A 72,089-nucleotide genomic window follows, 5' to 3' on the forward strand; every position below is an offset into this window, starting at 1 on the left:
ACCTGAAAGCTGTCCTGAGAGACCAACACCGAGGTGGTTTTGTCCCGCGTAATGAACGGAGCCGTGGCATGTCCCTCCGCTTTTCGTTCCATGAAAAATACTCCTGTAACGGTGGAATGTGCCGGAAAAAGTGCTGATGTCCACATCTTCTGCCTTTTTGTGAAAGTCAGACGAGGTCCCGGATCAACAAAGCTTTCACGTTGGAAATGATCTGGTTGTTCCAGCGGGGTGTCAGCCTGTCGATGGGGGCTGGGAGCGCGCCACGCTCTCAGCAGTTGTGGGCCGTCCTTAAAGCGGCAGTAACACCCCGTAATCTGTTTAATCCCCATAAAATCGTCCCTGAAAGCCATATTAATTTTCCGAACGGTGTCCACCTGGAGGTCTCTCACAGTTTCTGGAAAAAAATTGATGCACCAAAGCTCCAAATCGTTCAGACATTTATTCGCAATAAAAAATAGACGAGAGGGGTGGACAACACCTCACTCAAAGCCTGCTCACAGGCGAATGACGCAACCAACAGGCATGAAAAAACTCACACATGCGCACAAGGGATCAAGCTTGTCTGACGCAATCACACGTGATTCAAATCCATATGGTTTTTTAAAAAAATAATAAGGTCGGATACTTTTCTAACAGACCTCGTATATATATATATATATATATATATATATATATATATACACTCAACAAAAATATAAACGCAACACTTTTGGTTTTGCTCCCGTTTTGTATGAGATGAACTCAAAGATCTAAAACTTTTTCCACATACACAATATCATCAGTTCCCTCAAATATTGTTCACAAACCAGTCTAAATCTGTGATAGTGAGCACTTCTCCTTTGCTGAGATAATCCATCCCACCTCACAGGTGTGCCATATCAAGATGCTGATTAGACACCATGATTAGTGCACAGGTGTGCCTTAGACTGCCCACAATAAAAGGCCACTCTGAAAGGTGCAGTTTTATCACACAGCACAATGCCACAGATGTCGCAAGATTTGAGGGAGCGTGCAATTGGCATGCTGACATCAGGAATGTCAACCTGAGCTGTTGCTCGTGTATTGAATGTTCATTTCTCTACCATAAGCCGTCTCCAAAGGCATTTCAGAGAATTTGGCAGTACATCCAACCAGCCTCACAACCGCAGACCACGTGTAACCACACCAGCCCAGGACCTCCACATCCAGCATGTTCACCTCCAAGATCGTCTGAGACCAGCCACTTGGACAGCTGCTGAAACAATCGGTTTGCATAACCAAAGAATTTCTGCACAAACTGTCAGAAACCGTCTCAGCAAGCTCATCTGCATGCTCGTCGTCCTCATCGGGGTCTCGACCTGACTCCAGTTCGTCGTCGTAACTGACTTGAGTGGGCAAATGCTCACATTCGCTGGCGTTTGGCACATTGGAGAGGTGTTCTCTTCACGGACGAATCCCAGTTCACACTGTTCAGGGCAGATGGCAGACAGCGTGTGTGGCATCGTGTGGGTGAGCAGTTTTCTGATGTCAGTGTTGTGGATTGAGTGGCCCATGGTGGCTGTGGGGTTATGGTATGGGCAGGCGTCTGTTATGGATGAAGAACACAGGTGTATTTTATTGATGGCATTTTGAATGCACAGAGATACCGTTACGAGATCCTGAGGCCCATTGTTGTGCCATACATCCAAGAACATCACCTCATGTTGCAGCAGGATAATGCACGGCCCCATGTTGCAAGGATCTGTACACAATTCTTGGAAGCTGAAAATGTCCCAGTTCTTGCATGGCCGGCATACTCACCGGACATGTCACCCATTGAGCATGTTTGGGATGCTCTGGACCGGCATATACGACAGCGTGTACCAGTTCCTGCCAATATCCAGCAACTTCGCACAGCCATTGAAGAGGAGTGGACCAACATTCCACAGGCCACAATTGACAACCTGATCAACTCTATGCGAAGGAGATGTGTTGCACTGCATGAGGCAAATGGTGGTCACACCAGATACTGACTGGTATCCCCCCCCCAATAAAACAAAACTGCACCTTTCAGAGTGGCCTTTTATTGTGGGCAGTCTAAGGCACACCTGTGCACTAATCATGGTGTCTAATCAGCATCTTGATATGGCACACCTGTGAGGTGGGATGGATTATCTCAGCAAAGGAGAAGTGCTCACTATCACATATTTAGACTGGTTTGTGAACAATATTTGAGGGAAATGGTGATATTGTGTATGTGGAAAAAGTTTTAGATCTTTGAGTTCATCTCATACAAAATGGGAGCAAAACCAAAAGTGTTGCGTTTATATTTTTGTTGAGTGTATATATATATATATATATATATATATATATATATATATATATATATATATATATAAACTCATGCCATTATGTGCAGTGATAACCCTCCCTTCAAATATTTTTTTTTAAATAGGTTTAGTCATGCTTGCTGCCATATTTAAAAGCTAGATTCACTCCCATATTTACATAGTTACTTTTATTTTATTTTTCCAGCAAAATTGTTTGAAAAGTAGTTTTAAAAAAAGACACAGCTGCTATTGTTGCTAAACTATCCCTCAACAAAGGCTAAATTGATCAAAATACAGTTTAATTTTCATGTTCTTCACTAGCACGCTACAATAAGCATTATACAAGCAATAATAACATATTATACCAAGCCATTGTTCCACAGCAACCTACTAAATATGATTTTCAGCAACTGAGAAAAGTGACACCCATCCATTGTTGGCAGTTATGCCATAAATAATGCTTTGGCTCAGTCTCCTATTCATGAATCACAATTAGCATATGGTTAATTACAGTGCTTGAGTAACACACAACACAAACAGCAAAATTGCCAAAAGCGTTCGGCCCGTGTTTCACTGTGCTCCAGCATCACAGGTGCTCATCTCTCCTTCTTAAACATCCATTATTCCCCACTTTGATTTATTTTGTGCCAATTCACAAATAGCAGGTTCGTTGAGCGATAGAGTGTAGCATCATTGTAGTGTATTACTATCAACATTTCGGGGGGGTTCCATTTAAAAATACAATTCAGCACTGATGTTTTGGGGAAAATGTGTCCAAATGAAATAGATATAAATGCAAAACATGAGGCAGTGGGGGGAAACTTCCTATTGTACCAAGAAACTTTCTTGGTACAATAGGAAGGTCAGAACTTCATGAATATTAACACAATAACATGCTTTTGGAGGGCGGTATGCATTTTCAGAGGCCCGACGTCAATGCCCAGTCGCCCAGAAAGACCGATATTCGCCCGAGTTAGACAAGGGCGAATATCTGTCATTGCGGGTGACAGAATGGACGGAGGGACTCAGAAAATGCATACTGCATGACAACTGCATGTTATTTGCATTGTCATATATTTTATCACTTACTGAGATACACAACACGTGGAATCACATTTACAATATTTAATGTAATTTCAAAACACCCAGCAAATGTGTACATAAAAAGTTGGCTCACTTTAACTTTTGTTGTGTTGACTGGTATGGCGCTGCTCTCCAAATTCACCAGTGCATCCTCATCAAGCTGGTTGCTTTGGCTGCTGTTCATATTAGTACTATCCATGAGAAAATCATCTGTAATATCCATATTGGGACCAACACACACTTCTCGCTCTTTCATCTTTTCCTCTGCGGACAGTTCTTGGGCTGCGTGCGCTATGACGTCATCAGTTTATACTGCTGGCAGGTATAGCCAGGTAGCGTAAATATAAATCTATGCTACCGGTGATGGTCTAGTGGTTAAGGCATTGGGCTTGAGACCAGAAGATCCTGGGTTCAAAGCCAAGCCTGACTGGAAAATCACTAAGGACCCTTGGGCAAGGTCTTTAATCCCCTATTGCTCCCGGTGTGTAGCGAGCGCCTTGTATGGCAGCACCCTGACATCGGGGTGAATGTGAGGCATTATTTGTAAAGCGCATTGAGCGTCTGATTCAGATGGAAAAGCGTTATATAAATGCAGTCCATTTACCATTCCATTTACCCATGGGATTCGAACCCACGCTTTCCAAAAGCTCTGACTGCCAGTCAGAAATTTTACCACCCAGCTATCATCACTGGCCTGTGAAAGGTGCAGGAAACTGCCTGATATCAGGAAGGACATGGAGGTATTTTAAAACTGATAAAACCACACACCATATAAAATCACTGCATGTTATTGAATCCCTCTTATCAAGCGGTCAATACAAATATGATCTGTCTGCTCCTTTGTAGATGACCCATGGTCACAGACATACAGTCATGCAATGACATGAATGAGAAGCAGTGTGCTTATCTCATCATGTCCACATCTGCTGGTGTGTGTCCAGCCGGCTCGCGCGTGTCTTGTGGACAGCATGCTGCAGGACTTACACCATGTCATGTGGAACAGAGCTCATGTGGGTGACGTGACAGTCAGCTTGCCCACTGCGTGTTATGATCCGACGGTTGGTTTCAACCTGGGGGCTGCAGTGTGCGCACGCACGTGCTGCAGCCTCTTGCCACAGCAATATATTTTATAATGTATGTCCACATGAAGACAGCAAGCAGATACATGCGCATCACAGAGGGCAGTTGTTAGTTCATGTCCATCCAACACAGTACATGTTGTCCAGCTGGGATGTCCAGATTGACAGATTTCCACAGCCGCTTCTGTCGGCGGCCACACCTCCTGTCAGTTCAGTGCACAGACCAAGGCCACACTCGTGGGGCGCTTAGACAAATTTCACTGCCAGCTCAACAGTGATTGTCTGCTGACTGTTGTGCTAGTAGTGCGAATGGCCACACATTTTCACACAAGTGCCATGTGAGCGGTGTTAGATGTTCATGTGTGTCACCTGGAATTTGGCTGACACCTGCCACAAGAGAGTTCAATGGGCTCGCACAGTGCACACTCTGTGTTTCGGCCACTGGTGTGTGCAAATAGTTGTAGCAACAGGTGTACAAAGCAGCTGTGATTTTATACATTTTGCACATGATTCCTGCTTCATGCACACTTTATGTGCAAAACAACCAAATTCGCACTATGTGTGAAGGGGCCCTTATGTTCTTATCAAAAGTCTAACTGATGAAGAGCTATGTATCGTATCAGTCAATCATTGTATTCTTTCAGGTGCATTCTGTGTAAACTGTTTCACAGAATTGTTTACACACACTGTGGTTTCGGAATTATATGACTGGACTGTACCACACAGAACAAACAGGAGAACAGTGGCAAAGAGAATGTAGCACCAAAAGGCCAGTGGTGGGCACACTTCTGATAATCCGATAACAGATAATTATCGAAGATAATTTTTTCATTATCGGATTACCTTTTTAGATAACTTTAAAAACCATTATCGGACTAATTATCTTCCAATAAATTGTCGTCCGATAACTTTTAGACCGATAACGTAGTAAACCAAGCTGAACAGAGCAAACATTTTTGAAATTTAAAATCAGTTGAGACCTACCTGTTAAAAGTTTCCTAAGAGATGTATAGTTCCACCCTCTACAAACAAAAGAGAGCTGCTTTCAGAAGAAACCACTCTATCTTCTGCAGACAAAGGAGAACTGTTCACAAAAAAAATTTTCTTTAACACCATACTGATACACTGGCAATATCACCCAAGTCATCCAGAGGCATACATTTTTAACTTATGGTTCAAATTTTAACCAAACTAAGATCATTTCATCTCATCTCAGCTACTTGGGCCGTTGCCTCAACACGGGAAACCTCACCGGGCCCGGACACGGAAAAGATTGGCAGATTGATAGCTTTATACAGCAAGAATGTTGTGGGTTTGCTTCCCAGCCTTTCTGTGTGGAGTTTGCATGTTCTCTCCATGTCTGAGTGGGTTTCCTCTGGGCCCTCCGGTTTCCTCCCACAATCAAAAACATGCTTATTTAGGGTCTGCTCCTTTCTCTGCCCCTGACCATGACATCGACTCTACATCTGGAATTTATCACCCGGCGGCGGACTGTGGCTGCCCACTGCTTTTAGTGGTTGGATTGTGTCTAACTGTTGCTAGGATGGGTTAAATTCAGAGGACAAATCTTAGTGTATGTATGTGTATATGTACAATGACAATAAAGATAATAAGGGCTCTTCTTCTTCCTGAACAATGACCACAAAATGATTACATATCCCATAACATCTGTTAAGTAGTTGTTATGTTCAGGAAGTAGCCAAGGTGCATGTATCCTTGTATTTTCCTAGAAATTAGACTTGCATAGAAACATTTTGCAACTACATTTATAATCAATCTATTGTGCATGTTTCACCTGTTAACAGCTCTGCCATATAAAAATAACATTTAATAAAAGCCACTTCTTTCAGTTTAATAATGTTAATGGTTAACAAAAACGCCTTAACATTGGATGGATATAACCCCCCCGGAGTTGGTTGATAGCCACACCTCCAACATTGTGCGGATAATCTGTGGAAAAAAACCTCAGTTAATTTTTGAATGTAATAGCACTTATGGACACTGGAGGATTTATTATTTTAATCGCTGCTCTGCTTTTCAGAGTTTTTTCTCTTTGTTCAACTCTGTACTGAAATTTGACATCGAGTGCAGCTTCGCTCACTCACAGAGAGAGAGAACAAGAGAGGACTTTGTAAACACACACACACACACACACAAATGGAGAGCCCTGCCCATGGACAATAGTCGTTGACTGGCGTTTTAAAAAAGTTACATGTCCACATTTAACTCAAGGCATGACCAGAAGTTGTCTTTGTCTTTAGTTGAATGCCAACTTTTCAACTTGTCTGTACAAAAAAAACAAATGACACTTAATGACAGCAGTAAACGTTTATGACACTGACATGTTTGACACGTTCATGGCTGTGTCATGTAACAGTTATGCCAGTGTCATGTTACTATTATGATGATACCTTCAAGTAAAGTGTTTAATTGATGAGCCATAAAAAAATATGCTTACTTACTTTAGCTTTTCTGCATAACTAAAGTAGAATGTGAAGCAATATCTTTTTTATAGAAAAGAATGTTTTAATGTAATGTAATGTCTAATCTAGGGCATTACTGGGTCTGCTTGGGCTTCTAACTTTAAAATCAGGTCAGTTATGGTGAGGGAAGCCAAAAGTATGAAAATGATCACAGCTCTTGGGGTTTGTAATCTTATCAAACAAGAGTGATATCAATTTGGGATAAAGGCAAAGAAAAGTTGAAAGTGTGCAGAAGACATCTGCTTGAGGCTGACTACCAGCAGCTGCGCAACAATGGCTGATTCCATTCAGTGCAAGTCATCAGATTAAAGTCCAACAATGTACAGAGCTATATTGTGCCAAAAATGTAAGGTAAACCAATATATACACTCAACAAAAATATAAACGCAACACTTTTGGTTTTGCTCCCATTTTGTATGAGATGAACTCAAATATCTAAAACTTTTTCCATCCATCCATCCATTTTCTTCCGCTTTATCCGGAGTGGGGTCGCGGGGGCAGCAGCTCAAACAAAGCCGCCCAGACCTCCGGATCCACACACACCTCCCCCAGCTCCTCCGGGGGAACCCCAAGGCGTTCCCAAGCCAGCCGAGAGATGTAATCCTTCCAGCGTGTCCTGGGTCTTCCCCGGGGCCTCCTCCCAGTGAGACGTGCCCGGAACACCTCCAGGGGGCATCCGGAAAAGATGCCCGAGCCACCTCAACTGACTCCTTTCGACATGGAGGAGCAGCGGCTTGACTCCGAGCTCCTCCCGAGTGACCGAGCTCCTCACCCTATCTCTAAGGGAGCGCCCAGCCACCCTGCGGAGGAAACTCATCTCGGCCGCTTGTACCCACGATCTCATTCTTTCGGTCATGAGCCAAATCTCATGACCATAGGTGAGGATCGGAACGTAGATCGATCGGTAAATCGATCGGTAAATCGAGAGCTTTGCCCCCCTACTCAGCTCTCTCTTCACCACGACGGTCCGATACAGGGACCGCATCACTGCAGACGCTGCACCGATCCGTCTATCGATCTCACGCTCCATCCGTCCCTCACTCGTGAACAAGACCCCGAGATACTTAAACTCCTCCACTTGAGGCAAGGACACTCTACCGACCTGAAGAGGGCAAAGCACCTTTTTCCAGTCGAGAACCATGGTGTTGTGAAAGTGTAGGAACACGGACCCACAACAGGGGGCGCAAATGAACGGACAATGGAGAAGGTAAATAACAAGTTTTGTGAAACGAGCACAACCAATACAACAATCAACAATTTGGGATTAAGCCGAATTCTGCTGGTGTCGTGTGGGCAGGCTCGAAGGTAGGAGACGTCCATCCGAGTCAAACCGGAACCACCCAGATCTCCTCTGCCACCGAACCCTGGAAATACTGGAACCGCCAAGTCCCGAAGTCCCAGGTGGCCACTGCCTCCGCTCGTCGGATCCGGTACTGCTGGCAAGAGAGAGCAACAAACACACAGGTGTGGATGCGGCTGCACCCAGTAACACGGAGAGGGAAGAAGCCGCCTCCACCTCTCGTCACGTTAAAACAGGAAGGTGAGTACTTATCCAAGCAATTGGCTTTCGGTAGTCAGCTGTCCTGAAAGGTTTAACACGTATTATCAAATATACAGAATATGCTGCAGAGTAGTTTACCTCTATCTCAAGGCGAGATCTCGGCACTGAGGTGGAGACGCCGTCCTGCTGATATACCTCCGTGCTGAGTGGAACAGCTGTGTCCAGTGATGGGTGACAGCTGTCACCCTGGCTGCTCTCGTGAGGCGGCAGCGCCCTCTGGTGCCTGGAGCCCACACTCCAGGCAGGGCGCCCTCTGGTGGTGGTGGGCCAGCAGTACCTCCTCTTCAGCGGCCCACACAACAGGACCCCCCCCCTCAACGGGCGCCTCCTGGCGCACGACCGGGCTTGTCCGGATGGCGACGGTAGAAGTCGGCCAGGAGGGCCGGGTCCAGGATGAAGCCCTTCTTCACCCAGGAGCGTTCTTCGGGACCGTACCCCTCCCAGTCCACCAGGTACTGAAAACCCCGGCCCATTCGACGGACGTCGAGGAGCCGGCGCACAGTCCAAGCCGGTTCCCCGTCGATGATCCGGGCAGGAGGTGGTGCCGGACCCGGAGTGCAGAGGGGTGAGGTGTGATGGGGTTTTATCCGGGAAACATGAAATACTGGATGGATCCGCAGTGAGGCCGGGAGCTGGAGCCTCACTGCGGCGGGATTGATGACTTTAAGGATCTTGAAGGGTCCGATGTAGCGTTCCTGGAGTTTTGGGGAGTCCACTTGCAAAGGGATGTCCTTGGTGGACAACCACACTTCCTGCCCAGGACGATACGTAGGGGCCGGGGCCCGCCGCCGGTCTGCATGGTTCTTCGCCCTCATCCGGGCCTTCAACAAAGCAGAACGGGCGGCACGCCACACCCGACGGCACTTCCGTAGGTGGGCCTGGACCGAGGGCACACCGACCTCCCCCTCAACCACCGGAAACAACGGGGGTTGATACCCCAAACACACCTCAAAGGGGGAGAGGCCGGTGGCGGACGACACTTGACTGTTGTGCGCGTACTCGATCCAGGCCAGGTGGGTACTCCAGGCCGTCGGGTGCGCGGCTGTTACACAGCGCAAGGTTTGCTCCATCTCCTGGTTTGCCTGCTCTGCTTGTCCGTTGGTCTGGGGGTGGTACCCGGACGAGAGACTGACCGTGGCCCCCAGTTCCCGGCAAAAGCTCCTCCAAACATGCGAGGAGAACTGGGGACCGCGATCGGAGACGATGTCTGATGGTATCCCATGCAGACGGACGACGTGGTGGACTAGGAGGTCCGCTGTCTCCTGGGCCGTTGGGAGCTTCGGGAGGGCCACGAAGTGGGCCGCCTTGGAGAAACGGTCCACTATCGTGAGGACGACGGTGTTTCCCTGGGACGGCGGGAGACCCGTGACAAAATCCAGGCCGATGTGGGACCAGGGGCGATGAGGCACGGGCAGCGGCTGTAGCAATCCCGGTGTCTTACGGTGATCCGCCTTGCCCCTGGCACAGGTGGTACAGGCCTGGATGTAACCCCGGACGTCGGCCTCCAGGGACGCCCACCAGAAGCGCTGCCGGACGACTGCCACGGTTCTTCGCACCCCAGGGTGACAGGAGAGCTTAGAACCGTGACAGAAGTCCAGAACTGCAGCCCTGGCTTCTGGTGGGACGTAGAGTTTGTTCTTCGGTCCGGTTCCGGGGTCCGGGTCTCGTGTCAGGGCCTCCCGGACGGTCTTCTCCACGTCCCAGGTGAGGGCGGCCACGATAGCGGACTCCGGGATGATGGGTTCCGGGGGATCCGACGGCTCCATTTTGACCTCATCTTCGTGTACCCGGGACAAGGCATCCGATCTTTGGTTTTTGGTCCCGGGACGGTAGGTGATCCGGAAGTCAAAACGGCCGAAGAACAGTGACCAGCGGGCTTGCCTGGGGTTCAGTCGCTTGGCGGTCCTGATATACTCCAGGTTCCGGTGGTCAGTGAAAACCGTGAATGGCACGGACGTTCCCTCCAACAGATGTCTCCACTCCTCAAGAGCCTCTTTCACCACGAGGAGCTCTCGATTGCCGACGTCATAGTTCCGTTCGGCTGGGGTCAACCTGCGGGAAAAATAGGCACACGGGACACACTGGGACAGCACGGCTCCTATCCCTGAGTCCGAGGCGTCCACTTCAACCACTAACTGGCGACTAGGATCGGGCTGCACCAGAACGGGTGCAGACGAGAAGCGCCGTTTCAACTCCTTAAACGCGGCATCGCACCGATCCGACCAGGTGAAGGGAACTTTTGGTGAGGTCAGGGCTGTCAGGGGGCTAACTACCTGACTGTAGCCCTTAATGAACCTCCTGTAGAAATTAGCAAAGCCTAGGAACTGTTGCAACTTCCTACGGCTTGTTGGTTGGGGCCAGTCTCTCACCGCCGCAACCTTGGCCGGCTCAGGAGCGACGGAGTTGGAGGAGATGAACCCCAGGAAGGACAAAGAAGTGCGGTGGAACTCACACTTCTCGCCCTTCACAAACAGCCGGTTCTCTAACAACCACTGCAGGACCTGACGTACATGCCGGACATGAGTCTCAGGATCCGGAGAAAAGATGAGTATATCGTCTAGGTATACGAAGACGAACCGGTGCAGGAAGTCCCGCAATACGTCGTTAACCAAGGCTTGGAACGTCGCGGGGGCGTTTGTGAGGCCGAACGGCATGACCAGGTACTCAAAGTGACCTAAGGGGGTGTTGAATGCCGTCTTCCACTCGTCTCCCTTCCGGATCCGAACCAGATGATACGCGTTTCTAAGATCAAGCTTGGTAAAAATCTTGGCTCCATACAAGGGCGTGAACACCGAATCCAACAGGGGTAACGGGTATCGGTTGCGAACCGTGATTTCGTTCAGCCCCCTATAATCGATGCATGGACGAAGTCCGCCAACTTTTTTACCCACGAAAAAGAAACCTGCGCCCATCGGGGAGGTGGAATTTCGGATCAACCCGGCAGCTAACGAGTCCCGGATGTAGGTCTCCATTGATTCGCGCTCAGGCCGTGAGAGGTTGTACAGTCTACTGGACGGGAACCCACTGCCTGGAACCAAATCGATGGCACAATCGTACGGACGGTGGGGGGGGAGTGTGAGCGCCAGATCCTTGCTGAACACGTCGACAAGGTCGTGGTACTCTACCGGCACCGTCCCCAGATTGGGCGGGACTCTGACCTCCTCCTTAGCTTGGGAGCCGGGAGGAACCGAGGAACCTAGACACACCCGATGGCAGGTCTCGCTCCACTGAACCACTACCCCGGACGGCCAATCAATCCGGGGGTTGTGCTTCAACATCCAGGGAAAGCCTAAAACCACACGGGAAGTGGCCTGAGTCACAAAAAACTCGATCACCTCCCGGTGGTTTCCTGACACCACCAGCGTTACAGGTGGTGTCTTATGTGTGATCGGAGGGAGCAGGGAGCCATCTAGTGCTCGAACCTGCACAGGCGAGGTAAGTGCCACCAGAGGGAGCCCTATCTCCCTGGCCCATCTGCAGTCCAACAGATTCCCCTCAGAGCCCGTGTCCACCAGTGCTGGGGCCTTCAGGGTTAAATCCTCATACAGGATCGTGACTGGGAGTCGTGTAGCAATGTGGGTGTGTCCCACGTGAATGTCTCGACCCACCCCTAGCCCAGTCTCTAGGGGCGGGCGTTGGTGTTGTAACCGCTCGGGGCAGTCTCTCACATGGTGCTCTAGTGCACCACAAACAAAACAAGCTCCATGGGCCCGTCTCCTCTGTGCAGCTGGTGCCCTAAATGTTGCCCTACTCGTGTCCATAGCTTCGTCAGTAGGGGGAGCTGTGGCCCCACGGAGCGCAGGGGCCGTGGAGCGTGGGGAAGGCGGAGCGCGGTCGGAACCGGAAGGGAGAGGGACGGCGCGTGCCCGGCCACGCCCTTCGTCTCGTTCCCGCCGACGTTCTTCTAACCGGTTGTCCAACCGTATGACAAGATCGATAAGCCCGTCTAAATCCCGCGGTTCGTCCTTAGCCAAAAGGTGCTCCTTGAGAACCAAAGACAGTCCGTTTACAAAGGCGGCGCTGAGGGCAGCGTTATTCCAGCCGGATCTCGCAGCCGCGATGCGGAAGTCGACTGCATAAACAGCTGCGCTCCGGCGCCCCTGTCTCATTGACAGTAGCACGGTTGAAGCGGTTTCTCCTCTATTAGGGTGATCAAACACGGTTCTGAGCCCCCTCACAAACCCATCAGATGTCAGAAGGAGCCGTGAATTCTGCTCCCAGAGCGCTGTAGCCCAAGCGCGTGCCTCACTGCGAAGCAGGTTTATGACATAAGCTACTTTACTAGCATCGGTCGCGTACATAACAGGACGCTGTGCGAAGACGAGCGAACACTGCATCAGAAAATCCGCGCACGTCTCCACACAGCCTCCGTACGGCTCTGGAGGGCTTATGTATGCTTCCGGGGAAGGAGGGAGAGGTCGTTGAACAACCAGTGGAACGTCAACGTTACGCACAGGATCTACGGGAGGGAGAGCCGCAGCGGCGCCCGGGGGGCACGCTTCCACCTGCGCGGCGAGAGCCTCCACCCTGCGGTTCAGGAGGACGTTCTGCTCGGTCATGCAATCCAACCGAGTCGTGAAAGCGGTGAGGATCCGCTGCAACTCACCGATTACCCCTCCCGCGGACGCCTGCGCGTCCTGTTCTTCCATTGGCCGTTCAACAGCCGGTTGACGCCCCTCGGGATCCATGACGCTGGCCGAGATATCCTGTTGTGAAAGTGTAGGAACACGGACCCACAACAGGGGGCGCAAATGAACGGACAATGGAGAAGGTAAATAACAAGTTTTACTGTTGTGAAACGAGCACAACCAATACAACAATCAACAATTTGGGATTAAGCCGAATTCTGCTGGTGTCGTGTGGGCAGGCTCGAAGGTAGGAGACGTCCGTCCGAGTCGAACCGGAACCACCCAGATCTCCTCTGCCACCGAACCCTGGAAATACTGGAACCGCCAAGTCCCGAAGTCCCAGGTGGCCACTGCCTCCGCTCGTCGGATCCGGTACTGCTGGCAAGAGAGAGCAACAAACACACAGGTGTGGATGCGGCTGCACCCAGTAACACGGAGAGGGAAGAAGCCGCCTCCACCTCTCGTCACGTTAAAACAGGAAGGTGAGTACTTATCCAAGCAATTGGCTTTCGGCAGTACCTCCTCTTCAGCGGCCCACACAACACATGGTCTCGGATTTGGAGGTGCTGATTTTCATCCCGGACCCCCCACACTCGGCTGCAAACCACCCCAGTGCACGCTGAAGGTCCTGATTTGACGAAGCCAACAGATCACATCATCCGCAAACAGCAGAGATGAGATTCTGTGGTTCCCAAACCAGACCCCCTCTACACCCTGGCTGCACCTAGAAATTCTGTCCATAAAAATAATGAACAGAACCAGTGACAAAGGGCAGCCCTGGCAGAGGCCAACGTGCACTGGAAACAGGTTTGACTTACTACCGGCAATGTGAACCAAGCTCCTGCTGCGGTCGTACAGGGACCGGCTAGCCCTTAGCAAAGGACCCCGGACCAGAAAACATTTTCCACATACACAATATCACCATTTCCCTCAAATATTGTTCACAAACCAGTCTAAATCTGTGATAGTGAGCACTTCTCCTTTGCTGAGACAATCCATCCCACCTCACAGGTGTGCCATATCAAGATGCTGATTAGACACCGTGATTAGTGCACAGGTGTGCCTTAGACTGCCCACAATAAAAAGCCACTCCGAAAGGTGCAGTTTTATCACACAGCACAATGCCACAGATGTCACAAGATTTGAGGGAGCGTGCAATTGGCATGCTGACAGCAGGAATGTCAACCAGAGCTGTTGCTCATGTATTGAATGTTCATTTCTCTACCATAAGCCGTCTCCAAAGGCGTTTCAGAGAATTTGGCAGTACATCCAACCAGCCTCACAACCGCAGACCACGTGTAACCACACCAGCCCAGGACCTCCACATCCAGCATGTTCACCTCCAAGATCGTCTGAGACCAGCCACTCGGACAGCTGCTGAAACAATCGGTTTGCATAACCAAAGAATTTCTGCACAAACTGTCAGAAACCGTCTCAGGGAAGCTCATCTGCATGCTTGTCGTCCTCATCGGGGTCTCGACCTGACTCCAGTTCGTCGTCGTAACCGACTTGAGTAGGTAAATGCTCACATTCGCTGGTGTTTGGCATGTTGGAGAGGTGTTCTCTTCACGGATGAATCCCGGTTCACACTGTTCAGGGCAGAAGGCAGACAGCGTGTGGCGTCGTGTGGGTGAGTGGTTTTCTGATGTCAATGTTGTGGATCGAGTGGCCCATGGTGGCAGTGGGGTTATGGTATGGGCAAGCGTCTGTTATGGACGAAGAACACAAGTGCATTTTATTGATGGCATTTTGAATTCACAGAGATACCGTGACGAGATCCTGAGGCCCATTGTTGTGCCATCCAAGAACATCACCTCATGTTGCAGCAGGATAATGCACGGCCCCATGTTGCAAGGATCTGTACACAATTCTTGGAAGCTGAAAATGTCCCAGTTCTTGCATGGCCGGCATACTCACCGGACATGTCACCCATTGAGCATGTTTGGGATGCTCTGGACCGGCATATACGACAGCGTGTACCAGTTCCTGCCAATATCCAGCAACTTCGCACAGCCATTGAAGAGGAGTGGACCAACATTCCACAGGCCACAATTGACAACCTGATCAACTCTATGCGAAGGAGATGTGTTGCACTGCATGAGGCAAATGGTGGTCACACCAGTTACTGACTGGTATCCCCCCCAATAAAACAAAACTGCACCTTTCAGAGTGGCCTTTTATTGTGGGCAGTCTAAGGCACACCTGTTCACTAATCATGGTGTCTAATCAGCATCTTGATATGGCACACCTGTGAGGTGGGATGGATTATCTCAGCAAAGGAGAAGTGCTCACTATCACAGATTTAGACTGGTTTGTGAACAATATTTGAGGGAAATGGTGATATTGTGTATGTGGAAAAAGTTTTAGATCTTTGAGTTCATCTCATACAAAATGGGAGCAAAACCAAAAGTGTTGCGTTTATATTTTTGTTGAGTGTACATCGGTGTATATATAAATACATTGCTCGTATATATTGGAGTGTATTTTATATAATGTATACATAAAGTATACTCAGTGTATGCTGTGTATATATATATATATATATATATATATATATATATATATATATATATATATATATATATATATATATATATATATATATATATATAAAAACATATGTTTAGTGTTTCTAATGTAGGTAGATCATTTTGACTTTGTCATTTTAAAAGGAACTCGCAAGCCAAGAAAGTGTGGGCATCCCTGGAGTAAATGAAGTTTTTTTTTTGTTTGTTTTTTTGTTTGTAATCTGACCTGTTGGCATTTTTTCTTTCTCCTGGAGTCATCATCACAGCCTGAAGAAAACATTTTTGGAAGAAGATGACTAGAAACACTACTTTCTTTCAAGGAAATTGCTTCTGATTAACAGCAGTGTTTTTTAAAAAACTCCCTTGGTGTTTGCTCCGGTGTTATGCACTGAGACACCAGTGAAGAAAAATTCACTTATTTTGAAAGCTGGAAGTTGATTCTGCAATTATTTTACTCATCACAATGGCCCCAATATTCACCACCGCCATCTGTCATCTTTTCAGCATTCCACTTGTGACAAAGATAAATTGCATTGTATTTTTGTGCTCCCGTGACGAAATGAGTCAAATTTTCGTGACAGGGTTTTTTTTAACTCACTATTACTAATCCTACTCCTACCCCCAATCTTAACCATAACCACCCCCGACTTCACGTTTAATTTCGTGCAGCCATCACAGAATGATGAATTCGTGCTGCGGTGACAAAAATGAGGCGCTTTTCGTCACAATATCACAAACCAATAGATTAATGTATATTTCATGCTACTGAATCACTATTTGCCGTGAGACTGGGTTGTGATGACAATAACAACAGTTCAAGATAGCAGCAGCGCCTCCACAGCGCCACCAGTGGCTGCTGTCTAACATGTCTCAGAGCATCTCCTTTTGGTACTACATTATCGGGGTAGAAGGTAAGAACATGACATGAAAGCAGGTGATGCTGTTCATGTGGCCATAACCAGTAAGAAATAGTCTGTTTTGCACCTGTAGCTGTTATTCACTGAGTGTGACTGAAGGTTTTTTGAATTTGTTTCACTTAGCAGAATTTTTAGAATTCGTTTCACTTAATTCAGTAAGAAAGTAGGATTACAGCCTCACTCACATCACCACCAGGATAGGTCTTGTGTTTGACAGACCTGAGCTGTTATAAAAAAAAATCATCAGGAAAATAATGAAAATAACTAGTTTATACAGTGAATAACTTAAAAGCCTATTCTAATTATTGTATAAAAAATGATATTTCTCAAGTACATTTGAAGGACAGTGTAGTCCTCCATGGTGTCAAAATTGCAGATTGCATACTGAAGATGTGGAGATTCTTACGTGAAGAGCACAGTCTTCCCGTGTTTTCTTCCAAAGTCAGTGTGCCTTTTTCAAGGAATGGATAACTCAGCAGAGTTCAGTCCAGAGGCTCCTCAGTTGACCTTCACAGTCTGCTTGGATTTCAAAATGCACCTTGTCTGTATTTGCTCCTCACACTCAAATCAATAACGGTTCTATAAGTGTGTGTGTCCGTGAGACACAGACTCCTGTCTGCAGTGCCCGTGAGTGATTTGATTCAAAGGGACTTTGAGGATTAACTAATCCACAGGTTGGCACTTTGCTTGAGTGCTACAAAGTGGTTTTGAAAATGTGTGTGGCAGTGGGAGAGACCAGATGTGTGTTCACTGCTGCCCACAGTTCACTGACAATTTGTGAATACAGGCAAGATGTAGAACAATCCTCAGTAGAGTGCATATGGCTGTCTTTTCACTAGATTAGTGATTGCTGCTCTTGATACTGAACTTTAACCCTCATCATAACTTTGATGCTGACTGTAGAACTTTGATTCTGATTGATAACTTTTAATCTTCTTATCCTGACCTTTGATCCTGGTCTTTTATAGTGAGTGCAGAATCTTGAGCCTGGTCTTTAACCTGCCTGATTATTTAAACATTGACATGTTTAAATAACCAAAATGTAATGGTATCTTGCTTGGCCCATGCCGCATACTCATATCCAGATGATATGGGCGCTTGGTGTAAAAATGACACCTGTGTTAGGTGTTAGCGTCACTTGTGGCAGCGTCACTCCAACAGCGATAGACAGCTCAGAGGCGGTTCATCCAGGCCAGCGGTATCGGCGGAGGTGGTTCATCCAGGCCCGCGGCGTCGGCAGAGGTGGTTCATCCGGACCCGCGGCGTCGGTAGAGGTGGTTTATCTGGGCCCACGGCGTTGGTGGAGGCGGTTCATCCAGGCCCGCAGTGTTGGTGGGGGTGGTACATCCAGGCCCGCGGTGTTGGCTACATCTGAGGCTAATGGCGGCTACATCCGCGGCTAGCAGCGGTTACATTCAGGCCCGCGGTATCGGCGGAGGTGGTTCATCCAGGCCCGCGGCATCGGCAGAGGCGGTTCATCCAGGCCCGTGGCATTGGCGGAGGTGGTTTATCCAGGCCCGCGGCATCAGTGGAGGCGGTTCATCCAGGCCCGCGGCGTCGATGGAGGCGGTTCATCCAGGCCCGCGGCGTCGGTGGGGGCGATATATCCAGGCCCGCGGCATCGGCTACATCTGAGGCTAGCAGTGGCTATATCCACGGCTAGCGTCGGCTACATCCGGGGCTGGCGGCGGTGGCGACATCTGAGGCTGGAGGCGATTACATCTGAGGTTGCCTACGGCTACATCCGTGGCTAGCGGTAGCTACGACCATGGCTGGGGGCGGCTGTGAATGAGGTTAGCAACGGGGAGGGTTGGTGTGCGGCGACCTGACCTGTGGTGGTGGAGGCTACGGGTGAGAATTGTTTTTGTAATCAATAGTGGCCATACTGAGCCACGATAGTCGGCATGGCACCACCCAGGAAAACAGATAAACTCAAGGAAGATATAGAGGAGATAAAGACCTCATTAAACCGTATATCAAAAGACGTGTCTAATTTAGACAAGCTGATGGTGGAGATTAAAGAACTCCAAAATCTGGTTAAAGAGAAGGACAAGATCATTAAGAAACTTGAGCAACAAGTAGATGAACTTGAACAATTCACTAGAAAAGATGATGTTATAATATCTGGACTAGAAACAAAACATCGGACATATGCAAGGGTGGTGGATTCTGGTGGAGCTAGTGGGGAGGATGCACCACCTGAAGAACGACAATCATTGGAACAACAAGTTACAAACTTTTTATATCAAAAAGGTGTTGTCATCCATCAAGACACAATATCAGACTGTTATACTATTCCAACTAAAGATAGAAAAAATAAACTATCCAACATTGTTATACGATTTACAAGCAGAAAATATAAAAATGAGTTATTAAGACAGGCAAAGAATTTGAAAGGAACGAGTGTCTATATAAATGAGCATCTAACGAAAAAAATGCAGATATTGCTAGGGAAGCAAGACTATTAAGAAAACAGAAACACATTGTTGCTACATGAGTCTGGAATTGTAGGGTGTGGATTAGAGTAAAAGAAGGAACAAACGGTATACAAATCAAAAACATGGAGGACCTTATGAAATACAGACCTGAATAGACAATCAAATATGATGTCTGTTGGTAATTGGACCAACAAAAAATCAGATCAAACATGGAAACAGATGATAAAATATATGACATAGACACTAATATTGATGAAAGTATATTTGACTTAAAAACTATTGGTTGTGAGTATTATACGGTAGAACAGCTGAATAGTGAAAAAATTGCAGAAGATACCCTGTCACTCATACATATAAACAGCCGAAGCTTGTATTGTAAAATGTCACAAATAAAAGATTATTTAAATCAGTTTAAAAATAGATTTAGTATTGTTGCAATCACTGAATCTTGGCTTAAAGATGATCTCATGGATGAAGTTCAAATGGAGAGATATGAGCTGTATTTTGTAAACAGAAGATATCAAAAAGGTGGTGGTATTGCTCTGTATATAAAAACAGATCTGATGTGTACAATTGTTGAAGAAATGACAATTATGAATGATGTCATAAAAACTGTAACAGTGGAACTTGTACATGAAACATCTAAGAATATTCTAATCAGTTGTGTATACAGAGCAGCAGATTCTTGTGTTGTGAAATTTACAGATAAAATAGTAGAATTATTCCATCAAATTAAAAACAAAATGCTTTTTATGTGTGGGGACTTTAACATTAACATAGAAAGCTCCAGTTGCCAAAGATTAAGTGATTTTGTGAACTCAGTGTATAGTTTGGGGTTATTCCCCTTGATAACAAAACCAACCAGAATTACATCGCAAAGTGCAATGGTAATCGACAATATATTTACAAACAGAACAGATGAAATTATCAAGAATGGGATCTTCATGACAGATATTAGAGATCATTTACCAATTTTTTCAATATTTAAATATAAAAATAGGTACAACAAAAAATCAGTTATAAACTTTAAAAGAGATAAGTCAGTAAAAGCCTTAGAGGCATTAAAATATGACCTTAAAAATCAAAATTGGGAAGAAGATTATGTCAGTGTTGTTAATGTAGCATATAACTCATTTATGAAAATACTGATGAAATCATACAGTAAAAATTGTAAATGAATAGAAATTAGTAAGAAAAGAGTAAATAAACCATGGCTGACAAAGGGAATAAAAAAATGCTTGTGCAAAGAAAAACTATTTATACAGGTGCTTTTTAAAATTGCAAACAAAGGAATCAGAACATAAGTATTTTTATCGACCTGAAAAAGGCTTTTGATGTTATAGACCACTCAAGATTGCTTCACAAGTTAAAACAATATGGAATAAGAGGTGTTGCAGATCAGTGGGTAAAAAGCTACTTAGAAAATAGAAAACAGTTTGTTCAGATAAATAATACCAAATCAGAATTGTATAACATTATTTATGGAGTACCACAGGGATCGGCACTTGGACCCAAACTGTTTATTTTGTATATCAATGATTTTGTGAATGTATCCAGTGTGCTTGGCAGCATTTTATTTGCTGATGATACATCGCTGTTTTACTCTGGATCAGATATACAGGAAGTAGCACAAGTGATAAATACAGAGTTGGAAAAAGTTAAACATTGGTTTGATATAAACAGATTGTCACTAAGTATTAATAAGACAAATTTTATATTGTTTAATGATAGAGCAAAAAAAATAATGTGTCATTACAAATAGATGGAATGGATATACAAAGGGTAAAAGAAACGAAATTTTTAGGAGTCATGATTGATGAAGATCTTACATGGAAGTCACATAAATGACATAAAAGGAAAAATAGCGAAAGCCATTGCTGTTTTGCATAAAGTAAAATATTAATTAAATAGTTATGGTTTATTAACATTGTACAATTCATTGATTGTCCCATATTTAACTTACTGTGTAGAAATCTGGGGATCAACATATACAACCTATATACAACCTTTATTTATTTTGCAGAAAATAGCTTTAAAAGTGATTAGTAACAGTGGTTTTAGAGATCCATCTAATCCATTGTTTATTAAGTATAAGGTACTTAAATTTCATGATTTAGTCGATTTGAAAATATTACAAACAATGTACCAAGTTAATAAAAATACTTTACCAACAAACATTCAAAATATGTTTGAAAAAAGAGTAAGTAGTTATAAATTGAAAGGAATAGAAGTCTTTAAAAAAACAAGATTTAGAACCAAAGTAAAGGAAAGGAGTATTGCAGTAAATGGTGTCAAATTATGGAACAATCTTAATAAAGAAATTAAAGAATTAAGGTCGCTTAAATTATTTTAAAAAACATATTAAATTAGATGTATTAAGTAAGTATGAAACTATGAAATAAGTCAGTGGGCTGCAAGAAAGTAAAAAAAAAAAGGTAATCTGTTAATAATGTTTGGAGTGTCTTAAGTTTAAAATGTAACCTGTCAGAGATGTAATCAATTAATGGTCATAATTATGAAATGGGTCAGTGGTATGTGACAAGTTAAAGAAATACAATCTGTTAAATAATGTTGACTATGATGCTGGATATTGAAAGATTGTATTGTTAAAAGGGGCAGAAATCATAAGACTTGTTCTTCTTTCTGCTCCTTTTCATTCTGGTGTTGTGGTGCTTTGTTTCTGCTTTTCTGTTTTTCTTTTAAATGAATGAAATAAATATTAAAGAGAGAAATTACAAATGATTTCAGCACTGTGCTGAACTCTGCTTTGTGCTAGGTGAAAGATAAAGCCCAAGGTCATTCCACTGATACCCAAGGATCCTCCAGACACCACAGAGAATGGTAGCACCAGGACCCTTAACACTTGGAACTTTGCTCTCCTACAAAGGTACTAGTATCACCAAACACCTCTGTCCATTGACCTCATGACTATAAGCTCATCCCAGGTGTTTTTTGAATTCAAACGATGGGGATCTGGAGATGTAAATTTCGCTGTTGAGATAAGTGAATCTCAACACAAGCTGAATATTTTCTCCACAAAGAGATACATTTATGATGGCTGAGTCCAGGAAGTCTTTGAAAGCCTGAATCTTCGGCTTGATTGTGGACAATCGTACCCTTGTTGAGGATGCAGCCTATCTACGCCCACAACCTACAGTAACTAAGGAAGAAGCTTGACCAATGACCACAAGTACATTCATGCAATCTTGGAAGATTTTAGAAAATAACTAGTAACAAAATGCAATCATGCTTTTTTTTTTCTTTTTTTTTTTTGTTCTTGTTTTGCATGTTTGAAAATTCTTTGTTGTACCTTTATATTTGATCGCTATTATTGTTAGAGACCTGAGGGCGTTTGTCCTTACCAATGTTGCCTATGTGCTTGCTTAGGGGTGTTGGTAAGGTTACACCAGACCCTTGTGAAGTACCTTGGGGCAACTTATTTGTGATTTGGCACAATACAAATAAATTAAATTGAATAGAAAAGCAAACACAGAGACTCTGACTCCTCACTCAGCTTTGCAATTGCTGCAATCAGGGCATCCACCAATTTCACAAAGCTCACAGATTCATCCACAAAGCTGAGGTCAAGGAACCTTTCCTCACCAACAAAAGCACCTAAGTTGCTCTCATCCATAGCTTTACCCAATAGCTTAGCTAATCATTGTGTGCGTGATTTACATGTTATAATCAAACAGATGACAGCAGGCGGTAATGGAAAAGACAGTAATACTACTATCTTTTTGCACGTTAAAGACCAAAAACACAAAATAAAATTCAATCAGCCACTTACAACTATGTCCAACATAATGCAAATGCATGCTTTTTAACACAAGATTTTTTGAATGTTTACCAAATCAAAAATGGTTGTGCCCTAAAAATGGTTTCTCACAGAATGTGTGCAATGTTTGGCACAAGTCCAAATTCAGGACCATTCACCTTAAACTGTCAGTTTAAGCTGACGATCTTCAAATGCATGTTCACTATGATGGGGTGTACAGTTGTGCTCAACAATTTACATACACTGGCAGAATTTTAGATTTTTTGGGGGGGGCATTTTTCAAAGAATATGAATGATAACACAAAAACTTTTTTTTGCTCATGGTTAGTGGTTGTGTGAAGCCATTTATTGCCAAACAACTGTGTTTACTGTTTTTAAATCATAATGACAACAAAAACTACCCAAGTGACCCTGGTCAAATGTTTACATACCCCAGATCTTAATACCGTGTATTGCCCCCTTTAACATGAATGACAGCTTGGAATCTTTTGTGGTAGTTGTGGATGAGGCTCTTTAATTTCTCTGATGGTAAAGCTGCCGATTCTTCTTGGAAAACAGCCTCCAGTTCCTGTAATTTCCTGGGCTGTCTTGCATTTACTGCACATTTGAGATCTCCCCTGTGTGACTCAGTGAAACTGAGGTCAGGAGACTGAGATGGCCACTCCAGAATCTTCACTTTATTCTGCTGTAGTCAATGACAGGTCAACTTGGACTTGTGTTTTGGATCATTGTCAAGTTGGAACATCCAAGAATGTCTCATACACAGCTTCCGGGCTGATGAGTGCAGATTTTCCTCCAGTATTGTCTGATAACATGCTGTATTCATCCTGCCATCCATTTTGACCAAGTTTCCTGTGCTTTTGTAGCTCACACATCTCCAAAACATCAGCAATCCACCTCTGTGTTTCACAGTAGGCATGGTGTACCTTACATCATAGGCCTTGCTGACTCCTCTTAAAATGTAAGATTTATGGGTGTGGCCAAAAAGTTCAATTTTGGTCTCATCATTCCAAATGATTGTTGTTCTTTGTGCTGTGTGGCATATTTTAAGTGGGATATTTTGTGGCATTTGTGTCGTAATAGCTTTCTTTTGGTGACTCGACCATGCAGCCCATTTTTCAAGTGTCTCCTTATTGTGCATCTTGAAACAGCCACACAACTTCTTTTTTTTTTTTTGAGAGAGAGAGAGAGAGAGAGAGAGAGAGAGAGAGAGAGAGAGAGAGAGAGAGAGAGAGAGAGAGAGAGAGAGAGAGAGAGAGTCCTGTATTTCACCTGAAGTTATTTGTGGGTATTTCTTTGCATCCCGAACAATTTTCCTGGCAGTTGTTGCTGAAATTTGTATTGGTCTACCTGACCGTGGTTTGGTTCCAACAGCATCCCTCATTTTCCACTTAATTAGAGTTTGAACACTGCTGATTGGCATCCCAGCTAACAGGGAATGACTTTGAATTAGATTCATGCATGTCTGCATTGATTGCTCAACACTGTGTAAGTCCACACCAACGTTTCAAATGTGCTAAAATACAGATGCAGTCTCAGCCCGGAAATTAGTACTTGTAGCCTTCAAAAGTTACATACAAAGTTCACTTATTTACATGTTCAACACCCACAATTTTGCAAATTTTGGTGAACATACTCAAATTGCATATTTATTAAGTCAAATGTGTTAAATGGACAATAAGTGTTATTTTGTACATTTGAAAGACAATCCTCAGTCCATATGTAAGTAATTCAGCATGCACATTTTTTATGGAACCTATGGCATTTGCACACATTATTTTACATTTACAAACCTTTAGTAAATGAGGCAGCAAGTGTTAATCAAACATGTCTGTATTGATACAACTCTTTGATAAGTACTTACAAGACATGAACGATACAAAAACATCACTGTCTTCATGTAAGCTTGTGGACAAAATGGGACATTCTACACCGATACATGTCCTGATTTATTATGTATTGACATTTTCTTAGTGTCTGTCCTTGGGTGGACAGGGGGTGGAACAAACACTGTTTCTTTTGCAATGGTGTGCAATTTATGTGTTCTCCTTCCAGCAGCTGTTTATCTTGTTAAATATGGGCACCATAAAGTGTCAATTTCCAGCAAGAAAGTGGAAAAAACAGTTTAGGTTATGAGATTATTGCTGTTGTTACAGGAATGCCCTTGTAGGTCATATTATTATCCCTTAAATTTGGCTTCATCCTCAACAAAATGTGGCATGTCCCCTGACAGTATTCTACAGTCTGTGGTCCTCACTAAATCAGGAAAAAAATAATAAAAATAAACAATAAACAAAAAATAAAAAAATAAGCAACTCTCAAATGACCTGAAAACAAAGATTGTTCAACATCATGGTTTAGGGGAAGGATACAAAAAGCTATCTCAGAGATTTCAGCTGTCAGTTTCCACTGTGTGATACATAGTGAGGAAATGGAAGACTGCAGGAACAGTACTAGTTAAAGCCTGAAGTGACAGGCCAAGAAATATCTCAGATAAGCTGAAGCGAAGGTTGGTGAGAACAGTCATAGTCAACCCACAGACCTGCTTGAAAGACCTACAACATGATCTTGCTAAAGATTGTGTCTCTGTGCATCGTTCAACTATACAGCGCACTTTGCACAGAGATGCTCCATGATGCTGTAATGCAGAGGAAGCCTTTTCTGCATACACGCCACAAACAGAGTCGCTTGAGGTATGCTAAAGCACATTTAGACAAGCCAGCTTCATTTTGGAATAAGGTGCTGTGGACTGATGAAACTAAAATTGAGTTATTTGGACATAACAAGGGGCGGTATGCATGGCTGAAAAAGAACTGTTAGGTTCTTTGATCACGGTGAGACCTCCAAAAACAATTGGACAGGAAACAGACTTCAAAGTTTAGATGTTGTATTGAAAAGAGTTGTTGCACTGGTACAGAGTTATCTCAGCACTGGGATCTTGAACCGGTCACATGCAAACACCAGGACCAGAACCCCAACTTCCTTTGTTCTCTAACTTTTAGAACCAGCCTAAGCCACCCCCATATGGGCAGTCCTTAACCTGGCTTGAGTCAGTGTCTATGTGAGCTGGCTGCAGTGGTGAAAAATGGGCAGTGTCTGTTCATGCTGTGTTCATGGTTGTTATGTAAAAATCTTATAGTGTGTGTGTTTATGTATGTAGTGTAGTTTCACGCAATAAAAACAGTGCTCCATCATGCTGCTTCGTTTTTCCAAACAGACATGAATACTTTGGTTTTATAAATTAAACATATATAAAAAGATTAGATGGTTTTATAAATTAGGCAGCTGTTAAAGGTTCTGATAGTTTTACCAACTACAAAGACATTTTTGTACGTCAGCCATTTTGAAAGGCAGTTAGGTTAAGATCAGATAGTTACAAGGACATTTTGGATGTGCATCAGCCATTTTGTGTTATGCATCATGGAGCACTCTTACAGAACACAGCATTCCAAGAAAAATGCTTGCTACCTACAGTAAAATTTGGAGGTGGTTCCATCATGCCGTGGGGCTGTGTGGCCAGTGCAGGTACTGGGAATCTTGTTAAAGTTGAGGGTCACATGGATTCTAGTCAGCATCAGCAGATTCTTGAGAACAATGCTCAAGAATCAATGACAAAATTGAAGGTGCGCTGGGGTTGGATCTTTCAACAAGAGAACGACCCTAAACACTGCAGAGCAACAAGTACAATGTTCTGGAATGGCCATCTCAGTCCCCAGACCTGAATATTATTGAAAATCTGTGGTGTGCTTTTAAGCAGGCTGTCCATGCTCGGAAACCAACAAACATGACTGAATTGGAGATGTTTTGTAAATAAGAATGGTCCAAAATACCTTCAACCAGAATCCAGACTCTCATTGGAAGCTATAGGAAGTGTTGAGTGGCTGTTATTTCTGCAAAAGGAGGATCTACTAATTAATGATGTATTTTTCCTGTTGGGGTGCCCACCTGTCTAATTTTATTTAAAGAATTATTGCACACTTTCTGTAAATCCTATAAACTTCATTTCACTTCTCAAATATCATTGTTTGTCTGCTATATGATATATTTAACTGAAATTGCTGATCCAAACAACCAATGATTTATAAAGGAAAAGCATGAAAATTATATATATATAGGTGCAGCATCTGCAGTGATGCGGTCACTGTATCGGACCGTTGTGGTGAAGAGAGAGCTGAGTAGGGGGGCAAAGCTCTCGATTTACCGATCGATCTACGTTCCGATCCTCACCTATGGTCATGAGATTTGGCTCATGACCGAAAGAACGAGATCGCGAGTACAAGCGGCCGAGATGTGTTTCCTCCACAGGGTGGCTGGGCGCTCCCTTAGAGATAGGGTGAGGAGCTCGGTCACTCGGGAGGAGCTCGGAGTCGAGCCGCTGCTCCTCCACGTCGAAAGGAGTCAGTTGAGGTGGCTCGGGCATCTTTTCCTGATGCCCCCTGGATGCCTCGCTGGGGAGGTGTTCCGGGCACGTCCCATTAGGAGGAGGCCCCGCAGAAGACCCAGGACACACTGGATGGACTACATCTCTTGGCTGGCTTGGGAACGCCTTGGGGTTCAACCGGAGGAGCTGGGGGAGGTGTGTGTGGATCGGGCGGTCTGGGCGACTTTGCTTGAGCTGCTGCCCCCGCGACCCGACTCCGGATAAAGCGGAAGAAAATGGATGGATGGATGGATATATTACTTACACTCAACAAAAATATAAATGCAACACTTTTGGTTTTGCTCCCATTTTGTATGAGATGAACTCAAAGATCTAAAACTTTTTCCACATACACAATATCACCATTTCCCTCAAATATTGTTCACAAACCAGTCTAAATCTGTGATAGTGAGCACTTCTCCTTTGCTGAGATAATCCATCCCACCTCACAGGTGTGCCATACCAAGATGCTGATTAGACACCATGATTAGTGCACAGGTGTGCCTTAGACTGTCCACAATAAAAGGCCACTCTGAAAGGTGCAGTTTTGTTTTATTGGGGGGGGGGGATACCAGTCAGTATCTGGTGTGACCACCATTTGCCTCATGCAGTGCAACACATCTCCTTCGCATAGAGTTGATCAGGTTGTCAATTGTGGCCTGTGGAATGTTGGTCCACTCCTCTTCAATGGCTGTGCGAAGTTGCTGGATATTGGCAGGAACTGGTACACGCTGTCGTATACGCCGGTCCAGAGCATCCCAAACATGCTCAATGGGTAACATGTCCGGTGAGTATGCCGGCCATGCAAGAACTGGGACATTTTCAGCTTCCAAGAATTGTGTACAGATCCTTGCAACATGGGGCCGTGCATCATCCTGCTGCAACATGAGGTGATGTTCTTGGATGTATGGCACAACAATGGGCCTCAGGATCTTGTCACGGTATCTCTGTGCATTCAAAATGCCATCAATAAAATGCACCTGTGTTCTTTGTCCCTAACAGACGCCTGCCCATACCATAACCCCACCACCACCATGGGCCACTCGATCCACAACATTGACATCAGAAAACCGCTCACCCACACGACGCCACACACGCTGTCTGCCATCTGTCCTGAACAGTGTGAACCGGGATTCATCCGTGAAGAGAACACCTCTCCAACGTGCCAAACGCCAGCGAATGTGAGCATTTGTCCACTCAAGTCGGTTACGAAGACGAACTGGAGTCAGGTCGAGACCCCGATGAGGACGACGAGCATGCAGATGAGCTTCCCTGAGACGGTTTCTGAGTGTTTGTGCAGAAATTCTTTGGTTATGCAAACCGATTGTTTCAGCAGCTGTCCGAGTGGCTGGTCTCAAACGATTTTGGAGGTGAACATGCTGGATGTGGAGGTCCTGGGCTGGTGTGGTTACACGTGGTCTGCGGTTGTGAGGCTGGTTGGATGTACCGCCAAATTCTCTGAAATGCCTTTGGAGACGGCTTATGGTAGAGAAATGAACATTCAATACACGAGCAACAGCTCTGGTTGACATTCCTGCTGTCAGCATGCCAATTGCACGCTCCCTCAAAACTTGCGACATCTGTGGCATTGTGCTGTGTGATAAAACTGCACCTTTCAGAGTGGCCTTTTATTGTGGGCAGTCTAAGGCACACCTGTGCACTAATCATGGTGTCTAATCAGCATCTTGATATGGCACACCTGTGAGGTGGGATGGATTATCTCAGCAAAGGAAAAGTGCTCACTATCACAGATTTAGACTCTGGTTTGTGAACAATATTTGAGGGAAATGGTGATATTGTGTATGTGGAAAAAGTTTTAGATCTTTGAGTTCATCTCATACAAAATGGGAGCGAAACCAAAAGTGTTGCGTTTATATTTTTGTTGAGTGTATATAGCACTTTTAGAAAACACAAAGTGCTTCACAAACTAAATCACATTATAACAAATTTTAAAAAGGTAAAATCATTTTAAATAAATTAAAGTAAACTCTGAGAGCAAGCCCTGAAACTGAGCTTTGACGCAACAAAACACCACTTAACCACATTGTGTCCTGGATGGTGTGAGACTCAATCAATAAATAAATCTGGACACTGAAACATTTCCCACTATCAAGAGTTGCAGGCAGTCAAGAAAAGGTGTGTTTTTAATCTTGATTTAAAAGTGACAATGGAGCTCGATTTCCCAATCTCAGCTAGCAGTTTGTTCTACAGTCACGGTGCACGAAACGCAAATGATCTACCACCCTTTGATTTCTTCCTGCCCTTCGGGACACATAGCAAGCCAGCCTCCTGTGATCTCAGGACACATACCAACACATGGCTGAATCAAATTGGCCAAGCAGGATGGCATGCAGCCATGTAAAATCTTAAGAGTGAGGCAACAACACAGCTTTCAAACCTGTCCTCATATGAACACCAAGTGAAGAGATACCAGCACTGGGGTTATATGATCAAATTCCCAGGTTTGAGTCTAAACTCAAGCAGCTGCATTTTGGATCATCTGCAGACCTCTTATGCTTTTAAGTGGCAAACCTGAAACAGAGTATTACAAAAATCAATTCTGGATGATACAAAAGCATGGATCAATACCTCTGCATCAGCCAAGGACAAAACTGGTCTATCTGTGCAATATTTCACAAATGATAACGTGCCACTTTTGTCACCTCTTTTATACAACCCCTGGCAAAAATTATGGAATCACCAGCCTCGGAGGATGTTCATTCAGTTGTTTAATTTTGTAGAAAAAAAGCAGATCACAGACATGACACAAAACTAAAGTCATTTCAAATTGCAACTTTCTGGCTTTAAGAAACACTATACGAAATCAAGAAAAAATAATTGTGGCAGTCAGTAACGGTTACGTTTTTAGACCAAGCAGAGGAAAAAAATATGGACTCACTCAATTCTGAGGAATAAATTATGGAATCACCCTGTAAATTTTCATCTCCAAAACTAACACCTGCATCATATCAGATCTGCTCATTAGTCTGCATCTAAAAAGGAGCGATCACACCTTGGAGAGCTGTTGCACCAAGTGGACTGACATGAATCATGGCTCCAACATGAGAGATGTCAATTGAAACAACGGAGAGGATTATCAAACTCTTAAAAGAGGGTAAATCATCACGCAGTGTTGCAAAAGATGTTGGTTGTTCACAGTCAGCTGTGTCTAAACTCTGGACCAAATACAAACAACATGGGAAGGTTGTTAAAGGCAAACATACTGGTAGACCAAGGAAGACATCAAAGCATCAAGACAGAAAACTTAAAGCAATATGTCTCAAAAATCGAAAAATGCACAACAAAACAATTGAGGAACGAATGGGAGGAAACTGGAGTCAACGTCTGTGACCGAACTGTAAGAAACCGCCTAAAGGAAATGGGATTTACATACAGAAAAGCTAAACGAAAGCCATCATTAACACCTAAACAGAAAAAAACAAGGTTACAATGGGCTAAAGAAAAGCAATCGTGGACTGTGGATGACTGGATGAAAGTCATATTCAGTGATGAATCTCGAATCTGCATTGGGCAAGGTGATGATGCTGGAACTTTTTTTTGGTGCCATGCCAATGAGATTTATAAAGATGACTGCCTGAAGAGAACATTTCCACAGTCATTGATGATATGGGGCTGCATGTCAGGTGAAGGCACTGGGGAGATGGCTGTCACTACATCATCAATAAATGCACAAGTTTACGTTGATATTTTGGACAGTTGAAAGGATGTTTGGGGATGATGGAATCATTTTTCAAGATGATAATGCATCTTGCCATAGAGCAAAAACTGTGAAAACATTCCTTGCAAAAAGACACATAGGGTCAATGTCATGGCATAGGGTCAATGTCAACGAGCAGATCTGATTTGATGCAGGTGTTAGTTTTGGGGATGAAAATTTACAGGGTGATTCCATTATTTATTCCTCAGAATTGAGTGATTCCATATTTTTTTCCTCTGCTTGGTCTAAAAAAGTAACCGTTACTGACTGCCACAATCTTTTTTTCTTGATTTCTTATAGTGTTTCTTAAAGCCAGAAAGTTGACATTTGAAATGACTTTAGTTTTGTGTCATGTCTGTGATCTGCTTTTTTTCTACCTAATTAAACAACTGAATGAACATCCTCCGAGGCCGGTGATTCCATAATTTTTGCCAGGGGTTGTATGTGCATCAAATGAAAGAGTCATTTAAAATGACATCAAGATTCCTGACAGTCTCACTACAATGAATCACGCCATCACCCAGTGAGACAGTGAAAGACTCAAACGCATTTCTAGATTTTGGTGAACAAATGACCATCATCTCAGTTTTGTTTGAATTGCAAAGAAGGAAGTTAGCTGACAACCAACTCCTCAAAGCAATTAAACAAGCCTTAATTCTGCTCATGGAAACACTATCCACCTCATCACCAGCAAATACAACTACAAATCCTCAACATGACAGTCAAAGTTCAGTCCAAGTATTATTATTATTACATTCATTGGAATAAAAGACCCATTTCAATAAAATGCCCTGTACTCATCCTTTTCTCGGGCAGCACAGCACTGTTGCCTCACAGCAAGAAGGTTATGGGATTAGTTCCCGCCTGGACCTGTCTGTGTGGGTTCTCTCCATGGTGCTCTGGCTTCCTCCCACTTCCAAAGACATGCAGGTTAGGTGAATTGCTGACTTTGAATTGAAGATCATCAAAGAGAATGTAAAACAAATGGGGTTGAAGTTCTGATGCATTTTAGACAACAGCCAATGTGAGCGCTGTTGAAGCACTGCCGCCATCTTGGACTGTTGATGTTATGAGCAGCAGTCTGGACAGTGTAATTTAATACTTTTTTGTCTTAGGGGATCATTGATGGGATTTATTTTTGTTGTGAGCAGAATGCTGCAGAAATGACGGATGGCTGTGGTGAATGCTAGGACCTTTGTGATGAATAAAAATTGCAGAAGAGACTCGCAGCTTTTAAAATAAGCAATTTTTTCTTGTTGTTGGCAAGTGAGAAACACTCCTGGAGCAAACACAGAGGGACCTCTTTAACAACTCTGAGGTTATTCACAAGCAATTTCCATGATAAGGAATTAAAGTATTTCCAGTTGTCTTCTTGCAAAATCTCTTATGTGGATAATAGTTTTTGCCAGGCTGTGATGATGACTCCGGGATAAAGAACGCCATCAGGTGAGATTAAAAAGCCTTATTTACTCTGTGCACCACCAACAGTTCTAGTTCAAATGATGCAAGCTTCATTTTTGTTAATGAAAAAAATAAATAAAAATACAGGATCTAAAAGCAATTCTTCCTGTTCACTGTCCAGTGATTTGTTTTGAATGGAAATACAGACATTTACAGCATTGGGATCAGATTGGGTTCAGACAGAAATATGGAAGTCTGAACCGCATTCTAATTTACCGCACATTTGAAATGTCGAGCAAACGTGAAGCAACACAAATGCAAAGGAAAATGTCATATTCCAATGTACGCTTTGATTTCTTGACTATGGCACTGGGGGGCTCACTATCTGCTATGAATGTGTTAAGGCTACACATGTATTAATGTACTTATTTTACTTATTCAAACTATGAGGAAAAGACATCTGTAGCAGCTGCAGTGATCTTGGCTTTTTTCAACAGACGTCATGTGGTCTGAACATAGACTGTTTAAAACAGTCCAACATGGCGGTGGCAGAATGGCACCATGGGGGAATCTGTTGCTATGGGGCGATGTATTGAACGTCATCTCTTGGCACTATATTCTCTTTGACGCAGGTGTGCATGCGCGTCTATGCATGGTCCTGTAACAGACTGGCGTTCTGTCCAGGTTGTACCCTACCTCTCACCTTATGAGATAGGCTCCAGCCCCCATGTGACCCTTGACTAGAATAAACAGGTAGAGAAAATGAATGAATGAATGAATGAATGAATAACCCTTTTCTCATTCATTCAATGTATTCCTTGTCAGCAAATGTTTGGCGAGTTCATTTGAAAGTTTTGTGTATCCAGTTTGTCCTTGTCGCTGCAGTAAGCAGCAATATTTGAGAACTTTACTATTCCATTTCTTGTTGTTTTTTCCTCCTCATTATAAAAAGCATCTAGTTGTCACAATGCTGATGAAAGTGAATGATAATCCCGCTGTTATTACGGACCACCCGGCACATTTAAGGAACTTGGCAAAGAGTGGTGTATACTGATGATGTCATCACATGAAAGACAAGGAAGCAACAAGAAAAACAGTGTGAAAACTCATTATTGTTCACTGTTTTACAATGTGTTGGGGTCACGAAATTAATTTATTTTAGGTGGGTGTTTCATAAACTTTAACAAGAATTTTGAAGTGAGTTATCATCAGGATTTTACAAAATAAAAAGCACTAATTACAGACGATGCTTTTAAATTATTAAGTTCCTTTTCCCATTTGATTTACTTCAGAAAAGATTCTTTTAAGGATCGATTCAAATGTTCTGAGAACGTTCTCACAACGTTCTCACAACGTTAAAACACCAGTGACATTCATGACCTTGTGAGAACCATAAGGTAACGTGATGATACTGATAGCTATACTGTTCCACAGCAAAGGGAAAAATCTGTGATCGTGCCAGTGCCTAAGGTCTCATGCCCACCTACAAATAATGATTTCAGACCTGTGGCGCTAACTTTAATGATAATGAAATGTTTTGAAAGAATTGTGGTAAATATGCTCAAATCAGATGTCGTTGGCAGCCTCGATCCCCTGCAGTTCGGCTATAGGCAGGGCCGTGGGATAGAGCATGCTGCCATCACTGTCACACATATGATTAACAAACACCTGGAGCACCCCCAAAGCCTATGCCAGAGTGTTATTTGCAGACTTTAGTTCTGCTTTTAACACAATGCAGCCTGATTTGATTATACAAAAACATGCTGGCATGGTGAAATGGTTTTATTCCTTTTTGACTAGTCGCTCACAGCAGGTCATGGTCAATGGTTCACTTTCCACTGTTACACAGAGTAGCACAGGTGTGCCCCAGGGTTGCGTGAGCCCTCTAATTCTTTTTACATTATATACAAAAGAATGTAGGAGCGCTCACCCTTCTAATTACATAATCAAATTTTCTGATGACACCATAATTCTCACACAAAATCTGATCCCAGTGTTGTATGGCTGGGGGGCCTGGCTGCCTTTTTGTTTCTGTCTTTTGTTTTTCCTTCCAGGTGGCTTGCATTTGGGACTGAGTGGCTGTGTAGCTGAGTTTATCAGGACCTCACCCTGATCACCTGCGGCTCGTCAGGACTCACAGCTGTGGTGCATCTACATGGATTGGAACATGGTGGCATTTAAGACTGGAGTACACAGTGTGTATTTGCCAGAGACTTGACCTTGTGACCAGACGGGGTGAGATCGTCGTCTCGAGAGCCATCTCATCATCAGTGGATGCAGAGAACGTCCAGGTTTGATGCATGGTCTGTGAAAGAGGAGGGGGTGAGGTCTCACGCTCGTCAGCACACTTCCTGAGGTACGTTAGATTTTGTGACTAACATTTATACAGTCAGTAAATATGGTGTCCCTCACACCTTATTATATTGAGCTGTATGTAGTCGTTTAATCAGCTTCCACTGCTGTGGAGTTTTGTGAACTGGATGTTCCATGCCTGCAGGGTGGGAAGCTGATTAGTAATTAAGCCAGGAAGTGTTTGCTGTTTGTGCACCTTTGAGCGGTCTCTCTGTGTGTTGAGTGTGGACTCACATAATGATTCCTTCTTTCACAGACTCGGTTTGTCACGGCCACCTGGGGGGGTGTCGGCGGGGGTCCTTGGGTCCGAACCAGTTCTGCTCCGGACCGTTAGCGCTGCTGGGAGCGCACCGCAATCCACCACGCCAGACCGCGCACTTTTATATTTTTCACAGCACTGTTATGTTCATTAAACTCTGTTATCCTTTGTACCGTGCTCTGCTTATTTTATACTGGGTCCTTCAAACGCTGGTCGGTTCTCCGGGCTGCGTCCGACACATAACAGTAGTCTCTGGCCAAACATCACGGACCCAGCGGTAGCAGAGACGGTAACGCGCCGGGAAGGCGGCAGCAGACGTTCAGAAGTTATCCGGATCAGTTGCGGGTGCTCTCCGCCCGGATGGTGCGCGTTGGAGAACCCATTACTGAATACTGATTTGAGCGCTCATGCAGCCGTGTTCCTGTATGTGCCTTATCCGAGGGTTGTGGTGGAGTGTGACTGGCGACGGCTTCGCGTCACGCTCCGACTGGATAAGAGGTTTAAACGGGAGCTGCAAGAGTGTGTCTGTAATGGGTGCACGCACACGGCGGAGTTCTGTGGCACGGGTCGCTGTGCTTCCTGTGTGACAGTTGTAGCCCCGTTTACCCGGATGAAGATAACTACTGCGTCTGTTGTGTCAGCTCCGGTGTTATTTAGTTGAATCACATTTTTGGTTGTGTGCTGCTCACAGGAAAAGCAGCATGAATTATTTTCTGTCACCAAAGGGGGTTTTCATTTTTAGCACTTTGGCTCCCTCTTTTGGTGACTGAGTCACATTACCGTCAAGCTCTTAAGTTGGAACAGGTGTGTTCCATTTGTTTGAGCTTGACGGTATAAATCACTTATTAGTTTTTGTGTGTGTTCATTTTGTGTGGGTGTTTTTTGAGTTGGTTTTTGTGTGGGGTTTTTATTTGTACACTATTTAGTGTCTGGGGTCGTGACCCTGCAGTTCTGTCAAAAAAAAAAAAAAAAAGGACCCAAGCAACCTTATGTTAGTCTGTTAGTCTTTCTTTTATTTCTTTCAGTTTCACCTCCCAGGGTTTGATGGGACGGTCCCCTGGGGGGGTCATGGGGGGTAATTGGGTTGTTTTTTCTTTTTTTTGTTTTGTTTTTTGTTATGCCCTCTCTTCTCCTCTGACTCCAGCCGGGTGAGTCGTAGAGTCGGCGTTGCTGGAGTGGTGCAGTTTGGTTATGCTGGGCGTTTCCCGGGTAACCTCTGCACCTGGTGGGAGGGGGATGTTTTTGTTTGTTGTTTCCCTGTTCCACCTCCGGCCTTCAGCACGCCTTTGAGCCGTCTGCCATCGGCGTGGCTGAGGTTTGGGGCAGTGGGATATACCCGCAGCTGGTGGCTGGTTTAGAAGTCGGAGGAGTGGCGCCATTTTGTGCCATCTGCCATAACCGCTGTTCCACTCCTCCCGGTTGGCTTCTGGGGTATAGTCACGGTTGGTGACCACTGGACGTGCTTCCAGTTTCCACTGCCGCCAAGGGGGTGGGGTTGGGGTTGTTTTGTTTGTATGTTTTTTTTTCTCCTTTTGTTTTTCCCCCAGTTTCCGCCCTCAGGGTTTGACTGTGGTGTCCTCTGGGGGGGAAAGGGCTGTGGGTCCATCTAGCCATAGACGGCCGGGGCTGGGTCCATTGGTCATGAGGGGAGGCGTCTCCTGGGGTTGATGGAATGGTCCTCTGGGAGGCGCTGGGAGTCCCCGTGGGTGACGTTGGATCCCAGAGGGACCTCGGCTGTGGTTATTACTCCTGGAGCTGGCGGGATGTCCTCTGGGGGTGTTGGCCCTACATGTTGTTGGGGGGGGGTGTTAGCAGTTTTATTGCAAGCTTAAGTTTGGGTTGTTTTTCTTTTCTCCCCTTCCGGGGTTTTGATGGAACGGTCCTCTGGGGGGGGGGGGTGTTAGTGTTTTATTTGTTAGCTTAAGTTTGGGTTGTTTTTCTTTTCTCCCCTTCCCGGGGTTTGATGGAACGGGCCTCTGGGGAGGGGGGGTGTTTTGGTTGTTTGTGTTTGTCTTTTTTGTTTTATGACTAATCAGACTGTGAACATGGTTGGACAAAGGCTGACCGCAACAGGTTTCAAGAACTCCTGGCACACCTGTGCTAATTGACTGATAGAAACAAGGGCAAAGATGCAGCCAGAGGAGAAGACATCTACCATTCTGTAGATGAAGATTCTGTTGGAAGATGAATGCGGATACGGTTTCCAGCCATGGTCCCTGGAGGGGGTGTTTCTCCTGTGCAGGTTTGTGTGGTCGCCGGGAGGCTTCCCGTGAGGGTGGGGTACTGTTGTATGGCTGGGGGGCCTGGCTGCCTTTTTGTTTCTGTCTTTTGTTTTTCCTTCCAGGTGGCTTGCATTTGGGACTGAGTGGCTGTGTAGCCTGAGTTTATCAGGACGTCACCCTGATCACCTGCGGCTCGTCAGGACTCACAGCTGTGGTTGCATCTACATGGATTGGAACATGGTGGCATTTAAGACTGGAGTACACAGTGTGTATTTGCCAGAGACTCGACCTTGTGACCAGACGGGTGAGATCGTCCGTCTCGGAGCCATCTCATCATCAGTGGATGCAGAGAACGTCCAGGTTTGATGCACGGTCTGTGAAAGAGGAGGGGGTGAGGTCTCACGCTCGTCAGCACACTTCCTGAGGTACGTTAGATTTTGTGACTAACGTTTATACAGTCAGTAAATGTGGTGTCCCTCACACCTTATTATATTGAGCTGTATGTTAGTCATGTATCGGCTTCCATTGCAGTGGAGTTTTGTGAACTGGATGTTCCATGCCTGCAGGTTGGGAAGCTGATTAGTAATTAAGCCAGGAAGTGTTTGCTGTTTGTACACCTTTGAGCGTTCTCTCTGTGTGTTGAGTGTGGACTCACATAATGATTCCTTCTTTCACAGACTCGGTTTGTCGCGGCCACCTGGGGGGTGTCGGCGGGGTCCTTGGGTCCGAACCAGTTCTGGCTCCGGACCGTTAGCGCTGCTGGGAGCGCACCGCAATCCACCACGCCAGACCGCGCACTTTTATATTTTTCACAGCACTGTTATGTTGATTAAACTCTGTTATCCTTTGTACCGTGCTCTGCTTATTTTATACTGGGTCCTTCAAACGCTGGTCGGTTCTCCGGGCTGCGTCCGACACATAACACCCAGTGTGTACTTCAGGGAGACTGACACCTTTAAATCCTCATGTGAAGATCACCATTTGGTACTTAACAAAACAAAAACCAAAGAGATGGTCTTTGACCCTCAGGGGATCACACTACATGACCCTGTGACCATTAGCAAAAGTGTCATAGAAAAAGTGCCTTCATATAAATATCTTGGCCTGATGATGTCTAACAACCTGAGCTGGAGTGAACATGTGGACTTTCTGTGTAGTTGATTAGCACAGACACTACATTTTCTCAGAAGGCTGAGCCCACAGATCAGGACCATATTTTACAATGCAGTTTTTGCAAGTATTGTGAAACATGACATGGCCGTGTGGTACAGCTCCCTCACTGTCCAGAATAAGACCAAACCCCACAGAATGGTATCAACAGCATTGACACTAGTGGGAAAGACAGACCAGCAGCCTCTTCAGGCTCTGTATGAGGAGGTGTTTGTTAGACAGTCTTTTAAAATTACATCTGATCCATCTCATGTTCTATTCTTAGAATACAACCTGCTGCCCTCAAAAAGGCATGACAGAGTTTGCAAATGCAAGAGTAACTAGTATAAATTTTCTGTCATTTCCATTTCTTTCCTCAACAAACAGTGAAATACAGTAGTGTTCAGAATAATAGTAGTGCTATGTGACTAAAATGATTAATCCAGGTTTTGAGTATATTTCTTATTGTTACATGGGAAACAAGGTACCAGCAGAGTCAGTAGATTCTCACAAATCCAACAAGGCCAAGCATTCATGATATGCACACTCTTAAGCAGTGTTGCCACAGTTACTTTGAAAAAGTAATCCAATTACTGATTACTGATTACTCCTTGAAAAAGTAACTTAGTTACTTAAAGTAGACCTGCATTGAAATAAATGTGGTCAGATCTCAGAAAGAAATAGCTGATATGTATTTATAAGACCCGTATGAATGCAGTAAAGTAAATCTGTAAGCCCAAATTTGTAATTCAGTGGAGAAATCTTCGTTTAAAAATGACAGATTTGCAGCTAAAATTTTGCCCTCCGTGAAAACAGTTTGTACATCCGGGTCATTTCCATGGCGTCAGGGAGAAGACGACGTGCTTGTGCCTTCAGTCAGATCAAAAAAAAAAAAAAAAAAGCCTTCAGTCTGATCCCGCATTGAAATTGATTTTATCTGTTAGTAATGTTACTGTTATACACATCCTGATTTCAGCATCCAAAAGTAAGCTGCAATGAATGCGAGATACAGCTCTGCATGCTCAGATCAGCGGCGACATCAACAGCAGGCGACGTTCTTCTCCGTTCTTCTCTGTTTTGATGCGGAGCGGCCAGTAACACCTGTTGCCCACAAGGACACACTTCTTGTGGCAAAATCCGCAGCACTGCACGGTCTCAGTAATCGGAGCCGCAGAGCTCCGTGGCTGCTGAGAGAGGTTTATATCTTTTTAATAACTTGATTTCTTTGCAGGTCCCGCATCCGTACCCCGCGACGGTAACGCCGGAGGCTAAAGACAGTACATTTTCAATGCGACATTACTCAATCAAATGGGCATATGAAAAAGTCCCCAAAAATAATTTTCAAGCAACAATAAAAGAAATGTATACTCACCAAACGTGCCGCAAGACAGCGGAGGTCAGCAGCTCGGCGCTCGAGGACCACAATGTAAATAAGCATCCTTATTGGAAGCGTTCTTGTGTTATCCTCTGCGGTATTTTTATGTATTGTTATATAATTTTATTGCCGAATAAAATAAAATAAAATTCTGGGAGCAGTAGATTTCTGTTAGCCGCGGATCTCTCACAGTGCCACGGTTGCCATGAGGCTTCTTCACGCCTGCAGTTGTTCGCCAAATGCACGAAGTGTAATCACAGCGGCCACCACGTTGTAATCCAGAATGGCCACGGGACACAAAATGACGTGACCGATACGTCACATGAAAACCCTCTATAAGACAATAAAAAGGTGCTTTTGTAAGAGATGCAAACTAACGTAAATCCACAAATTACAGTTGGCGTGCGCAATGCATGCTGGGATAGGGTCTTCTCTCTGACGTCTCAGCAGCGTCCCGGATGTGCTGACAGTTTTGCGGAGGGCTAAATTTTAGCTGTAAATTTGTCATTTTTAAACTAAGATTTCTCCGTTGAATGACAGATCTGGGCTTGCAGATTTACTTTACTACATTCAGAAGGATCTTATGTGTAAATATAAGTCATTTTTTGGTCCAAAGATCTGACTGCATTTATTTCAATGCAGGTCTACTTTAACTGATTACTCAATTGTAAAAGTAACTAAGTTAGATTACTAGTTACTTTTTTAGTTACTTTCCTGAGCTGCCGACAACAACCCTCTGCCACTTCAACATTACAATGATACTTGTTTTGCCAAAACTCACTTTATAGTCACCCTTTCTTGACTTCAATGAAAATAAATACTTGTTTTATAAAAAGTAAAAGAAAGACCTCTTTCTTGACCTCATATTTAACTGTTGACAGCACTGTAACAGTAAAACTTGCAATTTCTAACCCACATTGTTTATAAACAGGCATGCACATAACTGGTACTCATGGTGCTTGTGCATTCTAAAAATAAATGAAGCGCAGCAGAAAATACAAAGGAAGCGCTTCATAAGAGGAAAGTAATGACTGATTGGAGGAAAAATGGTGGTTCTTGACTGCTTCGTTTTGTACAGTTGTGCTCCAAAGTTTACATACCCTCACAGAATTGTGGATTTTTTGGGGCATTTTTCAGAGAATATGATTGATTCCACAAAAACTGTTTTTTTTCACTCATGGTTCATGGTTGTGTGAAGCCATTTATTGTCAAACAACTGTGTTTACTCTTTTTAAATCATAATGACAACAGAAACTAACCAAATGACCCTGATCAAAAGTTTACATACCCTGGGGATTTTGGCCTGATAACATGCACACAAGTTGACACAAACAGGTTTGAGTGGCTACAAAAGGGAACCATCATCACCTGGGATATGTTTTCCTTGTAATCAGTGTATGTGTATAAAAGTGAGTCTCTGGGCTCCTCACAGACCCTTGCATCTTTCATCCACTGCTGCACTGATGTTTCTGGTTTCTGAGTCATGGGGAAAGCAAAAGAATTGTCAAAGTCTAGAAGCACTCGGAGAGCGCAAACCTCAAGTTTATTCAAAGAGGAGAAACAAATGCTAAATTATTGTTGTGTCATAACTTAATTTTTTGTTCAGCGTTTCTGACCCGTCTTCATGAAGTTAGATGCAAAACTGTTGAAATTGGCCCTATCCTGCAATGATAAAGAATCCTTAAAAAAATTTCTGGATCCAGATCATGTTCCAGATCATTACCAAACTTTAATGACTTCAAGGTTAGGCCAAGATACACCCCTGGTAAAAATTTCATTGAAATCCGTTGAGGATTTTTTGAGTAATCCTGCTAACAATCCAACCAACAAACAAACGGACGCGACCGAAAACATAACCTCCTTGGCGGAGGTAATAAAGAATAAGAATTGTTTAATTTTGTGTCAGAATCTGCATTTTAGTTGGTATGTGTTGTTTTATTTATTTTTTATTGTATTTTGTTTGCTGTGTGATCTGTCTATTTGCTTGTTTTATTCTTCTGCTTGGGTTTTCTCTGTCCTGCTCTTTCTTGTCTCTCTCTTGGCACTTGGTGGTGGGCGTTTCTCTCTGTCTGGCCACACCCTGGTTCTGAGAGCTTCTCCACACACCTATTCTTGATTTGCAGTTAATCACCTGGGTGCTTTATAAGCCTCACAGTTTGCCTTTGTCCCTTGCCAGATCAGTGTGCCTTGTGCCTTCCTTCCAGCTCTGTTCTTGTGTTTTTGCCTTGCTACCTTTGCTTCATCGTGTTTTTTGACCACCTGCCTGTGTACCTCAACCATGGCTAAGCTGTTGTATGGCTGGGGGGCCTGGCTGCCTTTTTGTTTCTGTCTTTTGTTTTTCCTTCCAGGTGGCTTGCATTTGGGACTGAGTGGCTGTGTTGCTGAGGTTATCAGGACCTCACCCTGATCACCTGCGGCTCGTCAGGACTCACAGCTGTGGTGCATCTATATGGATTGGAACATGGTGGCATTTAAGACTGGAGTATACAGTGTGTATTTGCCAGAGACTCGACCTTGTGACCAGACGGGTGAGATCGTCGTCTCGGGAGCCATCTCATCATCAGTGGATGCAGAGAACGTCCAGGGTTTGATGCACGGTCTGTGAAAGAGGAGGGGGTGAGGTCTCACGCTCGTCAGCACACTTCCTGAGGTACGTTAGATTTTGTGACTAACGTTTATACAGTCAGTAAATGTGGTGTCCCTCACACCTTATTATATTGAGCTGTATGTTAGTCATGTATCGGCTTCCACTGCAGTGGAGTTTTGTGAACTGGATGTTCCATGCCTGCAGGTTGGGAAGCTGATTAGTAATTAAGCCAGGAAGTGTTTGCTGTTTATGTACACCTTTGAGTGGTCTCTCTGTGTGTAGAGTGTGGACTCACATAATGGTTCCTTCTTTCACAGACTCGGTTTGTTGCGGCCACCTGGGGGGTGTCGGCGGGGTCCTTGGGTCCGAACAGCTTCTGGCTCCGGACCGTTAGCGCTGCTGGGAGCGCACCACGCCAGACCGCACTTTCTTTTGTTATTTTTGTATCACTGTTATGTATTAAATTCAGTTAGCCTTTGTACCGTGCTCTGCTTATTTCATACTGGGTCCTTCAAATGCTGGTCGGTTCTCCGAGCTGCGTCCGACACATAACAGTAGTCTCTGGCCAAACATCACGGACCCAGCGGTAGCAGAGACAGTAACGCGCCGGGAAGGCGGCAGCAGACGTTCAGTAGTTATCCGGATCAGTTGCGGGTGCTCTCCGCCCGCATGGTGCGTGTTTGAGACCCATTGCTGAATACTGATTTGTGCTCTCTTGCAGCCGTGTTCCTGTGTTGTGCCTTATCCGGGGTCGTGTGGAGTGTGACTGGCGACGGCTTCGCGTCACCTCCGACCGGATAAGAGGTTAAACGGGAGCTGCAAGAGTTTGTCTGTATGGGTGCAACGCGCACGGCGGAGCTCTGTGCACGGGTCGCTGAGCTTCCTGTGTTACAGTTGTAGCCACCGTTTCCCCGATAAAGATAACTACTGCGTCTGTTGTATCAGCTCCGGCGTTATTTAGTTGAGCACATTTTGGTTGTGTGTTGCACACAGCTGCGCACGGAGATGCAGCTTGTTTGTTTTTCTGTCACCAAAGGGTTTTTTTTTCATTTTTAGCACTTTGGCTCCCTCTTTTGGTGACTTAGTCCACATTACCGTAAGCTCTTAAGTTAGAACAGGTGTGTTCGATTTGTTTGAGCTTAACGGTATACGTCACTGATTTGTTTTGTGTTAGTTCATTTCGTGTGGGTGTTTTTTGAGTTGGTTTTTGTGTGGGATTTATTTTTTTCTTTTCCACTGTTTGTGTCTGGGGTCGTGACCCTGCAGTTCTGTCTAAGAAAAAAAAAAAAAAAAGGACCCAAACAACTGTATGTTGGTCTGTTAGTCTTTTTTTAGTTCTTTTTGTTTCACCTCCCCAGGGTTTGATGGGACGGTCCCCTGGGGGTCATGGGGTGGTACTGGGTTTTTTTTTTGTTTTTTGTTTTTTGTTATGCCCTCTCTTCTCCTCTGACTCCAGCCGGGTGAGCCGTAGTGTCGGCGTTGCTGGAGGGGTGCAGTTTGGTTGTGCTGGGCATTTCCCAGGTAGCCTCTGCACCCGGGAGGGGGGGGGGGGGTTGGGGTATTTTCTTTTTCTTCCCTCTCTTCTCCTCTGGCTCCAGCCGGGTGAGCCGTAGTGTCGGCGTTGCTGGAGCAGTGCAGTTTGGTTATACTGGGCGTTTCCCGGGTAACCTCTGCACCTGGGGGGAGGGGGGGGGTGTTTTTGATTCCCTGTTCCACCTCCGGCTTCAGCACGCCTTTGGCCGTCTGCCATCGGCGTGGCTGAGGTTTGGGGCAGTGGGATATACCCGCAGCTAGTGGCTGGTGTAGAAGTCGGAGGAGTGGCGCCGTTTTGTGCCGTTTGCCATAACCGCTGTTCCACTCCTCCCGGTTGGCTTCTGGGTATAGTCACGGTTGGTGACACTGGACGTGCTTCCAGTTTCCACTGCGCCAAGGGGGTGGGGTTGGGGTTGTTTTTTTGTATGTTTTTTTTTTCTCTCTTCTTGTTTTTCCCCCAGTTTCCGCCCTCAGGGTTTGACTGTGGTGTCCTCTGGGGGGGAAAGGGCTGTGGGTCCATCTAGCCATAGACGGCCGGGGCTGGGTCCGTTGGTCATGAGGGGAGGCGTCTCCTGGGGTTGACGAGTGGTCCTCTGGGAGGCGCTGGGAGTCCCCGTGGGTGACGTTGGATCCCAGAGGACCTCGGCTGTGGTTATTACTCCTGGAGCTGGCGGGAAAGTCCTCTGGGGGGTGTTGGTCCCTACATGTCGTTTGGGGGGGGGGGGTGTTTTAGCACTTTTATTTGTAAGCTTAAGTTTGGGGTTTTTCTTTTCTCCTCTTCCCGGGGTTTGATGGGACGGTCCCCTGGGGAGGGGGGGTGTTTTGGTTGTTTGTGTTTGTCTTTTTTGTTTTATGACTAAAGACCGAACATGGTTGGATAAAGGCTGACCGCACAGGTTTAAGAACTCCTGGCCACACCTGTGCTAAATGACTGACTGAAACAAAGGCAAGGATGCAGCCAGAGGAGAGGACATCAACCATTCTATTGGAAGACGAATGCAGATGCGGTTTCCAGCCATGGTCCCTGGATGGGGGTGTTTCTCCTGGGCCAGGTTTGTGTGGTCGCCGGGAGGCTTCCCGTGAGGGTGGGGTACTGTTGTATGGCTGGGGGGCCTGGCTGCCTTTTTGTTTCTGGTCTTTTGTTTTTCCTTCCAGGTGGCTTGCATTTGGGACTGAGTGGCTGTGTTGCTGAGGTTATCAGGACATCCACCCTGATCACCTGCGGCTCGTCAGGACTCACAGCTGTGGTGCATCTATATGGATTGGAAACATGGTGGCATTTAAGACTGGAGTATACAGTGTGTATTTGCCAGAGACTCGACCTTGTGACCAGACGGGTGAGATCGTCGTCTCGGGAGCCATCTCATCATCAGTGGATGCAGAGAACGTCCAGGGTTTGATGCACGGTCTGTGAAAGGAGGAGGGGGTGAGGTCTCACGCCTCGTCAGCACACTTCCTGAGGTACGTTAGATTTGTGACTAACGTTTATACAGTCAGTAAATGTGGTGTCCCTCACACCTTATTATATTGAGCTGTATGTTAGTCATGTATCGGCTTCCACTGCAGTGAGTTTTGTGAAACTGGATGTTCCATGCCTGCAGGTTGGGAAGCTGATTAGTAATTAAGCCAGGAAGTGTTTGCTGTTTATGTACACCTTTGAGTGGTCTCTCTGTGTGTAGAGTGTGGACTCACATAATGGTTCCTTCTTTCACAGACTCGGTTTGTTGCGGGCCACCTGGGGGGTGTCGGCGGGGTCCTTGGGTCCCGAACAGCTCTGGCTCCGGACCGTTAGCGCTGCTGGGAGCGCACCACGCCAGACCGCACTTTCTTTTGTTATTTTTGTATCACTGTTATGTATTAATCAGTTAGACCTTTGTAACCGTGCTCTGCTTATTTCATACTGGGTCCTTCAAACGCTGGTCGGTTCTCCGAGCTGCGTCCGACACATAACATAAGCCTGATGTTTTTTGTACTGTTGCTCATTTTGGACTGCCTGCCTGTGTACCAACCCCTGCTAATGTCTCAAGAAAACACCTTAAAACTACAGAGCTGTGTTTCTGCGTAATGCATTTGTGTCCAGCCTGCTTTGCCAATCAAACCTGATATTTTGGGGTGTGTGTTTAACCAACTTTCTTCCCAATCTATAGTCAATATCAATAGATGTATCTAAATATATCTCTCTATTAGGGGTGTCACAATGTATGTATGTACCAAACCATATGGTACTACATACTGCACGCAAAGTACACGGTACGACAGTATGATTATAGACAAATGCTTATTTGTTTCCGTAAGACCCTTAGTCTGCTGTCTGTGTCTGATGCGAAAAACAGGAAACAGTGAGCCGGGCAGTTAAAGCGACTGAAACAGATTATTCCAATCAGAAACTTTGGGAGCAATAAATGGAATTGGTTCATTTATTTCTTTCTTCCTAAACATGAGCCTAAAAGTGAAATTGCACTGATTCGCATCTGTGTTGAATCACTGGATGAGATCAGTGCGCATTTGAGTTTACGCAGAAACACCACCAACGTATGAATTTACATTTTATATGAAATAGTGTAAAATTTCATGGATGAGATGCCCACTGAATAGCGACACTGATTTCAAATCTGTACAGAATGAGGATTTACAACCCCTGGCAAAAATTATGGAATCAACTGGCCTCGGAGGATGTTCATTCGTTGTTTAATTTTGTAGAAAAAAGCAGATCACAGACATGACACAAAACTAAAGTCATTTCAAATGGCAACTTTCTGGCTTTAAGAAACACTATAAGAAATCACGAAAAAAAAATTGTGGCAGTCAGTAACGGTTACTTTTTTAGACCAAGCAGAGGGAAACAAATATGGAATCACTCAATTCTAAGGAAAAAATTATGGAATCATGATAAACAAAAGAATGCTCCAACACATCACTAGTATTTTTTTTGCACCACCTCTGGCTTTTATAACAGCTTGCAGTCCTCTGAGGCATGGACTTAATGAGTGACAAACAGTACTCTTCATCAATCTGGCTCTAACTTTCTCTGATTGCTGTTGCGAGATCAGCTTTGCAGGTTGGAGCCTTGTCATGGACCATTTTCTTCAACTTCCACCAAAGATTTTCAATTGGATTAAGATCCGGACTATTTGCAGGCCATGACATTGACCCTATGGGTCTTTTTGCAAGGAATGTTTTCACAGTTTTTGCTCTATGGCAAGATGCATTATCATCTTGAAAAATGATTCATCATCCCCAAAACATCCTTTCAATTGATGGGATAAGAAAAAGTGTCCAAAATATACAACGTAACTGTGCATTTAGGATGCCATCTCCCCAGTGCCTTTACCTGACATGAGCCCCATATCATCATGACTGTGGAAATTTACATGTTCTCTTCAGGCAGTCATCTTTATATATCTCACTTGGAACGGCACCAAACAACAAGTTCCAGCATCCATCACCTTGCCCAATGCAGCTTCGAGATTCATCACTGAATACGACGTTCATCCAGTCATCCACAGTCCACGATTGCTTTTCCTTAGCCCATTGTAACCTTGTTTTTTCTGTTTAGGTGGTAATGATGACTTTCGTTTAGCTTTTCTGTATGTAAATCCCATTTCCTTTAGGCGGTTTCTTACAGTTCGTCACAGACGTTGACTCCCAGTTTCCTCCCATTCGTTCCTCATTTGTTTTGTTGTGCATTTTCGATTTTTGAGACATATTGCTTTAGTTCTCTGGCTTGACGCTTTGACGTCTTCCTTGGTCTACCAGTATGTTTGCCTTAACAACCTTCCCATGTTGTTTGTATCTGGTCCAGAGTTTAGACACAGCTGACTGTGAACAACCACATCTTTGCAACATTGCGTGATGATTTACCCTCTTTTAAGAGTTTGATAATCCTCTCCTTTGTTTCAATTGACATCTCTCGTGTTGGAGTCATGATTCATGTCAGTCCACTTGGTGCAACATCTCTCCAAGGTGTGATCACTCCTTTTTAGATGCAGACTCACGAGCAGATCTGATTTGATGCAGGTGTTAGATTTGGGGATGAAAATTTACAGGGTGTGGGCAGCATGGTGGCTTAGTGGTTAGCACTGTTGGCTCACAGCGAGAAGGTTGTGGGTTCAATTCCCGTGGCCTTTCTGTGTGGAGTTTGCATGTTCTCCCCGTGTTTGCATGGGTTTCCTCCGGGTGCTCCGGTTTCCTCCCACATCCAAAGACATGTGGGTTAGGTGGATTGGCATCTTTAAAATTGTCCATAGGTGTGTGTGTGGGTGTGTCTGTGTTTGTTTGTCTATTTGTGGCCCTGCGACAGACTGGCGTCCTGTCCTGGGTGTACCCCGCCTCGCGCCCTATGACTGCTGGGATAGGCTCCAGCCCCCCACGACCCTTAATTGGACTGAGCGGTAGAAGATGAATGAATGAATTTACAGGGTGATTCCATCATTTATTCCTCAGAATTGAGTGAGTCCACATTTTTTTCCCTCTGCTTGGTCTAAAAAAGTAACCGTTACTGACTGCCACAATTTTTTTTTCCCTGATTTCTTATAGTGTTTCTTAAAGCCAGAAAGTTGCCATTTGAAATGACTTTAGTTTTGTGTCATGTCTGTGATCTGCTTTTTTTCTACAAAATTAAACAACTGAATGAACATCCTCCGAGGCCGGTGATTCCATAATTATTGCCAGGGGTTGTATGAGATGCTGCCATTTGCGCAAAACACAAACAAGCTTAAAATGGACAAAGTATGGAAGGGAGTCACGCTACACAACATCACAACATAAACAAAAACAAAACACTTAACACGTTGCAGTGTATTAAATACACTCACCTCAACGCTAATGACAAGAGATATAAGCAGTTTATAAACATTTAACGAAAAACAAGGTTTACATTTACACTTTGTCTGATAGTGCTCAAGTGGCTGAAGGCAGCTCTCTGCTTTTCAAATTAAAGCTGCTGTACCGATCACATATCGAACCATGACATCTAAACACAAATATGAACCGAACCATCTTTTTATGTGCTGTGACACCCCTAATACATACACGCACACACATATGTATACATAATGATTAAACAAGAAGCCGAGCATTATAAGTGAAGTGCATTCAAACCATATAATGCACGACTTCAAGTTGTTTAATCCACTTATACCATGGTCCCATACAGTGAGCTAACACAAATATTTATTTAAGTTAACAGAACTTGATAAAAATGTGTGAGTATTTGGGACTATTTTATGTTTTGTCTCCGATGCGCTTACCGAGTCTGCGGGCTCGCGCCGCAGTGGGCCGCTCACACCGCCCCCTCTCTGCTGTATGGAGCTGTGGCAAACTCTGGCAAACAGGTCCAGAAACTATGTTCGCTGTTTTGATGCGGAGCGCTCGGCAGCCCGCAAGGATAGAACTGTTCTCTTCTTTCCCGTCTTCATTCTTCTCCAGTTTGTCCGATGTTAAATCTTTATGCCGTTGCTTTTGCCATTCTTCTTGTTTGCTCTCCTCCTCTTTCCATTCCTCAAACATTTTATTTTGGCCAAAAATATTCAAATTCACTTGGAAATCCATGTTTTATCGCGTTTCTGTCATTCACCTGTCAAAACACAGCTGATCTGCGCCAATTGATTTGAGCGTTGCTATGGTGACAACCAGAGCGGAGTGATTATAACAGTGACTTAACTCGCCGAACTACGTGTGCGTATACACGAAATTAATGCACGCCAGTTAGACATGGAATTCTCACTGACCATGGTATAAATATGTGTATATGTATGTATATATTGAAGTCAACCGTGTGGGATGGAAGCTGACATCGTCGCCAAAGTTTCAAGAGGTATATTTATTGTTCAGTCCCATGTACAGTAAAACTCACCTAAACCGTCATCGTATAAATCGGATATTCGCAGTCACTGGGGAAAAAAGTCCCAAAGTTTTTGTATTGTTTTCCATATAATAAACACCGTATATAACTGATTTTTTGCTCACATCGGATAAAATGTCCCATCCAATCGCAATGTATTTCCATTAATAACCCCTCGCATGTGGGACTGGAGTCATTTCCCTGATTAAAAGGCCGACCGCTTATTTTTTTCACACCGTGCTGAGACTCGGAGCCTCAGCCTGGACGTGCACCTGTTAAATCAGACACAGCAAAAGGCTGTGATTTGTCACTTTTCTGCTTTCACTCCATCTCCCATCATATTTTAATAGTTTTTGCAGTCCGCACGCTGATTACATTTCGGAATCACATACATTTGTCAGAAAAGTCCCCACCTTTACAACACGAAGTTGGAAAAAAAGGAAACTGAAGCCCTTACCTTTGAATTGTAGGTGATGATTGTAGAAAGAAAAGCTGAGGGTTGAAAGAAAGGAAGTTGAGGGTCAAATTAATCCATAATAAAGCATAATCCAGTGACAGAAAACTTTAAAATTGCATGGCACAGTTACAGCTACAGAAGCTTGAATCAGGCTTTAAAATAATTAAATAAATCATCATAAATTGTCAATTTATGTAAATTTGATAGCTTAGCTATTTTTATATTTATTTTGAGTACCTGTACCTGGATGTATTGCTGTATCTGGTTTAAATCATTTAAAAAAAATGTTGAAAACATAAAAGGTTCATTCAGTAGTTCTGCACAGTTGGCTCTAAAATGGCGCCATGTTCTAAGTTGACACTCCTGTCTCAATTAAGGGACTCTAAAGTAGGCACCCTCCATACGTGGTGCCCAACTGTGGGTGACTGTCAAAGTTGCCTTTGTACAGACAGCCTTGCTCACCATTTTTTGAAAGTTATATGCTTCTGATTTTTGAAATTTTGTCAGCATTGATGAGTTAAACAAGCTTTGTTGAAGCACTGAGCTTTATCACCAAATTCTGTTGCAAACTGGTTCATTGCAAGAAGCTTCAGATAAACATTAGTGACAGCTTGTTTGGAAAAATGTGTGACGTGGAAGGAAAAATAACAAACATACACATGGCATACACGGCCTCAAAAGCACACACATACACACAACTGTTTGTGAGATTACCCAGTGGGTTGTGGTGCACCGAATGTTCCTGCGAGGGAGTTTGAAGCCCACTTTCAGCATCTGAGATGTCAGTGATTCCACTGTAATGCTGCAGTATGTATTTATTTTCTTGACATTAAATGACTGCTGTTATCATCTGCAGACCATCTGCTGATAATGGAACAGCTGTGTGCCTGTACTGGTGGTGTACTGTGCTGAAAAAAGTGATACATAAACCCTGACTATGTGGCATGGTAATGTTATGTTTATGGCACTTAAACTGTGTGTGGCAGAGAGAAAGAAAATGTAAATAGGCCTGGATATTGAATGTGCTCATCTGAACTGGAAGGATCATTGTTTGTGTACACTGAGGGGGCGGTGGGGATATACCATGAATCCTCTCAATTTTTGTTAAGAAACATCATCTTTGTGCTTCATCGGTTCCTCACTTGCATGGTACAGATCCAACCTTTTGTTGATTTCCTTTTAAATTTGTTGCGAGGAATGGACAATGCTGGACCACACACACACACACACACACACACACACACACACACACACACACACACATTGATAGTTAATTCACCCTGGTTTGGGTACACATTTTTCTGTGTTGCCCAGTAATGTAGGGGATCATCTGGTCTTGGCAGAGACAAAAGGCTTTTTTTTTAGTCAGTAGCAGAAGCAAGTCCTATACTGGACCTGAGGTCCCATAAGGATTGTCCCTGGACACTGTAGTGGAAAAGGACCAAGAGTCTGCAATTCCACCTGGAAAGACACCAGTCCATTGCAGGTTATTTCCCAAGTCAAAGCTGTCACCCAATTACAATTGGGTGGTCTGAGACAATGTAGATTAACTATCTTGTCTAAGGGCCCATTACATATCTGGGTACTTTGACAAGCCATTCATTTGCATTGTCCCCCACCTAATTGTAAATGTGTTGTGGAAAAGTAACCTGTATCGGTATTCTGTCCAGGAGGACTTGTAGACTCTCATTCACTTCATGCTACAGAATCCGGGGATAAAACACTGGCATCGATGGGCCTCAGGGCCAGTATAGGACTTCTTTTTATAAAGGACACAGACAAGTAGCCTGGAGCTGTCTCATCTGGAACTGAGCCCCACTTTATAGGCTTGTTTGTTGTGTTCCTGAAATAACAATTTTGAGAGACCTATAACTTGAAATCTAAACTTTAAATCAGTTTTCCTGTAATCTTTCAAAAGATTTCTGTATGTAGTTACAATGTAAATAATTCCTTTGTTGTATGTTCAGTAATAATAAAGCTTTTCTTTTGGCCATGTCACTGAGGCATAAAATCTCCCACAGGTTATAAAGGGTTGAATTCCATCCTGCACTATTTTAAATGACTTCATGACTATACTCACAGGGCCTTATTGAGCTGTACATTTCAGGATGCAGTAAAACAAACAGTACACATCTATTTGGCCATTATACACCTCAAGAGGAAACCACTTCACAATTGCTCTGCTTGAATTTATATACCTCACCTAGATTTAAACTGCCTTGGCTGCTCTCTGTTCTCCATGTAATGCTTTGTAGTGCCGCAGTACAGATGAGGTGGTGGTGTTACATACTAACTCCTCGGCACAAATACTAAGACTTACCTTTGGAAAACGATTATACATTGTACACAGATAATACTTTAAATGTCTCCAAATCAGACTAAAATATTGTCAAACTGAGGAATACATCTTGCAATTACTCATCTCCAGCATAACCACTATAAAAAGTAATGCACAAACCCTCTGTGACATCATGTTTTGTGCAGAGAGAGTCTGAAGGTCAAGTGGGTTGGTTTTGGCTGTTGCCATTTTGGAACGGCCTTACTCAACCTAACTCCTGACCAACCCATAAATGGGTAAAGGGGTGGAGAATGGGCCAAACCAGCATTGCAGGTCACATGCCTACCGTCATTGCCCGGTCTGTAGCGGAAACCAATATTATCTGTGCATTCTATTAATTCTGAACATGTGCAAAGTGCTATGCCAAAACAATCTTTGGCATCTCTGGGCATTACATAAAATCATATTTTTTTGTTTAGTAGTTATAGAATACACAAGATTTACTTTAGCTTATTAAATAAATATGTTTTGCTTATTTTTGTGAATGATATCTAAAATATGACAGTAATAAAACAGAGAATTTTCTATTTTAAAACCTATATTTTTCCTGTTTTGGTTAAAAAAAATGGAAATTGGAATGGGAAAAAAATGGAATTAATTTCATCCTCCATGAAAAACATCAAAGCTGATAAAATGCTTGCATTGTTTGAGTAGAGTCATAAGTCATAGTTGAAAGAATACATTACTTTTAATATTCTAAATTACATACCATATCCTCCCTTGTAAATGGGGTGGGCATGAGTGTGCATGAGTGTGTTACATTCATCAAAATGCCCACCCATCCATATATTTCTATAAAATGTCTGATTTCTACACAGCACCTTTGCTTAGTGCCAGACTGTGTCAGATCCATTCTGCCTTGTATGCAACATTCGTATTGTTGTGCTGGTGCACAAAATTTACATTACTTTTAGAGTAATATAAATAATATAAACTTTTAGAGTTATATCGGCCGGCCGATATCATCGGCCGATATAAGACCTTTTCAAACTACTCACTATCAGTCGAAATTTTGCCGATAGAACACCGATAATTTCTCATAAACAGAACAGTTACTGAAATAATGTTTGTGTCAGCAATGTAAAATGTCCTTGCACCGTTTGTCCAGTAGATGGAGCTCCATTCAACTGAGAGCTGCTTACATCCCTGCTTAAATGTGTTCATCACCGGCCCCCGTAGTTCACGTCACACTGCACTGATCGGCTGACAAAAGCATACAAGTAAATTTATAAGGATCTATATCCTTATCTTGAACCTATATCTAAGTTGCAGCAACAAGAGGTACAAGATCAGATGTATTTCACAACTCTTTTTAAGGATATGTATTTGCTAATTTCAAGGTTTAATTCTTGATTGCATTTTTTGAACTTGAAAATTCTTCTCTGTTATAAAGTTAATCAATATGAGGACAACTCTTCAGCTTTTAGCTCATACCTTTTTTGTTAAGGGTCCAAAAAAGAACATTTTATTCATTTAAAAAAATAACAGCATCAGCTGATTTATCGGCTATCGGTAAATCAGCCGATTTATTGATTATCTGCATTTTTTTCATTCAAATATCGTTATCTGCATCGGCCTCAAAAAATCCATATCGGTCGGGCTCTAATTCCTTTCATGCAACTACTACTGATGGGGAAAAAAATTGTGTGCATGTGTAAAATTAATGAATCAAAAATAATTTGAATTTTGGGAAGAACAGCATATACTCAGGACATCGAAAGCAGAAGTGACGAGAAAAAACAAGTGAAAACTAATTTTTTTTACTTTTTATGTGTTGGGGTCATGAAATTGATTTAATTTAGGGTGGGCATTTGATCATCTTTAATTTCAAATTTATTTCATTTAGAATGGGCATTTGATCATTTTTAATTAATAAAAGAGCGGCTGGGCAGATGTGCAAAGGGCGGTGTTCCAACATATGGATACTAGGCATGTGAATCTCATCACTGACAATTCGATACGCACCTCGATACACTACCAGCAATACAATACATATGATTCACCTCTGTTCCCGATCAGATGCGATTTGATATGGTGATTCAATTCCTCACAATGTGATATGACGGGATTTGGTGGAATACAATTAGGGATAGGTATTGATAAGATTTTATCAATATCGATCGATAAGTGGAATCGACAATGGTATCAATTCTGCTTATCAATCAGATTTGTTATTGATACCATTATCAATACCTCTTGTGAATTTTCTGTGTACTAAAAGTAGGCTTTCCAGGTTTTCCATGTCAACAGCATTTTATTGACTCTTAAGGTAAATAAATATAAAATAGGTCACTGGATCCTTGATTTCTGGATATAAATAAAAATCAATAAAATCTGTACATGGTCACTGGATCCTTGATGTACATGGTGTATCCTAGATCTCTGGACATAAATAGAAAAACAAAATCTGTACTTTTTGTCAAAAGCATTTCCTTTCAGATATAAAAGTCACAAATGTAACTCCATAGCCTCTGAGTTCAGCTCTTCAACCGGGTGTGCTGCACGTCAGGATGTAATTCATAAAAAACACAGCACGTGTCATTTTGGGAAAAACCCAGTTCTGGTTATTGTAGTTTATTGTTTGTATTATAACGTTTGGAGAGAGGTGTCATTTGATTTAAAACTGCGATTCACTTTGAAGTTATTAATTCCGACTGAAATCTGCGTGGCTCTTTGGAGCTGCGCACTTAGTCCCACAAAACAGAGGATGTTATTATTATCATTGTTTCCTTTATCTATGGACACCTTCAGTTTACACATTGGTTGGTGCTCATGCCAGTGGACTTGCCACTTCTGAAAACCAGCAAAGCAGAGAACCAGTGAAAACTGGGTCAATGCACTGCTTCGTTGCTTCAAGCAGACCCACTGCAGTCTGCAGTCACCATAGAGAAATAATAATTTTCTCGATAAACACCTTCAAAACAACAGCCGTCCAGTGTTCCGAACTGTCCGTGGTGCATTCAATGTTCCTCGGAAAAAAATCAATGCAAGCAGGCAGCGAGCGATGCAACACGATTCAACCCGTCAGTTGAATTGATGCACACCAAATGAAGCGATACACTTGCATAACGCACATTTGTAGCTAGATACTGATTCATAGATTAATCTCCACGCGCCTAATGGATACATTATATGTATGTACTTGATAAACTAATAAAGAAGGTCTAATATATGACATTAATAAAATTGATTACTTTCATTTTTTACTTGTTTTGGTCAAGAATATCTAGACAGGTGGCTTGTCCAGGGTGTACTCCGCCTCTTGCCCTTTGTCCACTGGGACAGACTCCAGCTGTCCTGTGACCCTTAACTGGAATAAGCAGGTATTAAAAATGGCTTAATCAATATCTAGCAAGCAGACCAGATTCAAAGGGGTGATCCTCTGCTTGGGCCATGCTACCGCCACAATAAACAGTACAGGAAATTATACAGGAATTTTTGGGAGATTAATTATTCAGTTATGAAAATTAAACAAAAAAATATTAATGCATATTTTGAGGAGGTTTATTAACTCAAGTTATTTATGAATTCCACAAAGTTGGAATGTACCACTAAATTTTGATGGTACTGTAAGACACAAAAAACAATTTTGAAGATATGATGCATCAGAATAAAGTGGGACTTCCATTGAAGCTTTCAAATTTTGCATTTAAAGAAAAGACTAGTGCATAAACACAAAACTTGTGAGGACCCTGGACCCAAAAAGGCTGGGCAAAAATGTGAGACTCACACAGAGGCGTCGAGTGTAAAAACTGATTTACTGAAAAATCAAGCAAAGATCAGTACACAGGAAGGCAAGCCAAAATCAGCAACAGTACCCAAAACATGAGACTAAGTAAAGATAAAAAAAAACAGACAAAAAGGTTCAGTACACACCAAGCCAAAAACAAGACCAAGAACTGTGAGGAAAAAGACTGGATCAAAAACGCAAGGAACAACTAACTGGCAAACATAGGAGGGAAAACAGAGGGTTTAAATAACAGGTGTGATTAGGGAAAATGAGACACAGGTGTGGGAGAACAACCAGGAAGAGGGCGTGGCAAAGAAAAAGGACAAGACACAACCAAACCCAACCCCAAACACATTACAAGAGCATGCAGTTAGCAAACACAAACACAATGCAGACAAAACCTGAACATAAAGCAAAACCCAAACATGAATCCAAAGAAAATACAAAAACGCACATATGAAATAACCACCCACATGACAGCGATAGGAAGAAAAAACTGATCATGAAAGAAACTATTTTTTGCAACGAACATATTGTGGAAAGTTGTGAATGTTCAAAGAAAATGAATAAAGGATTTTAGAGTCATCACAAACATAATGTCTTCACAAAAATAAACATAATTTAAGTTGCATTATGAATATATACAATGAGGAAAGAAAAAAAAACAAAAAACTAAGCATAAGAAAGTTTCAGATAAGTAGAATTAGTGCAGCATAGGTGAAGAAAGGTTTCTTTTAATTATCTGTGGTACATGTGCAGATGTTTATTTTTGTCCTTCTGAACAGAAATTAAACATAGCACTAACTTGAAGGTCATGTTCATCAGTCCTTCAAGGAAAGAATGTCTCCATGTCCTCCCAGAATTTAAACATCATAGTGTCAGTTGAGTCTACCTGCAGGTATTTTTTGATTGCATTCTTCTGTTCCATACTGGATCTGTTGCAGTGACTCCAAGTAAGAAGGGAGACTCTGAAAGAACTTCAATATTCTCCTGTTCATCACTGTCCATCTGAACAACAGCAGGCTCTGTCACGCACCACGGATTATCTCTCTGACTGCTTAGCCAGCACAACGCTATGTGAAGGTCCCTCATAATGTTCTACTGGTGGAGCTGCTTCCAAGTAAAAACCCCAGGCAGAGTAATAAAAGAAAAAAGGGGGTGGGGGAAATGATCCCACATGTAGTCACAGTTAGTTTGTAAAATCACAGAAAAACTCCATCCCAAAAAATAAGGGGAGAAATTAATCACATTTTCCCCTACTTCGAATTATTTTAATTCTATGGGGTCCAGAGGTCTTTTCTAGATTTTATCATACTTTCAGTAATTCCCATTTTAAGGTACTTTTACTACTTTTATTGTATATGCTTTGAAGGATTACGTAAAAAAAAAAAACTACTTCACGGATTCTCAACGAATTTGCACCACAGATAGATATTAGCACCCAGAATATATATACATATGCACACACACACACACACATATATATATATATATATATATATATATATATATATATATATATATATATATATGATTTTGAAGGTCTGATTTTGAAGGTCTCAAACCTGGGGAAAAAAGATTCATCTTGCAGGATGACCCACTGAATTTTTTTTGTTCAAGATTTGCAAGCAGTAAATGCTGCAATCATACCACCAGCTCCTGTGGTACCAAATCCACACACAATTTTGTCTCAAGTCCAGGCTGATTCTCAATTCTTCTCTGTGGTCGTCCTCTCTAATGCTTTGTTTTCTGTTCCTGTGCATCCAGATTCTCAATTCTGCTTCACTTTTACTTTCAAAGGTTCACGAGTAGCCCTCACATGTTCTGCCAGGATTTGGCTGACAGCTTGACCTCTTTGACCTTATCACAGGGAACCGCCCTCTTGCAGTATGTGGATGATTTGCTGATTGCATGTCCTTCTAGGGAGCAGCGTGAGCGCGACACTTTGTTGCTTCTTTTGCACCTGGCAAAGAGAGGACATAAGGTGTCACTGAAAAAAAGTCAGCAGTTACTTTCATTGGCCAAAATGAGAAACAGGGAAACTTTGTGTCCAAAAGCTTTTTTCAGACTGTGAGCAGAGAACTGATCTTGAAGGTGTCAGGAGAGAGAAGCGTACACGTGCACACGCACAAATGCTGAGGGAAGCTTCAAATTTTCACTCAACAACTTAAAGAGACGTCAACCAACCCCACTCCATCCTTTATGGCTCGTTGACATCAAAAGCTTCCCAATGTACAGGTCATATGTCTCCTTCTGGGTTTTCTGTTCTTTGCAATCCTATATTGAGATGCCACAGTCCAGTAGGTCTACAAGAGAGAGGGCCCCCTAAGAGACCAAACAAGTATCTAGGTAAACCACCCACAACCCTAAATGAATCAGTTCACCAGCGGCAGTGGCGAAGCAAACTAAGTATAGGTTTGGCCATCCCACTCAAACAATGCGGTTGGCGTGAGTATCAATGGCAACCAATATGCCTAACCATTCCTGGTAATACTAAGGTAACCTTTCAAGTAGATGCTTGCAAGTACTTTGATTGTAATTATCACCCTCAGGAAGATTTCTACCTGAACCCCATGCACTTCAAAACCTGGGATTACACGTTCTCTTATTCAGGAACTGACTGGAAGGCAACTCCCCACGCCGCCATAGAGCAATATTTCCACCTATTTGTCTTTGTCTCTCAAGGGGTCATACAGCCGGAAGGATAGAATGGGTATTGATTACAGTTAACCTAACCACACGCAGTAAAACCGAAATGCAGTTACCACAAGACAGGAACCGGGTAGTGCAAAAAAGACCTCCCAACGGTACTCTATACCTAGAAATGTGGACATATTTGTCAGGAACTGAACCAGCCATCGCAGTTGTGATAGAGCAAGTATTCGTGCCCACAGCTTAGCCTACCAGGATGCAGGGGGTGTCCGGGGTGTTTGATACCCTTCCCCAAGAGAAAGGTGTGGTGGTATATGACGCCGACTCATTCGATATGGAAGAAACTGTGGCTGCGAAAACAGGTTATCATTTTTTCAATAGATGGTCATTATTAGCACACCAAACTGCTTTACATGTTATGTGTCGACGCGGTTTGAGGAGCGGACCTGCGTCTGACAGAACCCAGCGGTAAAGATAACCAGAAGGCGGTTCCCAACAGAAACAATTTATTTTTCACCTGTGCTTACAAATGTAAAGCATAAAAAGCGTCCCTCTGGTGGAGTGATAAGTGGCACGTTCTCCAGCGCCCGCAAGGATTAAGCCCGGCGCTCCTGGACTCACTACCACCACCAAACACCCCCAAGGTGGACATGACGAACCGATTCTCTGTGGGGCAAAGAGAAGGTGAGGTGAGTCAGCAGATACAACTCTATCTTTCGCATAACACACGCTATCAGCAACACACTCAGGTCAATGTTTCTTTTTAACTTTATACAAATGAGCAGCCTCTCACAACAAGTGGAGGATCACTTATCCTGCACGCCACCGCAGTGAGAAGCAAGCTGCACAATTCTCTTCACAATCTCAGTTTACTGTGTAACAAAACACCAAGATACTACCAACAGTTACTTAATCACTTAATTACCTTTAGCGTGTGCTGACAGCATGTGTCCTCACCCTTCCCTGCTTCACGGGCTCGATATGTCAAACCCAGGCGCGGTCCTCAGCGTCTCACAAACGAACGTCACAAGGTCGAGTTCCCGGCAGTTCTGCTCAAATCACACATGACTTATATGCAGAACGCCATCCAATTATCTGCTTCAGCTGCAAGTCTTCAAGGCCGCACGTGAGCCCTTGCCACAGGTGTTCCACATGACGCTAATAAGGGTGAGGACTCTTCAGCCAGCACTTTCTCCACAGACAAATCAGCCCTCATGCCACCTGGAGAGCAAAGAAAAGAAAAGAACACCAACACAGCCAGCCACACCCCCCCAACACACAACAGTACCCCCCCATCAACGGGAAGCCTCCCGGCGACCGAACCAACCAGGCCCGAGAACAGCACCCCCCTCCAGGGTCCACGGCAGAAAGCAGGACAGGCACCGCAGCAGGAAGGCCGGCTGGAATCAACAAAAGCCCCCAAAACATTCCCCAAAAACAAGGTCACTCACACAGAACAAAAAATATAAAAACCCACCCAACAACCTCCCCAGGGGACCGTCCCATCAACCCCGGGAAGAAAAGAAAAACTCCCAAACGCAAAACCCCCAACACAGTCCCTCAAACACAATACAAACGAAAATGCATAAAAGAAGAATAACAAACAACCCCCCCAGAATGACCTGCAGAGCCCAACCCCCCCCAGAAGGCCTTCATTGCCAGTTCCAGGAGGAACAGCCAAAACCATAAGCCCAACAAAGGTCCCCAGGTGCACATGGAGCAACACGGTGCCCCCCCCAGGGGACCGTACCATCAACCCCAGGAGGTACCCACCCCACAACCCCGGAACCCCAGACTTTGTCATACATGGCTGGGCGGTCCCAAGCCAACTCCCCCCCAGGGGACCGTCCCATCAACCCCGGAGGTGGAACCCGGAAGGAAAACAAAACGAAATCAAAAACCAACCCCCGGAGGACAACCAAAAACAACCCCGGGGGGATATAAACGACCATAAATCCCGTTACCCTCCCCAGCACCCCGAAAGACCCCAGGTCCCTCCCAGAGCCCCCCGGCGGCTCAATTTTGGCAAACGACCCAAAAATAGTAAGCCGGAGAAGGGAACAAGGAAAAAACTAACCCAGCTCAACCCCAAGGCGCAGCAGAGAACTGGAAATGCGTCCAGTGCCACAACTCGACCATACCCCAGCCTCTCGGGAGGGGTGGAACTGCCGAAATGGCAAACGGCAACAGATCGGCCCACCCCTCCGACTGCGGTACGTCTCCGCTGCACCACACCCCGGCAACACCAATGACGAACGGTACAAAGGCTCACCGAGGCTGGAGTGGAACCGGGCCCTAACCAAACCAAAGAAACGCCTCTAACACCCCCCCCCCCCCCCACAGGTGCAGAGGTCTTCTGAGAATGCTCAGCGTGACCAACCTGCACCACCCCACAACCCACAAGACGAACGGTCTTGGGGCAAGTGAGGTCGGGGTTAGGGATGTAGAGAAATAAAAAACAACAAAATAAAACGACCCAACAACCCAAACGAAAAATACCTAAACCACATACAAACTTGACAATTAAGTGAGCCCATCAATCACTCCACCAGATACGCCCCTAACTCCCCAAACACTCATAACCCCTAATTAAAGAAAACAAAACGTTTACTTGTGCTGGAATTTTTTTTTTTTCTTTTTTTTTGATTGTGTTATTTTGCCTGTCCCAGAACACTTGGAGTTACGTCGCCGTTATTTCTCTTGACGCTTACGTGTCGGGGCAATACAGACATCTCTACTCGTCCGAGCTGCATGGGCTCGTCAACAGGAGGAGCTGGAGGTCCCGTCGGAGGAGCCTCAGTGGGGCGAAGAAGAGGCGGCCCAGACCTGTGTCGGGGAAAGCCCCGAGACAAAAAAAAACGCTCTGATGGGCGTCCTCTCTCGCGTCCACGCTCCCTCATCCGATCATCCAGATGAATCACCAATGATATTAGCTCATCTAAATCGTTTGGCTCATCACGGACCGCCAGCTCGTCTTTTAGTGCCTCATTTAACCCGTCTACAAACACGCCCCGTAAAGCTACGGCATTCCAACCGGATTGAGCAGAAAAAATCAGAAAATCCATGGAATACTCCGCCGCACTCCGCCTCCCCTGCCTGAGATTCAGCAACCGTTGGGCACTGGTATTCGTTTTCATCGGATGGTCAAAAACCAATCGGAACTCCCGGGAGAAATCCTTAAAGGACCCTAACAATGGCGAGTTGTTACTCCACAACGCAGTGACCCAAGCCAAGGCGTCGCCCTGGAGCAGATTTGTTACATAGGAAACACGACTTCCATCGGAAGAGAAGGAAGCCGGTCGCTGAGTAAAGACCAAAGAACATTGCATCAGAAACGAAGCGCAAGCTTCGGCGTCTCCCGCATAAGGCTCCGGATGACAAATAACCGGTTCGAACACCGAATCCCTGGGTGACGGAGTTATCTGCCCCGGTATCGATGATGCCACAGCTGGAGCTGCAGGAAGCGGAACGGCTTGCGCTGCAAGCTCCGTAACACGGGCGTCTGTTTGTTCAAGTCGATTTGCGAGATGCTGTAATTGCTCCCATATTTTCTCCAAGTGTTCTTGCACCTTTTCGGCAAAAGGAACCGCCTCTGCCGCTGGGTCCATTATGGAATGGCCGGGAACTACTGTTATGTGTCGACGCGGTTTGAGGAGCGGACCTGCGTCTGACAGAACCCAGCGGTAAAGATAACCAGAAGGCGGTTCCCAACAGAAACAATTTATTTTTCACCTGTGCTTACAAATGTAAAACATAAAAAGCGTCCCTCTGGTGGAGTGATAAGTGGCACGTTCTCCAGCGCCCGCAAGGATTAAGCCCGGCGCTCCTGGACTCACTACCACCGCCAAACACCCCGCAGGTGGACACGACGAACCGATTCTCTGTGGGGCAAAGAGAAGGTGAGGTGAGTCAGCAGATACAACTCTATCTTTCACATAACACACGCTATCAGCAACACACTCAGGTCAATGTTTCTTTTTAACTTTATACAAATGAGCAGCCTCTCACAACAAGTGGAGGATCACTTATCCTGCACGCCACCGCAGTGAGAAGCAAGCTGCACAATTCTCTTCACAATCTCAGTTTACTGTGTAACAAAACACCAAGATACTATCAACAGTTACTTAATCACTTAATTACCTTTAGCGTGTGCTGACAGCATGTGTCCTCACCCTTCCCTGCTTCACGGGCTCGATATGTCAAACCCAGGCGCGGTCCTCAGCGTCTCACAAACGAACGTCACAAGGTCGAGTTCCCGGCAGTTCTGCTCAAATCACACATGACTTATATGCAGAACGCCATCCAATTATCTGCTTCAGCTGCAAGTCTTCAAGGCCGCACGTGAGCCCTTGCCACAGGTGTTCCACATGACGCTAATAAGGGTGAGGACTCTTCAGCCAGCACTTTCTCCACAGACAAATCAGCCCTCATGCCACCTGGAGAGCAAAGAAAAGAAAAGAACACCAACACAGCCAGCCACGCCCCCCCAACACACAACATTACAATCTAATAAAAGTAACTGTATAGTTTGTGCAAGCCCACAGCCTAATCTGAAAATTATCCCATCATCACTAGAGTATACAGGACAGGGTGAGACAGTCTCAAATATGCCTGATATTGTTTGCATGTTAGTCCTAATGTCTGCAGAGAATCCAAATGCTCCCTGCAAACATTATGATACAAGTTATCCTCTGATGCCACCCCACCTTACTTCTCACTTATACTAATGGGAAATTACACCTGCTTTACCCGGAATTCTGTGAGCAAGCCAAGTAGACTCATGGGACAATTTCCCTATGGCCATTGTTCCAGCTATGTTGACCTGACAAGACATGTCATTGCAGGTAAGCTAGTTATCACTAGAGCTGATATATGGTGGTATTGCGGTGGCAGAACTCTTAAAGGATGGTTAGTTTCAAACTGGTATGGCACATGTGCTTTGATTTCCTTAATAACCCTGGTAGTGATTGTAGAAACGTCGGATAAATTAATCACAGATTTGGCAACTTCTGTCTCTTACCACCGCGGTAAACGCTCTGTGGATCCGCTGGGGGGTTCCCCAGTATACATCGATGCTATAGGAGTCCCATGTCGAGTTCCGAATGAGTACAAACTTGTAGATAATGTTGCAGCAGGATTTGAGTCCTTCCCACTTCTGCATGCACTGTTTCCCTTAACAATCAACAAAAATGTAGACAGGATAAATTACATACACTTTAATGTACAAAGATTATCAAATTTTACCAGGGACGCTGCAGCTGCCATGCACGAACAATTAGCAGCCACTTCCCTTATGGGTTTCCAAAACAGATTAGCTCTGGACATGCTCTTGGCAGAAAGGGGATGTGTTTGTGCTATGTTTGGACGAGATTGCTATACCTTTATCCCAAACAATAACAGCCCCAGATGGAAGTCTAACAAAAGCCCTCAGTGGACTGCGCACCTTGTCCATTGAGATGGAAGAACATTCTGGTATAATGAACCCTTTAGAAGGCCTGTTTGCCAACTACTTCGGTAGATGGAATAAGTTGGCTATGGCAGTCCTTACGTCCCTAGCAGTGTTTTTGGCCCTGTTTACAGTCTGTGGTTGTTATTGTGTTCCCTGCATTCAAGCTTTGAACTTGCAATGCATTGATAAAGCCGTAGGTGAACCTCGGTCCCCTGCAGATATGCTTTTATCTAAAACCAGGAGTATAACTGCACAGAATGAAGGAGAACCATGGAATACTATTAATTAAACTGCAGAAATATGGAATCAGAGGTCTGGCATATGAATGGATAGCTAGTTATTTACAAGGCAGATTTCAGTATGTTCAATTCAATAATACAAATTCTGAACTCAGGGATGTCACATGTGGGGTGCCGCAGGGCTCAGTGCTGGGTCCTTTGTTGTTTATAATCTATATAAATGATATAAGTTGGGTGTCGAGTTCACTGAGATGTGTCCTTTTTGCGGATGATACAACTGTGTTCTGTAGCGATGAAAATCTTGAACAGCTTCTGGACATAGTGGAGAAAGAACTGGAAAAATTTAAGGTTTGGTTTGACGCTAATAAGTTGTCACTCAACCTTGGGAAAACTAAATGTATTATATTTGGAAATAAACAGGCACCCAAATGTAACATTTTAACTATAAACAATAAGGAAATTGAGTTAGTAACAGAGAATACATTTTTAGGTGTTATAATTGATAATAAACTTAGCTGGAAACCACATATAAATTATGTGAAATCAAAATTGTCAAAAACTATAGCCATTTTGTATAAAGCCAAAGACCTACTGTCGCAAGAAGGGTTACTTACTTTATATCATTCTCTGATGGTACCATATATGACATATTGTGTTGAGTCATGGGGAAACACTTACAAATCAAATACCAATCCAATATTCCTTTTGCAAAAACGAGCCATACGAATCATCTGCAATAAACAATATCGTGAACCAACTCATTGTCTATTTGTGTCTTTAAATTTATTAAAATTCATAGATTTGGTCGATTACATTACAATTCAAACTTTATTTCGAGCGAAAAACCAAACCTTACCAAGACATGTCCAGAGTCTGTTCCGATTGAGGGAATCCAGATATAGTTTAAGAGGTTGTGCAATTTTTATGAAACCACCAGTAAGAACAAATGTAAAGGGTTTTTGTGTGTCTGTGGTTGGGGTGAGGAAATGGAACAAATGTTCAACAGAGGTTAAAATGAGTAGTACCTTAGTAAGATTTAAGAAACTACTCAAAAAGAACATCATGTCTAAGTATCATAAAGAAGCAAATATAATTTGATTGATATGGAATGTTCAATTTATAAGTGGGACTTATTGTATATTTGAATGTGTGGGTATGTATATGCGTATGTAGATATATAGATATGGGTAGGTGTATATGTATATGTATATAAGTGACTATGTATATGTATGTATATATTTATGTTTGTAAAGTATATACGTATGTATATAGGTATATATGGCACAGCCCAAGCAGAGGGTCACCCCCAAGAGCCTGGTCTGCTTGAGGTTTCTTCCTTATAGGGAGGTTTTTCCTCACCACAGTTGCCTAGTGCTCGCTCTGGGGGTTGGTAAGGTTAGTCCTTACTGACGTAAAGTGCCTTGATTCGACTTTCTTGTGATCTGGTACTATATAAATATAATTATAAGTGAATAGTATATTGATGTGTATGTCTGTGTGTCGACATGTAGTAGTGAATTTGTATTTATGTAAATATGACTGATTAGAATTGTTGGACTTGTACTAGCAGGGGTGGGCGCTAATAAGCTTTGCTTCAGCCCACACCCTTTCGGACTCACTAGTTTTGTCTGTGTTTGTTTGTGGAATTGTTCATTTTTTTCTATTTGAATATTTTGTGTGCCGAATAAAAAACTTTGTCACTTGTCACTTTGTCACAGCCAGAGATCACTTGGTCCAAAGTTTGAAATTTTGCCTCCATAGCAGATATCAGAAATCTCAGCTTGCTCTTATTTAATATATTTTCCAGGCTGTCTGATCATAAGAGTGGAACCACAGGCATCCATGAACCTGTTTCACAGTGCGAAGTAAGACCATTTCAGAGCCATGACCAAAGAATCCACCACGTTTCTTTCACAGTGCTAATGTTTCATCGGAGAAAGCTGAAAATCACAGCGTATACTGGGTTTGGGGAATAAGAGGGAATTGGGTGACACCCATCATACATTGCACTGTTGATCAGTTTAGTTTAACTGGAAAACAGCTTCTCAGGTCCTGTGAAATTGTGATTGGCAATTGTCAGCACTGTCATTTTATAGACTAAACAATAAAAATAGCCTCACAGATCAACAGCAGAAATATTTGTAGTTGCAGCCCAGTTGCATCCGGCACATGGATTCAAGAGGCCTCTGGCTGCCTACTTACGAAGGCCAGCTTGATGTCATGAAGTGTCAAATGATGTACAATCCCTTTTGCAAGAGCTCTCATTGATTACCGCAACTTGCCCTTCACGGCATACGGTCGTCAGACCTGACCTGGACACAAACAACACTTTGTTTCTTCATGAGCTTCTCCATCGTCACAATCAATGTGACCTTACCTGCAGCAAATAACATAAAACATTAGCTCTAGCGAACATTTTCAGCTCTGTAAGAGTTCTTTGACCTGGCAGGAGAAACTTTTCAGATTTCACACTCAAACATTACTGCAGTGCAGCTGCAAGCCAGTGCTGCAGCAAAAGATAGGAGGTGCACAGCTGAGTGGTACTTTACCAGCTTTTTTCATTGATTCACACTGATGGTACAGCTGAAAAATATAGAACACACTTGTTTAATAAAGCATAAGGATGATGCGAAATCTATTGGGGGGCCTCTTCCCTCATGGATTTCTTGTACTGAATACATGCACAGAAATGAGAAGCTGTAGCATGAAGTGAATCATGATCAAGATGACGATATTGTGTGCAGCTGTACCAGAGGTGGAAAATGAGGATATCAGTATTATGATATGGAAGGATATTATATAAATTTGATAAAGTGCAAATAATGCCTGTGTCATACTGGTTGTAGCAAGAATCATGCAAAGGTTGGCATGAATCTTTATTTGAGCAGAAATCAGTTCTATAGACATACTGGGGGAGAAATCAGTTCCATAGACATACTGGGGGTGGGGTAATCATTATTTTTAACCAGGCAATGGGGAGCTACACTCCACCCCAGGTTTTATTTTATTTTTTATTTGAATACTGCAGATTATGTTTGTCTAATGAAAAATGTTTACCATCCTTGTTTTTTTTTAAATAATAATAACAATAATAAGTGCTCCAAAACATCATCCAGGTTTCGTCAAGAATGTAGGAGGATAGGAAATAAGAAATGGAATGGTAAATGCGCTGCATTTACTTACGATGAACGTATTACATCTGATGCAGATTCTCAGTGCTTTACAATGATGCCTCAGATTCATCCATTAACATTCACACAATGATGAGAGGGTGCTGCCATCCAACTGAAATTGTGAAAGACAGAAGTTGCGCTCTTTATAGCCCTGCTTTGCACACTGATAAATACAGTGCATCCAGAAAAGTATTCACAGTGCTTTTTTCCTCAAAATTTTGCACACACTACCCCATAATGACAATGTGAAGAAAGTTGTTTTTTTTTAGATTTTTGCAAATTTATTAAAAATAAAAAAGGAAGAAATCACATGTACATAAGTATTCACAGTCTTTGCCATGAAGCTAAAAATTTAGCTCAGTTGCATCCTGTTTCCACTGATCATCTTTGTGATGTTTCTACAGCTTAATTGGAGTCCACCTAGGGTACATTCAGTTGATTGGACATGATTTGGAAAGGCACACACCTGTCTACATATAAGGTCCCACAGTTGACAGTGCATATCACAGCACAAACCAAGCATGAAGTCAAAGGAATTGTATGTAGACCTCCGAAACAGGATTGTCTCTTGACACAAATGTGGTGAAGGCTACAGAAACATTTCTTCTGCAGTGAAGGTTCCAATAAGCACAGTGACCTCCATGATCCATAAATGGTATAAGTTTGGATCCACCAGGACTCTTCTTAGAGCTGGCCGCCCATCTGAACTGAGTGATGGGGGGGGGGACCTTAGACAGGAAGGTGACTAGTACCCCGATGGTCACTCGATCAGAGCTCCAGCACTCCTCTGTGGAGAGAGGAGAACCTTCCAGAAGGACAACCATCTCTGCAGCAATGCACCAATCAGGCCTGTATGGTAGAGTGGCCAGACAGAAGCCACTCCTTAGTAAAAGGCAGATGACTGCCCACTTGAAGTTTGCTAAAAGGTACCTGAAGGACTCTCAGACCACGAGAAACAAAAATCTCTGGTCTGATGACAAAGATTAAACTCTTGGTGTGAATGTCAGGTGTCATATTTGGAGGAAACCAGACACCATCCCTACAGTGAAGCATGTTGGTGGCAGCGTCATGCTGCGGGGATGTTTTTCAGCAGCAGGAACTGGAAGACTAGTCAGGTTTGAGGAAAAGATGAATGCAGCAATGTACAGAGACATCCTGGATGAAAACCTGCTATAGAGAGCTCTTGACCTCAGACTGGGGCGATGGTTCATGTTTCAGTAGGACAATGATCCTAAGCACACAGCCAAGATATCAAAGGAGTGGCTTCAGGACAACTTTCTGAATGTCCTTGAGTGGCCCAGCCAGAGCCCAGACCTGAATCTGATTTATCCAATGCTCCACATCAAACTTGATGGAGCTTGAGAAGTGCTGCAACAAGGAATGGACAAAACTGCCCAACGATAGATTTGGGCAGTTTTAGAAGAATTGAGGCTGTAATTGCTGCCAAAGGTGCATCAACAAAGTATTGAGCAAGGGGTGTTGATAAATGTACATGGAATTTCATAGTTTGTTATATATATATATAAAGTTGCATTAATTAAAAAAAAAAAAAATTTTCATGTTTGAAAGCTAGCTGCATCAGTTTGCAGCTAGGTAGACCAGCCACTGACGTCCGCAAAATGTCTTGTAAATCACTTCAGAGGTGTTATTAGTTTCCAAAAACAGTGTTTGCAGCTTTAGAAGTGTTTATTTCTCACGAACTTTTACATAATATACACAGTAAATTTTGCTGAGTAAAATTTACTCTGCTGGGATAAACATTTGATCCCAGTCTAAATAGATATAAAAACACTCTATTGTAGAGTGGAAGTCCACCAGTGTCGCCGACCAAACGGTCCCTCCGCCCCACCCTGCCTCCACTGCTCCACTGCACATGCGTCATTTGGAACTCAGCCGCTCTCTGGACGGACTGTCTTCACCCAAAGTGATCAAATGGATTAATGGGATTATTAACCATCAGAAGACAAGGTTGAACCTCTTAAATCATTCTAAAGGCTGTTTTAAGCAGGAACGAGGCGTTAATCCGTGATGCCTTGAAATGACAGACGGTCAGGGAACTCAACAGCTAGCAGCCGTGTAGCTGTGGCGCTGTGATCACTTCGTCCTTCTTTTCTGATGAAATAATGCTGAATTTATGTGGAAATGATTGTTGTACAAAAGCTTCAGATATCTCTCGCTGAGACAGATGATGATAGGAGTGCAGTTTTAAGCAAAAACAAGGTGATAATTGGTGAACCGCAGCTGATGATGCATGCACAGTGAAGGCAGGGCGGATCAAATTTTTGGGGGGACCGTACGGTCGGCAATACCGTCTAGTGAATGCAAGTGGTTTTACTCCAATAAGAGTTGATTTTACACTATGCTGAGTTGATTTAGCCTTGTGGTAGAGTATATTTAACTCTCTTTAGATTGGGATCAAATGTTAAATTTTACTAAGCAAAATTTCCTGAGCAAAATTTCCTGTGTATGACAAAGAGGTTATATTTACACACAAAGTTTGCAGCTACCAAGACCAGCCACTGACGTCGTAGTGCCGCTCTACTCTGATTGGTTGTCACCCCTACCACAAAAAAAAAAAAAAAAACGCAACAGAATGGAACAGAATCTGACTTCTTAACCTCTTCAAAAACCTCTTAAAATAGGTCAAGGTCAGCCATCTCTGAGGTCGTCCAAGGTCTGTGTCCCACGAATGTTCCCTGTAAATTTGAAGACTCTGGGAGTAATATCCTATTACTCCCAGAGTCTTCAAAAATAATTTATGCTGAACAGAGACAGGCGGGCAGATGGACGGACAGATGGATGGACACAAAGTCTTCGTAATACCCGATGGCCATATTTGATGGTCTTGGGTAAATATATATAAATAAATAAACAAACAATAAATAAATAAAATAAACTTACATGCAAGTATTGATCTTGGTTATTTATTGTTGTATTTGTATGATGTGTACCATTTCATACTTTTGTTTTTGTTTTGTTGTTGTTTACACACTAATTAAAGAATTTTAAGCTGTTTTCTCGACAAAAACATCTATTCACAGTGACCTTTTCTTCCATCTGCTTGGCATTCCCCCTCTGTGGTTGTTGACCACAGCACTCTGAAGGTTCTGACGGTTCTGTTTCACGGATGGTGGGTATCGCCAGAGATGGAAAAAAAAAAACAACAAAATAGTCCTCTGAGGTTTTGTGTAACACTTGCCATTCTTCATGATTCACACAAGCAGAGAGTCAGCTGAAGGTGTTTGTGAACTTTCCCCCATGAAAATGGTGCTCTGAAGCCTTTGTGTGATGTCAGTTATTCCACCAATAACAGCACTTGTTTTGTGTGTGACAGTGAACCAGACCAATGACACGGGAGTCTTGCATGTTGAATCATCGCGAGATGCCTGGTTTATGAGATTCCACCAATAATTTGCATTTTATTTTTTGAGTAACAGTTAACTTGTGACGTATTTTATGATGGCTGGAGTGCCAATCACAGAATTCAAGATTGTATGCAGAGCTGTCCAGCTTCTGTGACTTAAATAACAGATGTCTATGTCTGTACTTGTGCTTTATTTCTGAGACACATCTACAAGGTCTGTAGCGTGGAGACAGACAGAGATAGTGTACCCCCAAAATAATTCATTTCCACTGGAAAATTTAAAAACCTGTGACACTCTCTTTTATGAGTAGCATCCCATTTGGTCTACTCCCATTCCATCTACTCCTAATTCATCTATTCTCATTTTGTCTGCTTTTAAAAGGGCCAGCAGTGCAATTTTGTCTGCATTGTCATTTGCTAAGTTATTACCATAATGCACAAAAAAGAGATTAGTTTTATTGCTTTAGAATTTATTATCTGTTATTTGACACTTAAAGTATTATTATGTTGTTTTCCAAGTCTTATTTCATGCTTATTAATGTGTTCTTATTAAGAGAGAGAGAGCGAGAGAGAGAGAGAGAGAGAGAGAGAGAATACAGATAAAACGGGAAGAGTGAAATGTGAGAGTCGACAAATGGGGAACATACCACATTATGGCAGTAGACAATTGGGAATTTTCCTTGTTACAAAATGGGTAGTAGAGGGCAGGGGTGGTGGCCAAGTGGTTAATGTGCTTGGTTTCACTTCAGAAGGTTCCGGGTTCAAATCCCACCCCTGTCACATTTCTCCATGTAATGTGGAGTTGCATCAGGAAGGGCATCCGGCGTAAAACCTGTGCCAATTCAACATGCAGATCCACCTTGGATTTGCTGTGGCAACCCCGAGTACAAACAAGGGAGCAGCCAAAGGGACTTACTTACAAAATGGGTAGTAGAAGTAGAGCAAGTGGACATAAACCCAGGTACTAGATTAGTACTCTATTCCAAAATCCAATGAAAAATCATGCACTTTTTTTTTTGCACCTCAGCTCCTGTTCACTAACTGCA

Source organism: Thalassophryne amazonica, chromosome 12 (assembly GCF_902500255.1).
Source record: "Thalassophryne amazonica chromosome 12, fThaAma1.1, whole genome shotgun sequence".
Taxonomy (NCBI): Eukaryota; Metazoa; Chordata; class Actinopteri; order Batrachoidiformes; family Batrachoididae; genus Thalassophryne; species Thalassophryne amazonica.